This window comes from Silurus meridionalis, chromosome 12 (assembly GCF_014805685.1).
Source record: "Silurus meridionalis isolate SWU-2019-XX chromosome 12, ASM1480568v1, whole genome shotgun sequence".
NCBI lineage: Eukaryota > Metazoa > Chordata > Actinopteri > Siluriformes > Siluridae > Silurus > Silurus meridionalis.
In genome coordinates this window covers 13,251,681-13,323,769 of record NC_060895.1, presented here as the reverse complement: position 1 = coordinate 13,323,769, position 72,089 = coordinate 13,251,681, and the positions used below count along the sequence as shown (strand labels likewise).

At 35.5% G+C, this 72,089-nt stretch overlaps 4 protein-coding genes and 1 long non-coding RNA gene across 10 annotated transcripts in view; 4 read left to right on the top strand and 1 right to left on the bottom strand.

Moving 5' to 3' along the window:
• The window catches only part of cuedc1b (CUE domain containing 1b), a 17,919-nt gene extending 17,870 nt beyond the window's left edge, over positions 1–49 (top strand). For both annotated transcript variants that reach the window (XM_046863528.1, XM_046863529.1), the window contains exon 11: positions 1–49. This exon is cut by the window's left edge and continues 1,234 nt beyond it. The gene's annotated coding sequence lies outside the window, so the exon portion shown is untranslated.
• Positions 50–4,125: 4,076 nt separating this feature from the next.
• On the top strand, positions 4,126–14,206 carry wsb1 (WD repeat and SOCS box containing 1). Of its 2 annotated transcripts, XM_046862949.1 has the most exons (9): positions 4,126–4,459; positions 5,312–5,480; positions 6,383–6,654; positions 7,719–7,850; positions 8,318–8,418; positions 10,885–11,057; positions 11,161–11,274; positions 11,896–12,003; positions 12,346–14,206. In XM_046862949.1, the coding sequence occupies exons 1-9, from the start codon at positions 4,420–4,422 to the stop codon at positions 12,506–12,508; spliced, it is 1,272 nt and encodes a 423-aa protein (XP_046718905.1). In that variant the 5' UTR covers positions 4,126–4,419; the 3' UTR covers positions 12,509–14,206. The 2 variants fall into 2 exon arrangements, with proteins under 2 accessions (XP_046718905.1, XP_046718906.1); XM_046862950.1 differs by lacking the exons at positions 4,126–4,459; positions 5,312–5,480; positions 6,383–6,654; positions 7,719–7,850 and adding an exon at positions 9,002–9,145.
• Positions 14,207–23,451: 9,245 nt separating this feature from the next.
• ksr1b (kinase suppressor of ras 1b) lies at positions 23,452–57,771 on the top strand. 4 transcript variants are annotated; one of them, XM_046862880.1, is made up of 19 exons: positions 23,452–23,961; positions 32,303–32,443; positions 45,195–45,384; positions 45,771–46,230; positions 48,300–48,448; positions 48,560–48,617; positions 48,739–48,822; positions 48,897–48,952; positions 49,046–49,155; positions 50,011–50,176; positions 50,401–50,442; positions 51,009–51,048; positions 53,654–53,717; positions 54,195–54,616; positions 54,722–54,818; positions 54,901–55,034; positions 55,135–55,263; positions 55,537–55,672; positions 56,815–57,771. In XM_046862880.1, the coding sequence occupies exons 1-19, from the start codon at positions 23,770–23,772 to the stop codon at positions 56,959–56,961; spliced, it is 2,817 nt and encodes a 938-aa protein (XP_046718836.1). In that variant the 5' UTR covers positions 23,452–23,769; the 3' UTR covers positions 56,962–57,771. The 4 variants fall into 4 exon arrangements, with proteins under 4 accessions (XP_046718836.1, XP_046718837.1, XP_046718838.1 ...); XM_046862881.1 differs by lacking the exon at positions 50,401–50,442; XM_046862882.1 differs by lacking the exons at positions 23,452–23,961; positions 32,303–32,443 and adding an exon at positions 38,995–39,138.
• LOC124394566 lies at positions 57,654–62,181 on the bottom strand. The gene is made up of 2 exons (XR_006927519.1): positions 61,868–62,181; positions 57,654–60,248 (listed from the first exon to the last, which is right to left on the bottom strand). It is a non-coding gene; the product is annotated as an uncharacterized LOC124394566 (long non-coding RNA).
• Positions 62,182–65,288: 3,107 nt separating this feature from the next.
• LOC124394935 (galectin-9-like) lies at positions 65,289–70,120 on the top strand. The gene is made up of 10 exons (XM_046863442.1): positions 65,289–65,494; positions 65,900–65,988; positions 66,751–66,958; positions 67,203–67,322; positions 67,949–67,978; positions 68,184–68,213; positions 69,095–69,124; positions 69,212–69,300; positions 69,612–69,768; positions 69,928–70,120. The coding sequence occupies exons 1-10, from the start codon at positions 65,456–65,458 to the stop codon at positions 70,072–70,074; spliced, it is 939 nt and encodes a 312-aa protein (XP_046719398.1). The 5' UTR covers positions 65,289–65,455; the 3' UTR covers positions 70,075–70,120.
• The last annotated feature ends 1,969 nt before the right edge of the window (positions 70,121–72,089 follow it).

Genomic DNA, 72,089 nt, shown 5'->3' with positions numbered 1-72,089 from the left:
CAGGAATTTAAATAAATTGTATTTTGTGCTAATATGCAATGGATTATTAGTAAATGTAACAAGGTGTCTTTTTTTTTTTTTTTTTTAAACAGAGAACATTTTTTTTCTAAACAGAGTTTGGACTTTTATTCTATTATTACTGGTTCTAAATATTAGGTTTCTCCATTTCAAGCCATATAAGGCATTGCACAGTCCAGCATGTTCCATGACCTTTAGTTTTCATTCATGAGATGTGAGTTAATAAACAACACAAACATCATATTAAATTACTATGTGATACTTAACATGTTAGAATTTTCAATTCAGTACCTCTTGAAATAGGGGTAGGACACTGTGGAAAAATCATTTGGGACATTTTGACATTTTCTTTGACGTTTTTAAGAAGTAGAGTATCAAATAAATGTTTACTTGTTTTTTTTTTTTTCTCTTTTTAAAAAGTAATTTCAAGGAGTGCTAAAGTTTTCGTTCTTTATTACAATAATTTTCTTGCATTTTTCATTTTAAAGGTTTTGTCTTTTGGAAGCAGGTCACCATTTTGCCACACTCGTAGCATTATACTTGTTTGTTACACCTCACTGTGTGACCATAAATTTACATAAATTCAGTTAATCTCCTAAAATACCTGTTCATTCTCACACATTTAATCTCTCAGGGAACTTGCTCTCATTTGACCATTTTGGTACAATAACAGCTTAAATGGACATAAAAGTGAATAGTAAAGACAGCAGTTTGAAAGTCTAATGTAGCCTGGTCAGATTTGCTTCATAATGCAATAAAAACAGTTAATCTAACCAAAAGGTTTTTTTAATATATATATTGTCAATATTTAAGGATTCTTGTCTTATCCTAGATGTTATTTTTGCTTTTCATTCTGGTATGTTCTTGAATTCATGCCTAATTTCCCACCAAAGTTATGTTTGGTCTTCATTAAGGAAGTTTACAGAGGGTTAAAAGTTGTGCAGTGATGAGTGGTGTAATGAACAGTACAGTGTAATCTTGGAGTGTTACATTTTTATCAGATTAGATGGAATATTTTCTTAATGTTAAACTAGGTTAGTAAATTTAACTTGTAATGTAAACTTATTTTATTATTATTATGGAAGATACCATTATTTCTAAGACATTGACTGTATTTGCCCCACTAATAAGAGTAATGATTCTGTAACCTATCTCTCTCCGCATCTAAAGTTTTCTTACAATCATGTTACATTGATTAGTTATTTAAAAGGAATAAAATTGTTATACGTTGTTCTGCTGTGTCATTATTTTTAAGGCATCTTATACAATTGTATATCTCCAACTTTGTGGCAAGAGACGGAAAAAGGCTCACATGTAGGTGTCTACAAACATTGAGACATGTACTTTCATATACAGTGGTTATTTTTTTGCATGTTTGTCTCACTTGACTGTTTCAGATCATCAAACTAATTTAAATATTATTAAAAGATAACACAAGTGAACACATTATACAGTTTTCAAATGTTTTTTTTTTTATAATTGCGGGAAAACAAAATCCAAAACCACATGACCCTGTGTGAAAGTGTTTGCTCCCCTCTAAAAACGGTGGTTTATCACACCTAAGTTCAACTTCTCTAGCCACACCCAGGCCTGATTACTGCCACACCTGTTCACAATCAAGAAATCTCTTAATTAGGACCTGCCTGACAAAGTAAAGTAGACCAAAAGATCCTCAAAAGCTAGACATCATGCTGAGATCCAAAGAAATTCAGAAACAAATGAGAAAGAAAGTAATTGCGATCTATCTGTCTGGAAAAGGTTATAAAGCCATTTCTAAAGCATTGTGACTCCAGCGAACCACAGTGAGAGCCATTATTCACAAAAAACAAAAACATGGAACAGTGGAGAACCTTCCCAGGAGTGGCCGCCTGACCAAAATTAAATCAAGAGCACAACGACCACTCATTCAAGGGGTCACAAAAGATCCCACAACAACGTCCAAAAAACTGCAGGCCTCACTTGCCTCAGTTAAGGTCAGTGTTCATGACACCACCATAAACAAGAGATTGGGAAAAAATTATCTGCATGCCAGAGTTCCAACATGAAAACCACTGCTGAGCAAAAAGAACAAAGGCTCGTCTCAGTTTTGCCAGAAAACATCTTGATGATCCCCAAGACTTTTGGGGAAATACGAGACAAAAGTTTAACTTTTTGGAAGGTGTGTCCCCCATTACGTCTGGCGTAAAATGGTCTTTGTGATGGTCTGGGGCGGTTTTGCTGCTTCAGGACCTGAAAGACTTGCTGTTATAAATGGAACCATAAATTGTTCTGTTCACCAAAAAATCCTGAAGGAGAATGTCCGGCCATCTGTTTGTGACCTTAAGTGAAAGCGAACTTAGGTTTTGCAGCAGGACAATGATCCAAAACACACCAGCAAGTCCACCTCTAAATGGCTGAAGAAAAACAAAATTAAGACTTTGGAGTGGCCTAGTCAAAGTCCTGACCTGAATCTTATTGAGACGCTGCGGCATGACCTTAATTTCATGCTCGAAAACCATCCAATGTGGCTGAATTACAACAATTCTGCTAGAGGAGTGAACCGAAATTCCTCCACAGCACTGTAACAGAATCACTGCAAGTTATCGCAAACACTTGATTGCAGTTGTTGCCGATAAGGGTGGGCCAGCCAGTTATTAGGTTTAGGGGGCAAACACTTTTTCACAGTAGTTTTGGATTTTGTTGTCCCACAATAATAAAAACCTTTATTTAAAAACTGCATGTTGTGTTTACTTGTGATATCTTACTAATAACTAATATTTATAGTAGTTTCAAGAAGTCAAGAAGCTTTTATTGTAATTTCAACCATATATAGCTGACGCAATACACGGTGAAATGAAACAACGTTCCTCCTGAACCCTGGTGCTACATACAACAACAATCACAGAAAACACAGAAATAGGACTAGTAAGTGTCCTCGCCACATAAAGTGCATCGTGTGCAAATGATTTGATGATCTAAAACATTAAAGTGTGACAAACATGCAAATAAATAAGAAATCAGGAAGGGGGCAAACACTTTTTCACAGCACTGTATCTCAGAAATCATTTTTACACGTTTGCATGTATTTTGTCTTTACAAAGTCCGACCAGTAGGGGGGACTGCAGTCACATAAAAATGTATCCTCGGTTTAGATTCTTTTCTAGAATTTTCTAGACAAATCTTAAATACAAAACAGCTGTTGGAAATATTTAGTATCTTCTAACGCCTAATCGTTTTTTTTTTTTTTTTTTAATATAACATGTTTTTCAAAACAAATACAAAATTACATGACTTATAAAAGCAGCATATATTTTTTGTATAAATATATGTATTTAATGCAGGAAATATTTGTAATACTTTTATTATTATTTTATTTTAGATGAATTAGTATTAATTACTTGATAATACTTAGAAAAACTTATTTTGTATGGTGAAAGCTTTAACCCCAGGCTGGCTGTGTGAAGTCTGACCTGGTATCCAGAGCAGCGGAAAATCTTAATACAAATGCATTCATTCTTAATATCCAGAATGTCATAATAATGTGTGCTTGTTTTATTATTGTTATACAGAAGCTGTTGTATTTCTTCATTCTGCTGGAACAGCAGCTTTGTAATTGATTTGTTCGACATATTGAATTTGAGGCCAGTTTCACCCCGATAAGCTCGAACAAGCAGTTCGAAAGCAGAATATATATATATATATATATATATATATATATATATATATATATATATATAATATAATTTTAACAAAATTTAGATTTAAAAAAGAAAGTTTACGAAAATGTTTAATTACTTGTTTTTACGTAGTTTGGTTCTGGAGTATTCGAAGAAAATAATAAGAACGGTCCTTTTTTTTTCATTTTTCACATTCTCTTTCTTAAAGGAGAATTGAGTGGACAGAAGATACACAGACCATTAAAAATCAACTTTTTACCAGCAGAGAAAAAAATATCCTTCCAATTCAACTTCAGCTATGTAATAATGGCCGCCCGTACGTGCGTTTACCCACGTTCAGCACTTCTGACCAATCACAAGCTCGCTTTTGGGCCTTCGAACGAGTCGGTGGGCGGAGCCACGGCTTATTTGCTGACGTACTTCCATAGTAACCGTCCCTCCGGTGTAGCGGCCATTATAATCCAGAGTGTACAAACGTAGTCTCTCATAGTGTCGTGGAAACTGAAAGTGGTGGACGTAGATATACACGTTCTGTTCTTTTCGGTTTTTTTCCGTTGTCCTGCTTTTTCCAACGCAAACTGTCCAGAATACGTTTTTTACGTGTAGAAGTATATTGTTGTGCTAGCATAGCTCTAAACTAGCTCGCTCATTCCGGCTTTTTGAGAGGGTTTCATTAGCCGTCACTCACCGCTCGCTTAATCTCAATCATCTAACAGGCGCTGATTAGAGTCGCGTTATAATTTAGATGGCAAGCTTCCCAGATTGTGTTAATGAAAACGAAATAGGTGAGTAAACAAACCTGGTTTTGTAAATGGGTTTTTTTTTTTTTTTTTTTTTTTTTTTTTTTCACATTCCCCCTCCGGTCTGTATTATGGATGGGGGAAGGGACTGGTTACTCTTTACATGGAGATATTGACTCCTGTATTAGCCAAAAAAAAAAGGGTAATCAGTTTGTTTATGTATTTACCTTTTTATGTATGTGTTTTACATGATATAAATATACTTTCAGCTATATATATATATATATATATATATATATATATATATATATATATATATATTACATTTTATTTTATTTTTTTCACATTGGGGATTTTGTCTGTTTGTTTTTAATTCTCATGACTTGGATTTAAACCAAATTCAAACACGTTTTTTTTTGTGTGTGTGTGTGTGTGTGTGAGTTGGCTATTTGGGGTTGGAGCAGGATGACTCATAGCCGAGTGTTTATCCGACACCGGAAGCCCAGTGATAATAATTAACTCAAATAAACATCTCGCGTGTTATCTTTCATATCATATAAACGATAATTTCGATCCAGTTTTTTTTTTTTTGTTATCTGAAACTTAACAAATCTTTCCGTTCTTTCCATAATCAGCTTTAAATGCTTACAACCCGGAAACACCTTTTGGTTTACTTGCTGTAAAAGAGAACATGATCTAGTTTTCATACAAATATTTATACTTAAAGGACTGATCCCCTGTCCCATGTGTAACTCAAATCTTTTAATATATAAACAGGTCATGCTTTATTCAAGATAATAAAGTATAGGGAGGGGACTGATTCATTACCACTCCCAGAGACCTGGCAAATGCTGTCAGATATCCATGTTCATACTTTTTTTTTTTTTTTTTTCCTAGCTAAAGCTAAGTTCATTGGAGAACTATTAGCTCCTGTGGCTCCCTTTGACCAGAAGTCTGGACGAGAGACGTGGACTGTGGCTTTTGCTCCTGATGGTTCCTACTTTGCTTGGTCTCAAGGGCATCGAATTGTACGACTCTTACCTTGGTCAAAATGCATGAGCAGCTTGTGAGTATTTACATGCAGCTTTTTCTCTTGTATTAAAGAATAGTGAAGTTGTCAAGTTTCATGCTTTTATTAATATGGTTGAGTTGTAACCAGTCGTCTGCTGACAAAGACTGGCTGGTATCTCAAAGATTTTTAGCCTTGTGCAGGTAGGTTCTGTTGTGGGTGTGTTGAAGATTTTCTAAGAGCCGTGTTAACAAGTAAAGAATTCAGCTAATTTTTAACACGGTGTGACACACAGTTTCTTATCAGCGCAAAGCAAAACAACCCCCCTGCCAGGAATGTACGATGTTTTTTTATGTGACTTATAGAATAAAAGAATATACTTAGAATAACCTTGCACTTTCATATTTTGTGGCAGATTGAAAGCCCTGATCGGCCTGAAACTTTCCATCTGCCACAAAATATGAAAGTGCAAGGTTACTGAGTCTCGCATGAAACAAAAACAACACAAGTTCCTTGTTCAGTCTGCGATGTGTACAAGAGTTCATTGGTGCATTAAGGAAAGATCTCACTCATGATGAATATGCATTTCTGATGCAACTCCTGATCTGTTTTTTCCTGTTTTGTTTTTTTTCCTTTTTTTATTAAAAATGTAGAGAAAGTAAATAAAATTTCTAACCTGTAATGTACATAGGATAAAGAAGATTTAGGTCCTTTACAATAAATCAGTGATTTTATTTTGATTAAATGGTACATGTAGATTTCATTAAATATGGTAAAAAAAAAATAGTATTGTATATTAATTTGTCATCAACTTTATCTAAATGTTATTTATTAGCTGCTTATTAATTCTTTTTTTTTTTTCTGCTAATCATGATGCATTTGATGAACTGGAGCATGTGGCTGCATACTCATTATACCAAACAGTAATCCTTTGTCTTATTCTTGACTCTCTATTTTAGCTCTGGGAGAAAGGAGGAGTGGCTAAATGGCGCCGGACCCAGACGCTTGTCTCGGCAAGGTAGCGACGGTGTCCTGGTGCCCGGTGAGCCCAGAGAACACACCATCGACTGTGGGGACATTGTTTGGGGGCTGGCATTTGGCTCGTCTGTTCCCGAAAAACAAAGCCGCTGTGAGAATATTGAGTGGCACCGCTTCAAATTCGGCCAAGACCAGTTACTCCTGGCTACCGGCCTCAACAACGGCCGCATCAAAATATGGGACGTGTATACAGGTGAGAATTTTACACTCATAAACTGAGGAATTGTTGATGGCCCTCTAAATGTTGTTCTAGAGTATTTATAGTTTTGCCCCAGCTATGTTTAGTTGACTGAAGTGAAATCAGCTGCCTGTTCCTGCATGTAGCTTTCCTTTTTACAGTAGAGAGCAAATTAGTTTTGGAATGCTTTATTTATAGGTCATGATTTTTCCCTTCTATGGTTCTGTTATACATTGCATTATACAAAATTCATTAAACAGTGTCTAGTATGCCCTGATGGTGACTTCCTTTTAATTGAATGCATGTGTAAAGATGGGAGACTGTTTATATAAATGGAATGTTTGCAAAGGTAGTTATTAAATTCCTGCCAGTTGAACAGTGTTTTCATTTCACAAATATTTGCAGAGGAACCCTGGCTCTGTGCTGCTATTGGGTGGTTTGAGTGTATGAGTGACTGCACTTATTGCTTGAACAGAAAACACCTTTACCTTTTTTGCCTTCTCAGAGATTCACTGCTTATACACTCTTAATTGAGGATCTCATTCTCTTTGAGCTTACTATGTTTGTGTTGTACAGGGATTTATTGTATAGTGTTTCAGAAGCCTGACAGCATTTGACTGTAGTAAATTGCCAGGAAATATTGTACACACCTAACTTTTGTGGTTGTCAAAAAATGAATAGATGGTATTACTTAAGCCATAGCCCAATTATAGGGATTTAATGTGTATTAGATTGACAGCATTTAAGCACAATCCTTATTTACCCAAGGCTATTAAGAGAAATAAGGCAGAGGTGTGCCCTCAGAATGCATTCTATAGATAGTGAGAGCTGTGCATAACCTGTAGGGATGAAGGTTTACAGTTATAATCTCTAGTAGCAATAATCTTTTCTCTTATTGCTGAAGTATTTGACTATATTGTTCAAATTCAGTGCACTAAAAATATAGATTTTTCTTTCCTTTTAGGGGGAAGGAATTGTTGTGAACTTTGTACAGTAAACGAAGCTTGCCTAAGTGTGCAGTTACCGTTAATTTTACCCCCATTTTCTTTCTAATGGTGACTTGTTTTTTCTCTGTGCAGGAAAACTTTTGTTGAATCTTATGGATCACACAGACATTGTTCGGGATCTAACATTTGCGCCAGATGGCAGTCTTGTGTTGGTGTCTGCTTCCAGAGACAAGACATTGCGTGTGTGGGACCTCAAGGACGATGGTAAGAAGTTACTGGAAGCCCTTGACAGGTTTCCTATCTTTAAAACTTGGAAAGGCAATTGTTTGTTTTCTATGTGCCAGTTAACAATTCACATGTCTGTAATGTATTAACTAGGCATGCCATTTATTACCTCACATGGAATTTTTTTTTATCCCCTCATTTTCCTGCAGAAACTCACCAATATAATATGCACCATATTTCATAAGCTCTTTTCTATTTCCGTTGTTTTGGAACAAGTAAATGGAACAAGGTTAAGTTTACGAAACAGCTCTAACTCAAGGCGTCATGAGATTCACTGTTCGACTTCTAATTAGCATATTAAACTTTGTTTAGATGTAACTATGAAAATAGAGGGAAGCCATAAAATACACAGACCACGCATAAAGTGTTTGAGCTTAGTATGTGCTTAATGCTGTGCTAAGCCAGGTCACAGTCCTGATTTATAATTTTTTTTCTTGCCACTTAAGGTAACATGGTGAAAGTGCTGCGTGGGCATCAAAACTGGGTCTACTGCAGTGCCTTCTCCCCAGACTCATCAGTGCTGTGCTCCGTGGGTGCCGGCAAAGCGGTATGTACTTCTGAATCCGTTCTAACTTTTTGACTGTGTTTATTGTTTATAACAAGATGAATGATGAATCAATGAGATTTTAAATTGGATATGCACAAAATGCTCGGTGTCATAATCAGCTTTTACAGCCATGCCTAAAGTTTTATACTTGATGCAGCTTTTTGTTTTCTTTTGTTTTGTTGTGTGACTGACATTATTGAGCAAACTGAATGCAGAAATGCTATATCGCAATGGCCTTAGTGTCAGTTTCTTCTAGAAAACCATCTTTTCAGAGTTCGGTGTAAATAATGTCTATGGTAGGATTATTCTAAAAAGCTAAATGGTGTGCTATTCATTTGCTGTCTCTTCATCTAACAATTATAATTTTTTTTCCCGACTGCATTAATGGACCTAGCCTGCTGAGCCCTTATGGCATTGATTATTTTTAAATAGGTGGCAGAGGAACACATGACTAATGTGCTGGCCACAACACCTCAGATGCTTCTGGTCTGAGAGCTAGGCTACTCATCTTCCATGAGCAGTCTGCAGTCGTTGTACCTTCCGGTTGTGTGTGTCTATAAGTGTCTTGCTTTCCCTGTCCCAGGTGGAGGCAGAGCTCTGTGTATGAGTGGTATTGAAGGGAAGTATGCGGGGCACGGCTGCCATCGCGCATCCCTGCTGGACGCTCATGTGCCCGTGCCCACGCCCCAGGGGCCTCCGTGCTCCTGGCCGCAGGGGCTTCCTGCACGTAGGTTTTGCTCCATCTCTGTCTACATCTGCTGTTGCAGTTAATGCTCCCTTCATTGTATTCTTCAGAATATCCAACAAGAGTTGGTTTAAATTGTAGAAACTCCTTACCCCCCAAAAACTATTCCTTCTACAACATTTTACTTTTTATTCATTAATTGTAACTCCGTTACCTTCACTTGTCCCTCCTCTTTAATTCCCCCTCTGTCAACCTGAGCTGATCCTCATGTGTTTTTCTATATCTCTAGGATTCTGGAAAGTAGAACTTAAACAAATATTAACAGCCAGATTTGTGGGCCAGTGCAGTCCTCTGCTGATCAACTTCAGATCCTTAAATATTAGTTATTGGTGTAGGGCGTAGCACATTGCTGGCGTCTGTGAAGTATGAAAGGGCTCTTAGTGCCTTGATAGGCCATCTGCTGTTGTGACATTAGAAATAATTTTAATTGCTGTGAAATTATCACATGGCCAGTGTATTTCAGTTCCCCATGAATTATTATTATTTTTTTTTTTTTTAAGTTCTTCTGTAAATCTGTTTGCTAATACATTGTGGTAAACCAAATGTATAATAAAGCATAAACAGCCTGGAAAATTTTAATGTAATTTTTTTTGGCTTGATGCTGGCAGCAGATGTATAAGTGCTAAAGGCTTTTGGGGAAACTGTACTAATTTGTAACCCGCTTGGCGCCAGAAACTTCTTTACCGCCAGACGGACCTTCTGCTAAAATTTAATATAATTTTGGCTCTTCCAGCTGCACGTCAAGCTCTGCCCAAGTTTAAAAAGCATGCTGGGATCTTGGACACTGGAGCCCTTTTATCTCATGGTGCTGTGTAGGGGTGGGAAAACTTAGTCAAAATACATGTACTGTTTGGGTAACCCACACTAACAAAGTATTTTTTCAGTTATAGTTTGGACACTGGCACTTGTAATCAAATTTACACTTTTGCTCAAGAGCAATACCTTCAAAACAAAATGTCATCTAGTAACAGTTTTTTTAAATGCTGGAAAAACTGATGTTTTCTAATATGGTCATAAAACTGAACTGGGACATTGTTCTGGAGCAAAACTATCTGTAGAGAAGCACATGGCAAATTTTGATGTTACGAGTTTGCACTGATCATGCTTTTTGCTGCTGTATGTTGTTTGCCAAAAGCGTCAATCTTTTGGCCATCAAATGTTCTCTTCTCTTTTCAGTATCTGTCTCTCCTCGTAGGCCTCTGCCGGCACGGTGCAAGCCTATTGTAAACTCAAGTGAACTAAAACTCTGAAAAGGGGATACCAGTGGAGTAACATTATGTTACCTTAAGTTACTGCTTGTTTGTATATATTTTTTTTGTATATCACTTTTAGCCTTTTTACATTTTTTGAATGGAAATTTAACTGAAGATTTTTTTTGTAATAAGTAGTAATACTATTAAGATTTAACTTAGATTAATTTTTTTATAAAGTTATACATAATTTTCTCATGTATTATGCAAGTTGTAACAGTTACAAATGTAGAGTTTGATTGTCCATTGACTTTAAACAATGCCTTGCTGTATGAATGGCATGTGCTAACTTTTTTTTTATTTCTTTTGTGTTTACTATACTGTGTAATGTTAAAGAAAAATGGCACTGAGCACATTTTGTCCTAATTTGAACGTAATTGTAAGTCATTGTCAACCTGTGGTATGGTATATCTCCTGTGTTCGGCAGTACAGGGACATAGGACTATAACCAGTATCCGTTTTACCTTACAGGTGTTCCTGTGGAACATGGACAAGTACACAATGATTCGTAAGCTGGAGGGACACCATAATGATGTGGTGTCCTGTGAGTTTTCTCCTGATGGAGCCTTGCTGGCCACAGCTTCCTATGACACTCGTGTCATAGTGTGGGATCCCCACACTGCCACTATATTGCTTGAGTTAGGGTACGATTTATTATAAATGCCGTTTAGATTATTTTTCACTATTACCTTTTTCTTCCTTCTTTGTACCAGCTACTCAAGTTTCTCCTCTTTTTTCCCCCTAAAGGCACCTCTTCCCTCCTCCTTCACCTATATTTGCAGGGGGAGCAAATGACCGCTGGGTTCGCTCTGTGGCCTTTTGTCATGATGGTCGCCATATAGCCAGCATCACTGATGACAGGTAAATGTATTCAGTATTTATTTAGTAAAGTTTCTTACTTTAAAAAAAAAAAAAACGTTATTCTCCTTTAAGTTTGAAAGCATTTAAACCCCTGAAGCACTAAATAATAACTTGCTCCTCTGAGAGGGTTTGTGTTTGGGCCTCTCCCTGGAAAAGATCACATGTTCCTCACGTGACTGCTATTAATCATGTAGAGGTGCCAAGATTCTGCTCAGCTTGTTATTGGCTGGCTGTGGGGGAGTTGTTTGAGGGGCGGAGTATAGGGGTGTGGTTCAGTTTCTGGCTGAGAGGTTAAGTGTTCGTTACAAACTCATGCCATAAAATGTTATTTACAGCATGTATATCTGGAGTCAAAAGTGCAGCATTCAGATCAATGCTGATATTAATGGAGGGTTCAGATTTTATTTCCTGTATCAACTGTGCATGCAGAGAAGATTAACTTAATAGGGTCATGTTCTATTAAGGCAAAAATCTTGTTGTAAAATGGAAGAAAATTATTATTTTTTTTTATTACCTGCCCCAGTCCTCTATTAATCTATGATTGAATGTAATGTAGAAAACTACATAATAAAGATGTGGATTTTATTCAAGCTCTCAACATAGCCTATGTTCTTCGGGCAGGTTGATACGATTTTGGAGCATCGATGATAACTCTCCCCAGGCTGTTGCCTCAATCACAAATGGCCTCTGCTGTGCATTCTCTCCAGATGGAAGCGTTTTAGCTGCTGGGTGAGTTTTTACTCTGCCGAGTGTCGTCGTTGCATGATTTTTTTTTTTCCATTCAGGTATTTGACTTCAAGATATTAGGTGAAGAATCAGTGTTTCCTCATTTGTGTTTTGGCTTAGCAAGCTTTGCCTGCAGGCTTTTTTCAGAAGCAACATCATGTAATTTGTAATGTTAATAAAATCTTAAATGCAAGTGTAGTATTGGAGTAGTAGACCCAGCTAGCCACTGAAAAATATGGGCTGTTAATTAGAATATTTGTGTAAATAATTATTGAAAAAAATTACATTAATTCAGATTTCCAAAATCTATTCACTTTGGAGTTGATCAATTTCTCTTTCTTTTAGTTCACGTGATGGCGGCGTTCATTTCTGGACATGTCCTCGCAGCATCTCCAGTCTGCAGCATTTGTGTCGCATGGCACTGCGAAGAGTGCTGTCCACACAGCAGGTCTATGCACTGTCTGTCCCTCAATGCATGCAAGACTACCTAGCCTACAGAAGCTTCTAGTCCAAGATGCATGTCACAGCACACTGTTAAATCAGTAAGAAAGATTGGGCTATTGGTGTTGAAGACTAAATAAAAACATACCAAAAAGCCCCACAAAGAAGGAGGGGGGAGTGCAGTGATCTGTTGAAAGCCTACAAGCTATACTTGATGTCACTGCTTCAAAGTTTTGTATGTTTTAATGCTGCTTGCACCTTTCCTGTCAGTATTTTTTTTCCTAAACCCTAAGACTTCTCATTTGCTCTTTCACCTATTTCAGCAAGTGGCCTTTAGACAGTCTTATCATCAGTCACTTTTTTTCTGGCACAACTTCTTGTGCAAAAACCTATGATGAAACTTGGAATGAGAAAGCTGTAATGTCTTCTTTTGCACATGAGATGTAAATGATTGTTAGTTGACCTGAAGTGGGTTTTTCTTTCATGTATATCGGTGTGTGGTGGAGGGAGATGAACAAACGAAAAGAAATGTTCGAAAGCGCCGTTTCAGTGGCGCGCTTGTGTGAGATGTAGGTTCGAGAAGAATTTAGGAGATCAGGGATCTAGGCAGTGCCTTTAGTGTGCCTCAATAGCAGCAGAAATCTCTTGTGCTGTATATTCACATCCAGACGCTGCCTCATTAACAGCCTTTTTATCAACCTCTGTATCTCCCTGACAATGATGGAGTTCATTTTCTTCGAACTTTTGTGTACATACATTTTGTAAAGAAAAGTTGTGTGCATGTGTAAATGTATGTATATATGATATATCTAAATTAGCTTTTTTATGTTTTGTTTTTTTTCACTCTTTCTTTGCTGAATCTAAAAATGTGATGTTTGTGTTGCTTTTTATATATGTATAATGCTCCTGCTGTGAAAATCCAGAGAATGTGGCTTTACTCTGAAATGGCTGTACAACAGAAGAGGGGTATTATGGGGTATTCACTAGCAAAAGCACTAACATACACTCTTCCTCCAAACTGACGCTACTTTTGAAAGGTTAATGGGCTACCAATATTTATATTATATTTAAAAGCTCTGGTGCTTGTCAGGTGTTAAACAGCACAATTAAAACGCTATCCTATGTTTTAGCCTCTCTTGGGGTTTTGCAATGTGAGTAGTTCTCTACCTCCTGAGTACAGCCAGTACGTTGTACTTGGCCTGAGTACAATCTGTTGGAGGCTAAGTGTTTACATGCAGTTTATGAGTTAGTGGTGTAACTGTTGATAATATCCTTTTGCCCATTGTAGCTTCTGATTAAGGAAAAAGTGTGAGAGGTACATGCTCAGTGAATGAAGAATGGTTGCTTTTTTTTATGTGCGGACAAAGAATCTTAGCAATAAACTATTTGTTGTAACCATTGGAGCTGATGCCAAAGATCCCTTAGGGTTCTTTCTTGTATTTATGGCACCCAGTATTATTTTTCCTCTTTCTTCTATTTCTGGCTAAAACTTGAAACGTATGAACACTTGCCTGGTTTTTTTTGTGCTTAAGCCTTCTGCATCATAACCGTGTCAGAGCACTCTGCAAAAGAAATTCTGTATTATCAGCTGATTGCATGCGGTAGCGCACTTTTCTGATACATAGACTTGCGTTGTACAGTGCAAACATTTCCAATGATCTTGTTCACAATAGAACTGGAGTAGTCATAAGAATGTACGGTTTTGGTTTTGTATAATATTTTTTTTCTTGTGCATTTTGTAGTTAAATAAAGGCTTGTTTTCAAATGCGTCTGTTTCATTTTAAATCAGCTCATTTAAAGCTGGGCGTGGACAGTTTTGTTCACTTTCAACAGTTTAAAATACCCAGAATGACTTGTATACTGAAATATCAGTTCACTGGGGGAACAGATGCCACCTATTCAGTATTTTGGTATGTTATTTCCTGCAGTGGGACACTCATACATTTTTCCATGGGTGCATGAGTAGCAGTGTGAGATTCCACAGCTGAGCTGCTTTCCAGATGGGCCCAGATGAGGATCTAAGACACATAAACGTCTCACCAGTTCATTCCTTGCTTGTTTCATAACCGAAACTCAACAGCAAGCTCTACTCTTCTATAGTGTATAGAAGTATAGTGTTCAAACTTCACTCTAGCAACACTTTTTTCCCCCTGCGTTCAAATGACATAATACATTCCATGTTTTGTTTTTTGTTTTTTTCAAAGCTGCCTGTAAGGTTGTGACAAAGGAGGAAAGGACACTATTACACACCCACATATCTATATACCATGCATGCCTATTTTACTAAGATTAATATTACTCTTTGATTGTTTTTTTTGTTTATTATTTTTAGGACCAGATATATCTTGCACCAAACAACTACAGACAATTTTAATACGATGAGACTCTTTAGTTACATTTTCAATGTCATTACCAAGGCATTATCTTCTTCTTTTCATTCCTTTCAACATTAATTTCTTTATAGAAAAGCAATTGAAATATCCCGCACCAAAAATATTAAACAACTAACTCATTGTTATTATTGTTATAATGTCAAAGCTAGTTTCTAAAAGTTAAGTTGCACTTTGAATAGCTTCTTATCAGCTGGAAGATTGTTGTCATAACTTGTGAGGGTAGATGATCTAAACGCAGGTCACATAGTGATACAGAACGTTCCAGAACATTTGACTGCAAAAGTTAGAGACAACAGTTAACAGACTGACAGGTTATGAAATATTAATCATCGCCTGTTTGCTGTCATACAGGTTTAAAAGCATACATGACCACGACAGTTTGGAATGAGTTCATACTGAGAGCCTGAAGTAGAGCCTTTGGGACAATTTCCTTCAAAATTATATTTATATTCTACATTCTGAAATGCAGATATGGAAAACATTGTTCACAATTCTTAGTTTTACTTGGGTTTCCTACAATTGTCCACACTTCCTGTTTCTAACTGTTGTTGCAATGGATTACAGAGGCATTTCCTGTACTGACAACAGATTTTATCTCTCAAATTCTGTATAAAATGACAATGTTATTGTTTAAAAGAGTACATTTGAAGCTATTTTTTTAGTCGTTTAAGTGCCAAGTAAAAAAATAATAAAAAAAATGTTTAATTAAATATATATATATATATTTTATTTAAACATCCTCTCCACCTTTAGTAATTTTGCAGTTATTTTATTTTAAGCTTATTATATTTTATATTTGAATAAAAAATATTACAGAGTAATAAAATATAAAGTCATTATACATATAACACGGTTAAGAAAAGACAAAACGAGGCGTATGCTTTGGCCATAGTAAATTTATAATACTCTTAAATCTCAAACAGAAGATTGTTCTTGTATAAAATATTGGGGCAGTATATAAGATTAGAAAGTTATTAATGAAGAATGCTAGTAGGTAAAAAATACATGGCATGATGAAGGGTAAAATTCCCCATACTGTAGTTAGTATCACATACTGTCTAGCCATATAATTAAACATGCACAAAAACATGCACATCACGTGTGTGTGTGTGTGTGTGTGTGTGTGTGTGTGTGTGTGTGTGTGTGTGTTGTGATGCCCAGCAGGTGGCGACACCTTCACACTCAGTATTGTTAATTCGTTCTAAACATTACACCAAAGATTATTTAAAAAATACCACTTGAATAGTTTATTTTAATAATTTTTTTGATCACATTTATATATTTTCTTTTAAAGTAATAAAAATGTACACAAACCTTTGTTTTCATATATATATATATATATATATATATATATATATATATATATATATATATATATATTTCTTAGAACAGAGATTCTAGATCAATTCCACATTACCACCAATTACATGTATCTTTTTATATATAATATATATAATATATAATATAATATATATATAATATATAATATACTGCCCCTGACCCCATGCTGCAGTGGAAGCCAGTCTCACTGTCTTTGTGCTAAAATGAAAAGATCAGTCTTCTCTGAAACACATTAAATGTCTTTGCAGCATGCTTTGCAGCATCACTCACCATTTTCCAGTGATTTGCAGTGTCAAAATAATCAGAAATCCAATGCTAAAAGTAGAGTCCACAGCAACAGCTGGATTCTAGGTTGCAGAATGTAGTTATGGTACTTGTTGTACATGTATGGCATTTACACTGAGGCTTGGCTCAGTCAGTTAACAAACATGACAGTGTTGAGGGTGATAATAGCATGAAATGTGAAGCTTTGAAACCTGATCTGTTTGAGCAGGGTGTAAAGACAAGGAGGAAAGAGAGATGAACAGGCTAAAAGACTCACTATAGGTGTTGCTGCATCAGTCACACGTTGTTATCAGCCAAAAGTCAAAAGGCATTATGGTTAAAGTGAACATAGTCCACCTTGTCTGTGACAGCTAAAACTTATAACAGAAGGTATTAATATGCATGGTATTCAGGGTGTTGATTCAAGATGAGATTCGACATGCTTTTACTTCTCTCTCAGTAAGATGTGCCTTAGGCCAGCATCATGGTCCTGTCAGGCTGGCTTGGGTGTGTACTCAAGGTTTCTTGCCTAAGCAGAAAAACTGTGAATCACAGGCTTTGTGTCACACGTTTTTTTTTTATTATTACACTGGAATCATTTCAGATATAAGAATGACTACGGATTATGTTAGTTCAATTAAACACACATATAGGAGAATGTTCCTTTACTCAGATTGGCACGCTGCTTAAGCAACGATGATGCTCCTGTGGGAATCCTGCTACAGAAAGCCTGGTTCTCATGCAAGGGCTTTTCCCCACCCCCAGCATGTTTCTTCAAACTGTTTATTACAGCCTACTATCATTTTATGATCTCATATCAGAAAATTAAATCCTGAAATCATACCTAGTCCAGAAGTGTGCAGGTGACAGCATCTATGAACAAATATCTACATACATACAGCAGAGGTGGCAAAAGTACACACATCCTTCACTCAAGTAGAATTACAGATATTAATGTTTCAAAACACTCTGGTAAAAGATGAAGTACTGACTACACTTTTTCACTCAAGTTAAAGTAAAAAGTTTGGGTTCTGACATGTAAAAAAGTAGCCATTACTACTACCTGTTTTAGTGTCACGCTGGTAACTGGACCTTACATCATATTAATCTATTATACAAACTAATATCAAATTGTGTTATGTAATGAATTTATACAGGCTGAACAACCATCATATAGAACACAAGCAGAGCAAAGATGATGATGATGTTCAGGTGATCAAGAATGTCCCTGTTCTCAGTCATGTTTACATCGCTGATTCCCTCTGTCTCCTTTACATTAGCCCCATACTTGTTGCCTTCTGCCGTGTTTGTTATGGTAGGTTGAAAAATGACAATGACAAGAAATAATTTGATGGGCTAAAACTTTGTGCAAAATAGATTAAATCTAAAGTTGGTTTGAAAATGTTAGAAGTAAAAAGTACAGATATTAGTTTCAAAATGTTAAGAGTGAAAGTAAAAAGCTGTCTAAAAAATAAACAATGAAGTAAAGTACTGATACCAGAAAAATCCACTTAAGTACAGTATTTAAGTATTTCTTTCTAAATATACATCATATTTGCTTGCCATCTCTGACACACACACACACACACACACACACACACACACAATAGTGAATACACTTTACTTGTTCTCTTCATGTTGTATGGCAGTGCTGATGACATCATGGGAATAGTGAGTGTCAATGATATATATGTGTATATATGTGTATATATATATATATATATATATATATATATATATATATATATATATATATAGAGAGAGAGAGAGAGAGAGAGAGAGAGAGAGAGAGAGACAGACAGACAGACAGAAAGAGAGAAAGTGAAAAACTGCCAGTAAGTTGTAAAAGATATTCAAAAATTGACATTAATCTGACACACCGGATGTTCAAAAACCACAATCACAGAAATGTATAATGCTTTATTTTTTTATATTGCTATATTTGTTTGCATGCAGGTTTTAGCATTTATCCTAATTTGATGGTTCTTTACTGCTTTTCTTTCTTACTTTCTGAAACCTTGACATTTACACTGAAACTTATTATCTACAATAGTTAACATTTAAAATGCAATTATGCCATATAATTAGTCTGCCTACCTTATTTGAAATTAAAACATGCCAAATATCTACTGCACTCTCAAGAACAAAAGTTCACTAATAGTTATTTACGGGTAACAAAGTGTTAACAAACCTGTTAAGATTGTAGATTGAACGTTTATAAATGATCCTAGCTAATGCATTATAGGTTACTTTAAAATGTTATGCTTTAAAGAATCTTTTATCCAGTAAAATCAATCCACACCAGAACAAGGAGCAACAGTGGCAATCAGCAGTAAAAAAAACAAAAATGCTCTGCCTATTTTATTGCCTTCAGTTTACCTTGCTGGTACTACTAAGGATGCGTCATTTTCTTTTTAGTGTGTAATTTTTTTATTCAAACAACTATTAATGTAAATGTAAACATAATTTAAAGGATGTTGTTGAAACTTAAAGACCACTAATGCACTTTAAAAGTAATACACATGAACCCTCATATGTAAAAAAATTGAAAGTTTTATTTGCCCCATTGATAAAGAAATTTAGTGTTTATTTTTTAGATGCAAAAATGTTGTAGAGTGTAGATTATGCTCACTTATGACTTCCATTCACTTCTTTATTTTTTTCCATACACTCAAACGGATAAAAAAATAAACCAGCTGATGATGATGATGCTGCAGGTGTGGTCTTTTAATTACCAGTGTGATAGAACGTTTAATATAATTAATGAACCACCCATTATCATGATCCAAATGTACATAAAACAAGCATGGTGCAGGTTGATTCCTGCCCTAATGGAACTATACATTTACTTGCAGTTCTCATTGTTTGAACTTTTGGTTCTTGTCCAACATCCATCCAATGTCCAACATTTTAGGAGTAATGTTTGTTAATACCTGTTTATCCTACCTCATCCAGTGGATGAACCGCCACGGGTGGTGTTGGTGAAGGCAATTAGTTTAGAGACTAAACATAAAAACAATTGCAGCTCATCTGTCTCCACAACGCACATGTAGCTTTAGCATGACAAGCAACATGAATGACAGATGGATATTTCACAGGTTTAATGTCATTGCCTTTTTTTATTTTTGAGTTTATTTATCTTACTTTTATTGTATACTTTATATATTATGTATATAAAATATGTATATTATGTATATTATGTTCAAAGTACATATATATTCATCTGTATATTATGTTCATAGTACATATATATTCATCTGTATATTATGCTTATAGTACATATATTCATTTGTATATTATGTTCATAGTACATATATATTCATCTGTATAATATGCTCATAGTACATATATATTCATATTTATATTATGTTCATAGTACATATATATTCATATGTATATTATGTTAATAGTACATATATATTAATCTGTATATTATGCTCATAGTACATATATATTCATCTGTATATTATGTTCATAGTACACATATAATCATATATATATATTATGCTCATAGTACATACATATTCATCTGTATATTATGTTCATAGTACATATATTCATCTGTATATTATGCTCATAGTACACATATATTCATCTGTATATTATGTTCATAGTAGATATATATTCATCTGTATATTATTCTCATAGTACATATATATTCATCTGTATATTATGTTCATAGTACATATGTATTCATCTGTATATTATGTTCATAGTACATATATATATATATAGATTATCTGTATATTATGTTCATAGTACATATATATATATATATATATATATATATATATATATATATATATATATATATTCATCTGTATATTATTCTCGTAGTACATATATATTCATCTGTATATTATGTTCATAGTACATATATATTTTTATGTATATTATTCTCGTAGTACATATATATTCATCTGTATAATATGCTCATAGTACATATATATTCATCTGTATATTATTCTCATAGTACATATATATTCATCTGTATAATTGTCAGGGATCCACCAGCCACACCTTCACTTATCACTCCAAGCCACTCTCCCACTTACTAATCAGCTACACCTGGCACTCATCAGCTTCCCTGCTATATAACCCCCGTTCCTCCACCAGCTCATTGTCCGTTCTACAGCTTAGGCAATAGAACACTGTCGGACTACTCAAGCTACTCAGTATTGTTTATCTGTTGGCTACGTGACTCTAGGTGTTTTGTTTTTGCTTCTGCCTGATCACAGCTTTTACCTGGTTTAGCAACCTGGGGTTTCCTTTTTGTGTTTTGCCCTGTTCTTTTCTCAATTAAAAGCCTTGTGGATTTCACTTCGGTTTCCGGCACGTTCTTTTGCCTGACAGAAATATGCTCATAGTACATATATATATATATATATATATATATATATATATATATATATATATATATATATATATATATATATTTATCTGTATATTATGTTCATAGTACATATATATTCATCTGTATATTATGCTCATAGTACATATATATTCATCTGTATATTATGTTCATAGTACATATATATTCATCTGCATATTATTCTCATAGTACATATATATTCATCTGTATATTATGTTCATAGTACATATATATTCATCTGTATATTATGTTCATAGTACATATATATTTTATGTATATTATGTTCATAGTATATATATTCATCTGTATATTATGCTCATAGTACATATATATTCATCTGTATATTATGTTCATAGTACATATATATTTATCTGTATATTATTGTCATAGTACATATATATTCATCTGTATATTATGTTCATAGTACATATATATTCATATGTATATTATGTTAATAGTACATATATATTAATCTGTATATTATGCTCATAGTACATATATTTTCATCTGTATATTATGTTCATAGTACACATATAATCATATATATATATATATTATGCTCATAGTACATACATATTCATCTGTATATTATGTTCATAGTACATATATATTCATCTGTATATTATGCTCATAGTACATATATTCATCTGTATATTATGTTCATAGTAGATATATATTCATCTGTATATTATTCTCATAGTACATATATATTCATCTGTATATTATGCTCATAGTACATACATTCATCTGTATATTATGTTAATAGTACATATATATTCATCTGTATATTATGCTCATAGTACATATATATTCATCTGTATATTATGTTCATAGTACATATATATTCATCTGTATATTATTCCTGTAGTACATATATATTCATCTGTATATTATGTTCATAGTACATATATATTAATCTGTATATTATGTTCATAGTACATATATATTCATCTGTATATTATGCTCATAGTACATATATATTCATCTGTATATTATTCTCATAGTACATATATATTCATCTGTATATTATGTTCATAGTACATATATATCCATCTGTATATTATTCTCGTAGTACATATATATTCATCTGTATATTATGTTCATAGTAGATATATATTCATCTGTATATTATGTTCATAGTACATATATATTTTTATGTATATTATGTTCATAGTACATATATATTCATCTGTATATTATTCTCGTAGTACATATATATTCATCTGTATATTATGTTCATAGTACATATATATTCATCTGTATATTATGTTCATAGTACATATATATTCATCTGTATATTATGCTCATAGTACATATATATTCATCTGTATATTATGTTCATAGTACATATATATCATCTGTATATTATTCTCATAGTACATATATATTCATCTGTATATTATGTTCATAGTACATATATATTCATCTGTATATTATGTTCATAGTACATATATATTTTTATGTATATTATGTTCATAGTACATATATTCATCTGTATATTATTCATAGTACATATATATTCATCTGTATATTATGTTCATAGTACATATATATTCATCTGTATATTATGTTCATAGTACATATATATTCATCTGTATATTATGCTCATAGTACATATATATTCATCTGTATATTATGTTCATAGTACATATATATTTTTATGTATATTCTGTTCATAGTACAAATATATTCATCTGTATATTATGCTCATAGTACATATATATTCATCTGTATATTATGCTCATAGTACATATATATTAATCTGTATATTATGTTCATAGTACATATATATTCATCTGTATATTATGTTCATAGTACATATATATTCATCTGTATATTATTCTCATAGTACATATATATTAATATGTATACTATGCTCATAGTACATATATATTTATCTGTATATTATGTTCATAGTACATATATATTCATATTTATATTATGTTTATAGTACATATATATTCATATTTATATTATGTTTATAGTACATGTATATTCATATGTATATTATGTTCATAGTACATATATATTCATCTGTATATTATGCTTATAGTACATATATATTCATCTGTATATTATGTTAATAGTACATATATATTCATCTGTATATTATGTTTATAGTACATATATATTCATCTGTATATTATGTTCATAGTACATATATATTCATCTGTATATTATGTTTATAGTACATATATATTCATCTGTATATTATGCTCATAGTACATACACATCTGTAAATTACTGTTTATAGTCCTATAATACCATTTTATTTAATTTATGTAAATCTTGTAAACACTGTATATCCTGCACTTGCTGCTATTGCACTCTGGTTAGACCCAAACTGCATTTCGTTGCCTTGTACTTGTAATAAAGTTGAATCTAATCTAATATATATATAAAAAACACAGCTCTAATGACATGAGTGTTTGAAAGTGTGAAACTACGCATGTTTTATTGGTTTGTTTTGCTAAAATTGTTGCGCAGGAGCATTAAAAAGATCATACTTTCTTTGTGTGACGTTTGAATAAACTCTGCCAGATACTGCTCTGATGTAAGAGCACACCCTGATCTTATCTGATGAGCGAGTTATTCAGTCACAGGGAGAACTCCATTTCACACAATGCACCGCGACTCACGGATGCTACCGAATGTCTGACAACAGAGGAAAGAAAAAAAAATCCTCCGCGAGTCGCTGAGCGAAACTGAAGAGGGTTCAGGAGTGAGCAAACTGACAGTAAGACTTGCTGAGCCAAGCTGAGCTTTGTGTCTGTGTAATGGCCGTTTACTGACCGCACAACCCAACAGTTTCATCCTGGAGGACGTGTTTAGCTTTGGATCTTCACTGGCCGGGTGTAGCCTTGTAGGTGTTTGAACATGTGTTTGCGGTAACAGTGAGTAAGCGTGTGTGTGTGTTTGCGTGCGGTGCGGCTTCCAAAAAAGTGCCAATGCTGAGGAATGGATGGTAAAGGAGGAAACATGGTGGCTACACATAAACAGGTGAAGAGGAAAAGCGCGAACACAGCAGCTCTTCAGCAGTGCCAACTTCTTCAGAACATCATCGACATCACCATCTCGAATCTACAGGGACTCAGGACCAAGTGCGCAGCGTCTAATGACTTGACCCAGCAGGAGATCCGCACTCTGGAGGTGAAAACACACACACACACACACACACACACACACACACACACACACACACACACACACACACACACACACACACACACACACACACACACACACACACAACTCACATACATAGTCACACAAAGTGGGGTAATCGATATGGCACGAAATATCACATCGCGATACACTTGTACGATATGATTTTATCGGTATTAGACGCTCCAACAAGACCTGTACGGAGCAAAACAAACTAATGCATGGATAATGAACCCTTTAACACAACACTCAGAGCTGCAACAGGTGTAACACCAAGACCTGAGAGCAAAAAAAGATGCTACAAAGAAACAAATATAAGTAAACAAATACAGTTTAAAATAATGATAGCAATAACTATGTACACATCATATGGTGTACATCATTGGTATGACTGCATGTTATAATGAAGCCCTACAGATATGTAGTGATCAGTGTGGTACCGATGGGATGCAGCTGATTTGCGTGTGTAGAAATGAATGTTTTTATGCTGTATGCGGGTGTTCTGGTAATGTTATAGTTCACTAATAGATGCTGGGTGGTGTCCATGTCCAGTTCTGCATAACCTCTTTGTTTTTGATTTAGGCAGATAGCTTTTCCACTGAAATGATTTCATTTCTCCTGAGAGTGACATTGATGTCATCCTTTGATTCAGCAGGATAATTGTCTTGGTGTTCATGATACTAGATACAGATACGACATAAAACTAAATAAATATTAAAGTTTGGTAAACAGGGAATTGAAGAAAAAAATGCCACTAACAAAATGAGGTTTGCTTTGCCAGTGGTTAAAGGCAGCTGCATGTTTTATTATTTTTACTTTTAGAACTAATCAGCTTAGCATTCTCATTTTCATGCTCAACTTCACTGCAAAAGTAAAAATCATAAGTAAGCTCTATTATTTCATTTCCAGACATTCTGCTTTTCTGGTGTTTCACTCCAAAATGCATCATTATCATTTTAAACTGTCTTTAACAAATCATACAAACAGTTATTAAATTATTTAATGTTTGTTCAACTTTGTATGGTTTCTACAAACTAGTTGGGATTTTCCTCTTTGATAGAGACACATTCCTGCACAAGGTTTCCCACAGAGTGACGAATGACCTTTCTATTTAAAAAGCGGGTCATCGCTATTACGATGTCTTCATATCACCTAGTCCTAATTGGTCCGAGAACATTTTTATGGCTACTTCAGTCTGTTTGGCTGCACAGGCACTTATCAGGGATAGAAGTCATTTATTTAATGTATTTAGTCAAGTAAAAAAAAAAAAAATTGGTGTAAACTGCTTCCTCCACCTTTGTTGGTCTTTCTTGATCGATCTGGCTGTAATCTTTTGATTAGCTTACCAGCAAAGGCACCTGACTGAACTTATTGCTCTTTCCGTTTTCAGATTTGAGGTCTTATTTAAAACTGCATTTACACACTTCTTTAAACACATACAAATTACAGCCTAGTGCCATCCAAAAACCTCACAAACAGATCATGAAACTGTCATCTTAACGTTTGTTTATGTAAATCATAGTTTTTTCTAATATGCAAAACGTACTACTGTTATTTATACCCACTGGTTGCAATTCAGAGTGACGGTGTACTATATGCACAGCAAAGGACCTGCACTTAATTACCTTTCTAAACAAGAGAAGCCGGTGTCAGTTGAGACTGTGTACTATTTCTAATGAGACACGGTACATTGTGACACTGGGTGAATGCTACCTGAACATGAAAGCACAAGCAAAAGCTGCGGGTTCTCAATATATTGAGTTCGAAAATAGCACTATTGCAGGTCATTTACATGTCTGCTTTCTCTAATGAGATAAAAAGGGCATTCAGTCTGCCTATGTTGTTTATGGTCTTCTGATTTCTGGAAGGAAATGGGATCACTTGGGATATCACAATGGGATATTTTTAAGAGAGAAAGATAATGAATGTTCCTGTTGTGATTCACATGCTGAGGTTTTACCCTTACTGTAGCTCCTTTCAGATTCTTTAAAGGCTGGTTACTGAAGACTGATTCTGTTTCCATCTGCACTGTCCCATCCGAGTGCCTGTGAGGTTTGTCTTATTTTCATGTTTCAGAAACTGGATTTTTTTTCCTTTTGGAAGTGGATGGCAACATCATGGCATTTTGCCCTCTCTCTCTCTCTCTCTCTCTCTCTCTCTTTTATGTATCACTTAAACGATCACTCACATGTATTTTTCCTGCTCACAATCCTTATAATTTTTTTTTTTTTTTAACATCAGCTTAGTTTACTTCAGATGAATATAATTAGAGAAGAAGAACTAGTATGTTTGGTAAAAGAGAATCACAGTTAGGATCTCAGACGTGCCAGCATTCTTAATTGGCAATTCTTCAACATTTCTGAACTAGCTGCTACATGCATAAAAAGCAGTGATCAACTAATAGGGCTGCTGAGAAATAAATAGGTGAGAGAAATCGATTCAGAGATTGGCATCACTATTTTAAAAATCATTAGTGGCCTAACGGAGGGAGAAGAATCTCTGGACCTAATGATTGGTTGACATTTTGATAAAGGTTCCATATAATATGAGCAGTATATGTTTCCACAAATGTGATGATAAGCTACACATGTCACATGTGTTAAGGATGTAGTGCTCTATACAGGGTTTGAAATCCATGCCTTTAGTGCAATATGTAATTAGTATACCGAATGAATTTAAGTTTGGCATGTTTTAGTTGGTGCTGTAGGAAGACTGTAGGAAATGTAATATGATGAAAGTTCCATACTGTCATGTCTCTGTTTGCTCATGCATTTGTAGGGCTGCATCAAATTACATCATTGTACATCATTGTATGTTACTATTCTTGATACTATTGCAAAGAGTGCTGGTTGATGCATCAGACAGTGCAAACAATGCGATTTTATCTGGGGTTTGTATCGTCTGGTTTTCGTTGTCAGCTTTAATGTAGGTCAGATTTAAATGTGACAAAGTTCAGCTTAATCTTGAAAAAAATTATACTTGTGAAAACCTTGGAGCAGTTTATATGTGCCACCATTTATGATTGCATTATCTTGTGGTTATGCCTGGTGTGTGTGTGTGTGTGTGTGTGTGTGTGTGTGTGTGTGTGTGTGTGTGTGTGTGTGTGTGTGTGTGTGTGTGAGGATTAGATTTCCCTAGTATCTATAAAGAATTTCTGTTACAATTTCTGTCTTGTTGATGACCTGCATCTTGTTAAGGTGTTTAGGTACAGGTTTGTGTCCCAGGTGTTCATGTACAATAGTGCACTCTCACCAAAATAACACAATCAGGTCACCTTTGTTTATATTTTGTCCATGTATAATAGTATTAAATATCTTGTAAAAGACTTGAACCAGTAGAGCATTCTTGCAGCTTAATGCATTCAAAAGTGCTTTAAATTGCAGCACAAAGGTACATTTTGTTAAATTGTAGTTGGCTCAAATTTTCTAAATCTTCAGACAAAGCAACTGTGTAATTTATTGTACCTGCACATGTCCATAGGTGTTCTCTGAATTTGTTTTAGAAGAATGACTACTGCAAATTCTGGAATAATGTAATGATCACAAAATCCATGACTTGTAACACTTTACATCTTCATGCACATCAGTTGAACAGATTGTTACAGATTTCATTTTCTTTAAAAAATGTTCCTTTGTAATTTGTGAAACTGGCAAAAGTTTGTTTCTCTAATGTACCTTTTGAACCCACAGTAGAATTTGCAAATGAGGGGAAAAATGTTATAATGAGTCTTTGTGACTTTGAAGAGGAAATATGTTCAGAAGCTTTCAGCTGATTCCCTGTAAATCCTGTTTACCTGCAACTGTCTTTCTCAGTCTTGCACAACACACTTTTAATATGTAGGTGTCAAACTACTATACTATGTATAGCATACTACTACATGATGTTTCTCAGAAAAATACGGTGCAGTAATAAACCCTTTAAAGCCCCTTTATTGTGGATCCCAATCATTATAGTTCTTTAGACTGTAATAAGCTCCAGCAAGAGAGAGAGTGATGGATGTATTTAAAGATTTTAGTGAATAATGTGATTAATGTTGAATGTTGATTTAAAGTTTGGGCATAAATGAATATGTATAGCATGAATGAATGCAAAGCAGCTCTCAAGATATATTTACAGTCTCTAAAGGCCAATCAGTTGGAGGAGCACAGTGTTATTTCAGGAAATCCCCATGTGGTTTTTTCAGCTGTCTATTTTCCCCCGTTTCTTGTTTCTTTCGTTGCCGTTGTCACCCGTCTTGACTTTTTGTCTGCCCTTTTCCACAGATCATTTTGCGTAGTGGAGAGATGCATGGTGGTCAAGTTAAACTGACAGTAGGTTTAGCAGAAATGTTTTCTGATATATTAAAACATGCCGAATTGATGGTAAACAGTTTCTTGAAAACATGGAACGCGCAATCAAACTTATTTTTTTTATCACAAATTAAACAGTACATACCCCTGCTGTATACAGGATTTTCCATGATGTTATTCAGGTACTTTATTATAAACAATGGGAGTGGGTTGTGTAGCTCTGCAAGTCTGACATGTAGTAACATGAGCCACTGCTGTCTACAATTACTCTCATCACCTCTTACAACTGTGACGTTTCTCAGGCATTTAAATCTTTCTGTGAATCAGCAACGTATCAGGACATGGTCATGATCTCCTCGCCATTGTTGTTTTATTTTCCAACAACACATTGGCTTTTAACAGAATTAAGAGTTGGAGTTACACAGCACAAGCCAAATATCACTTCAAAGATCCTGTGCTGTATAACTTACTTCTTTCCGAATTAGCTCACAAGGTGAATTAACAAGCATTAACTGCATGCCAACACTTGCTATGCTCTATTTGCACACATAGACATTGTCGTGTCTCTTGAGCACCATTGTGATTAAGTGGCCGGCTCCTTTTGTGAACTTGCATAAGGCCTTAGCTCCAGCAGTGCATGCTTGGCTGCGTTTTGTTGGCCCAGTGAGGTTCAGACAGTCTATTGTCAATCAGGCTCTTAAGTTAAACAGGTGCCTATGAATACCCCCTCCTGCTCTCTGCCCCTTGAGAGGTGTAACGGAGAAGGCAGATGAGGAGGAAGATTGTCATTGTATACAGCAGCAGCCCAGTGCATTGTGCCAGGCTGCGTCTGGTGCAAACTAACACCCCAGCCGTGTGTGAGGTTTGCTCGTAGCCGAGCAGTGCATTAAATCAACCCAGGGCATCCTTGCAAGCAGCCAGTGCACCTCCTCCTCTTGCTCCTCACCTGCTGAAACTTTAATGCTATTCATTACTCATCTGCACTTTGTACAGTACGCAGTAGTGCTGTCAGTGTAGACTACACAGTTTAAATACTTTTAAAGATAATTTTGAATTGAAATGTTTGTCACCTAACTTACGTCTAATCCTCAAACTTTTTAGCCAAACGACATTGATGTGTTGATTGAAGAATGAAAAAAGGTCTGAATAAATGTATGCGGTTTATGGTGTTTATTTTCACATATGTTAGTTTCTAATTAATTTTAAAACATCATGTATGCTTAAAATAACATCACATACTCATAAGTTGAAAAAAATGTTTTTCATAAATATTTAAACAGCGATATTTTCTGTGGCTGAACCTCTGGTTGTCTTCTGTAGTCTGTAGTACCCCGAGTCAGATGTACACCATACGTACACTATACCTGTAAGCACAGTGAATAGATTAGAGTGTGTTTTTTGAGGAGTCTGGAACATAAAAGTTCTTCAGAAAAGAAAGTACATTTCTATTTTTAACTGCAGCTTAGCTTTACACCTGAGACTAGGAAAGAAGCCTTTCTGTAGTTTTTGATACTAAACATAGTGTCTCACAAATGCTAATGGACTTTGTCTATAGCTATTCAAAATCATAATGTCTGTGAATGCCAAATAGTAGTAGTGAAAAATAAAAAATAATTTATATTTTTCGGAAATTGACAGTCATAGTCAGAATAAAGGAATAATTTGAAAAGGTTCAGATCTTGTGTAGAGAGGAGATGAGGCTTTAATGTTCACCACAAGCCTTCCATGACCCACTGTTTCTGCCAACAGAAGCATGAATCTTTAGTCTCACTGTAATTGTTTCTCATCAAACTGAACATGAATGCTGATAGGTGTTTTAAAAATACCTGATCTAGTACTATCATGTGTCTTTTTGTGTGTGCATCTGTGCTTTCCGGCGTGTGGTTCATCTGGCAGCTGTGTGCAGAGATGGATGTCTCTGTCTTCCTGCCCTGCTTGTTTGTCATGGGTACAGAAAAGACAGGTCAGACTTGCTTTCTATAATAACTTCATGCTATTAATAGACACCATGCACTGGTAGGAGGAAGATAGGTGGAGCCCCAACAGCTCGTCCCACCTGCTGGTGACTTACAGGTTGGGAGGGAAATATTTTTCGCTACCCATCTCCATAATTAGTCATGGTCAACTCGGGCTATTATAAGCATGTCTTCTACTCTGTCTTAATCAATCCACGTCATTTTTTTGGTAGGTGTGAATGCCACAGGACGACAGGTTTTGACAGCAACTACTTCTGCTAGTAGGGTGCGGAATATGCCAAAAATATCATATGACAATATCTGAAGACATTTCACAGTACACTATGTGCATCACTGGGTAGGTTTTGCTACCTGGCAGCAAATCAGCAGTGTTGCATTTAAAACCTGTGCAAAACTGAGTTTACTGATACTTAAATGACCAGAAATAAATAGCTTTTCTATCTAAACATTTTGCGAAGTCAAAGATTTAGATTTTAACATCAGCTCAGCTACATTCAGTATGAAACCGTGGAAAATGTTTTATAAAATGTAGAACATATTCTATAAAAACATCTGGCAATATATATTTTCATATTATATATAATATAAATATATAATAAACACATATTTTACAAAGTGTAATACTGCTGTCATTTATCATTTATTCATCGATGATATCAATTTTGTTTTCATATTTTGCAACCTTATTGACTGTGCTTTTGGATTCCTAGTCCTCTTCTAATCATTTAATTGACTTGTTCATGAAGGTGGAACTTTATTTTTTTGATAATCTACATGAAGCGCTGTAATAAGATTTTTCTTGCATCAACTCATTTTCTCACTTGCAGCTAACCACATGTATAGTTTTACTCTCTGTCACAAGCGCGCGCACACACACACACACACACACACACACAACAAGAGCATTAGTGGCTTTCACCCACCATATCACACTGACGTCATTTTTGGGGATTTCCTCAGCTTTGGGTCTCATCGTTATGAGCTGTTCTCATGTTTGATTGCACATAGAAATAGTTTAGGTAAAGATTTTGTCTTGTTACAGTTTCACTGAGTTTTTTTTTATTTATTTTGTTATTCTTTTTGACTATTAACTTGCGTTCTCATTATATAGTTGGAAAAGGGATAACAAGCTTACTCTGAAATATGTGAAGCCACCACACATTTTCAGACTCAATGACATCCTTTCACCCAGACAGCAGGGCCGATTATGCGCTCTCGACCACACATGTCTATGGTATCATCAGATCTTTCAATATAAAATCTCCTGACATTATGCCTTTGTTCCACTTGGGCTTCAGGTTACTACCGGCTGTTTTATTTCTAAATATTTACTGTATACTCTTTGAATTTATCTGGACATGATCACAAGATATCCAATAATATATATTACAACAATTGATTATCAAGGCCGCAGTGGAGGAGCAGGGGTCTGAATAAATGAATTACATTCATATCCTTCTTCATTTTCATGTTTAAATGATATACAGATTTTCTAATTCAATATCAAAATGAAACAATGTAATATGTCCTGTAAATGTGACTGTACACTGAAGTATTTCAGTTTTAAAATAACTTATTGGAGTCATTGTTTGGACCATGGTCACATGTCCAATCATACTCACAGCTGATGATCATGCCTCCAAGGAAGTTTCTGTCATTCTGTCATTTTGCAGAAGTTCTTATACAGATTGACTTAAGCATGTTGTATTTAATACGACTCAAGCCTCAGAAGCATCAGAGAGTTTAGCAGCAGCTAGACGCTTGTAGGGTGTTAAACTCATGACCTTCGGATTTGTTTCAAACACTGAGCTACTACTGCTATACAAACCAGTAGTGTAGTCAAATTAAAAAAATAATGTTGCTTCACATGTGAATTTTTGTGTGGTGTGTTTTTGAGGAAGTTTCCATCTTGCCACATAGACTGAGAGCACAAGTTCCATTCATTCTATAGTGAGTAAACCGACATTAAAAGTAACTATATGCATGAGAGATAAGAAATAATGTTCAGTTTTGGTTCCTCTGTAACTGTTTGTGGTTTATATGTGTGTTGGCCCCCTGTAGGTGAAACTGGTCAAGTACATCAGCAAGCAGCTGCAGTGTAAGCAGAGGGTTCCAGTGTGTGAACGATCGCCAGCCCTCAACACCTACCCTCACCTAGTGGACTGGCTCCATACCATTAATATAAGGCATGAATTTATAGAGGTATGGTGTGTGTCTCTTAATGAATAAATGTACTTTCTTTGTATTGCTCATTTTTCAATTGTTAAAATGTTTGGCTTCTTCCCAACAGTGCATATTATATTAGGAAATGTGTGCTACATGTACTTGTAGGTAATATGCATGTTAAATACAATCTATGGGTTAATTAGCATTAAGCAGTGTCAGATACAGGATTTCCCCTAGAGGGGAATCATGGGGTAGTTACATGACCAGGGGATACACATGGTCTACCCGTGACAGCAGAATACCCAATTCTGCTTTTGCCTTTTACATTAGAAGCAGTAACTGCTGATGCGGTGCATGCAAATCTCTTGTATGTTGTTCAGTATAACCTGCAGTATCCAGTAAACAGTATCGCTGCACTTTATATGCGCTATATTGCTTGTGAATTGTGCTCGAACAATTTCAAAATACAATATGTAGCTCATTTTGTGGAGTTTACATCTATAATTAAATTAGCATATATCCAGTTTCTTAATTTCTCCTTAAAGTATTTTTTTAAATGCTTTTTCTATACAGAAAGTGTTATGATTAATAATTTACCTGATGTAAAAGAATTTTTTTCCCTTTCACTGCCCAGTGGATACTCTTGGATATAGTAGAGGAGCAGATTTATTTAGAAGTTTAGTATCCTCTGCTGATTGTGAGGTGATATGCCATCGAACCAGTTACATATACCAAATTACTCATGTCTTATGGTATGCATTTGAAAGAAAAAAAAAAGAAACTGTTCCAGGCACTGATCCAGCTAAGATGAAGATGATTTCTGGATTGAAAGAATGCAAACAAATGCCTAAAGCAAAGAATCTAGTGATCTATTTCAGGACAGTATTGTGTCTGAGAGTTTTGGATGATATTGTTATTTGTGGTGAGAAGAGCCTGGAGAGGTGGAGGTACACGCTGGAGAGAAGAGGAATGAAAATCATTAGGAGTAAGAGAGAGTACATGTGTGTGAATGAGAGGGAGGGCAGTGGAGTGGTGCGGTTGCAGGGAGAAGAGGTGGAGAAGGTGGACGAGTTCAGGTACCTTGGGTCAACAGTGCAAAGTAATGGAGAGTGTGTTAGAGAAGTGAAGAAAAGAGTGCAGGCAGGGTGGAGTGGGTGGAGAAGAGTGGCAGGAGTGATTTGTGATAGAAGGGTATCTGTGAGAGTGAAAGGGAAAGTTTATAGGACTGTGGTGAGACCTGAGATGTTGTATGGTTTAGAGACAGTGGCATTGAGTAAAAGACAGGAGGTGGAGCTGGAGGAAACAGAGCTGAAGATGTTGAGGTTTTTGTTGGGAGTGACGACGATGGACAGGGTTAGAAATGAGTTTATTAGAGGGACTGCACATGTTGGACGTTTTGGAGACAAGGTGAGGGAGGTGTGATTGAGATGGTTTGGACATGTGCAGAGGAGGGACATGGGGTATATCGGTAGGAGAATGCTGAGGATGAAGCCACCAGGAAGGAGGAAAAGAGAGAGATCAAGGAAGAGGTTAATGGATGGGGTGAAGGAAAACATGCAGGTAGTTGGGTTGAAAGAGGCAGATGTAGAGGACAGGGGGGTATGGAGACGGATGATCCGCTGTGGCGACCCCTAATGGGAGAAGCCGAAAGAAGAAGAAGAAGATTGTGTTAGAGAGTTTTACTAAGGTGTTTTGATGTTTCGAAGGCACCTTTAACCATATACAGATTGTGGGATTGAAGTTCTGGGACTTTAAAAGTGCAAAGGAAGCACAAATGAAAATTTGTATAAAAGATGCATGTTTGTAATTGGTCCATAAAACAAAACTGAGCTCTGACACTTTTCTTAATTGAAATTGTATGTAACTTTTGCTCCCATACAAACAAAGTCCAGCCATAAAAGCTGTGCATGAAAACAAAGAGTGAGAACCATAAAGAGATGGATAGTGCAGGATTAGTGTTGTGTCTGTTTACGCAGCTAGTCGTGTTACATGGTCTCACTGACATTCCAGTCCCCTGTGGGCTCCCACACCCGATCTGACTCCTAATCCTAGAATGTGTGGAGTCAGCCTTTCTGTCCTACATGCTCCGCTTGCTCTATTTTTACACCCCACCGACCCTAGGCTTGTGTGCACACATGACACACACTCAACTGGCCAGAACAGGATTCCTTTGGCATCCATGCTGCCTAGAATATGTTCATTAGATAGAAACATACTGAATAGGTGTGCGAATCGGAGACAACCAAAATACGTGTTAGAGGAAGAGTAAGAGAATTAGAGGGACAACTCAGAATAATGGCCTTAGTTTTTCTCCAAATGTAGGAGGATTTCTAATGCCAAATATGTCATTATCTATGTCTGTGCTACATGTCAGGCACTGGGGTAGAACAAGTTGCACAGGTTGCACATCCGTGTTTTTTTGTGTGTGTATCTATCTATGGGTGTGTTGTCCATGCAACTTGTTCACATGTGCATGTTCTCTTGACACAAGCTGTGCTGAATATAGTAACATAAAAAAGCTTGTTGCAGATTTTTTTTTTAAGCGTAACAAGGGCTCTACTTCTTTTTGGAGCTCCATGATTTATAGGGCATGAATGCATCCATGTTTGGTGGCCCACATAGCACCATTCTTTCTCTGTTAGACTGAGATGAGCACAGAAAGTCACATTCATGGCAGCTAAGATGTTACCAGCATCCAAACACTTATGATGATATTCTCAGGAAACACACAGGAATGTCCTTTGGGGAAAACAAGATCAGACTGGCACTTTGAAGAGAATTTCTCATGATTGTGCCGTTTAAGGAAACGTTTTTTGTGTGTGTATGATCTCTTAGCTAGAAACAGTAGGATTTCCAGTATATCACATCTACCAGGAATTATATCTCAACTTAAGCTCTATAGCTGCTCGACTGCAATGCATGAGTACGTGGGTTTGTTTTTTTGTTTAGTTTTTTCTTTAATCAATAGATTATGTCAGTGATAAATTTTGTTTTTTGGATGTTCCACGAATAACAGATGGCAGGGTGGTTAGAACACAGTTTGTCACTGCAAAGTTCTGCAATTGAGTTTGCTGCAGTAGTAACAGGCATGTGCAACATGCTGTATTCCAGGAAATGAAGGAAAGCAGTTATAACAGTAATGTCATTTAAAACCTCTTTTTCTTGGTTATTATGACTCATGCTTCGAGACTACTGTACGTAGTTTTAATTGCTGTTACTCAAACCTGGCCTTTAAATTTAATCACTAAGGGGACAACTTCAATACTATATATTTATTTAACACAAAAATCACCCAGATAAAGATGCTGTAAAAGTTGAAAAGGTATAGAAATATTTGGCAAAATGAGAAGAGTTAGCCCGTGTTTCACAAGATCAGTTTAATTTTGCTCAGGTGGTGTCTCATGTCTTGATCAAGTGTGCTGATTTAAATGCTACTGTTTGACGGATTTTATTAAAATATTTGGTATCAGAATGTATCTCAATTTTATTTAACATGTCAATATGTATTAATAGTGTAAAAGCCACAGAAGTAACTTTCCAGTATTTTCATATATCACAATGGTCTCATTTAATAATCAGTTCCGTGTTGTTTTTCGTAATTCAGACTATGCTTCATAATACATACACTACAAACTATAAATGTAAAAAGTATTGGAACAGCAAGGGGAAGGGTTTTTGTTATATACTGAATAAAATTGGGCTTGAGATCAAAAGATTTTTTAGCAGAATGTCAGCTTTTATTTTCTGATATTCATGTCTACAGTGAATATAAAAAGTATATACACCCTTATTCAATTTCAGGTTTTTAAAATATAAAGACAGAAATACAATATAAATATCAGACTTGTTATATATTTTATACAAGCAGAAATCCAGAGGAAAAAAGTCATATAAAGAAATAATTGGGAAAATTTTAAATAAATAACCTACAACACCCTGATTGCATAAGTCTGCACACCATTTCATTATGGGTGCTCTAACTGTCACATTCAAAATAAGGCCTGTAGGTAAATGGCATACACCTGCAATCAATTAAAGTGATTCTGATTAAAATTAGATGAAAGTCAGCTGTTGCTGTAAAAGTTGCTTGAATGTTTTAAGTTGCATTCTACTAAATTCCATGGGCTGCACAGAGTTGCCAAAGAAATTGTCAATTGTTGAAAGATACCAATCAGGAGAGGGATATAAAAAAAATATTGAAGACACTGCATGTACCTTGGAACCATCATCAGAACAGAAAAAGTGGAAAAAAAATGTGGCATCACAGAAACATTGCAAAGGATCAGGACGACCAAAATTAATTAGAGGACGAGGAAAAAATTTATAAGGCAGGCCAAGAGGCCAACAGCAACACTCGAGGAGAAATTCACTCCTTAATCACTCCTTGCATGTGACTACCATTTCCTGTATTCTGCACAAGGCTGTGGGGTATTCTTAAAAGATGAACATGCAAGCCCATATAAATGTCAAAAGTTTTATTCAATCCTCCCAAAACCATGTTGGAAAAGGTCTTATGGTCTGACGAGACAAAGGTTGAAGTTTTTGGCCATAATTCTAAAAGTTTTTTCAAAACCCATGCTGAGCATCATCCAAGGAACACCATACAGACAGTGAAGCAAGGTGGGGGTAACATTATGCTTTGGGGCTACTTCTTTTTAGCTGGGCCAGGGGCACTTGTCAAGATAAATGGGAAAATTAATAGCTCCAAATGCCAAGATATTATGGCATAAAACCTTCTGTCCTCTGCCAAAAAGCTTAGCTGAAAATGAAGAGGAATTTCATATTTCAGCATGATGTAAAGCACAAATCAAAATCAACAAAGTTCAGAAAAGGATAATCAAATTTCTGGAATAGCCCAGCCAGAGCACAGACTTCAATCCCATCAAAAACCTTTTTAACTTTACGTATCTAGAGTTTGGAGTTTTATCCCACTCTTCTTTGCAACAAAGACTTAATAAAGGCAAAAGGTGCTTCAACATATAATAGTAGTGAGAGGTGTTCAGACTTAAGCAGGCTTTTATAGGGTTTTTTCTTTATTTAAATGTTCACAATTATTAAATATTTAATTTTTCTATCAATTTTTGTTTGTTGGAAGATCACATTAAAGATTTTACAAGTTTGGCATTTATGTTATTATTTTTGTCTTTAAATTTAAAAAGCCTGACATTTCATAAAGGTGTGTAGCCCTTTTATAGCCATTGTAGATAGATCTAGAAAATGACACTTCGGATGCAATTACATTTTTTTTCGATCAGTGGAGATCAGTCAGACACTGAAACATAGCCTTAACATTAAAAACAGTAAATAACATTTAATGTTTGGTTGCATATCCATTACTTGCAATAAATGCATCCCACTGACATCACCAAACTATTATATTCTTTTTATCCAGGCCTGTACTGTAGCTTCTTTAAGTTGTTGTTTGTTTTAAGGGTATCTTCCTTCAGTTTCCTCTTCAGAAGTTTAATGTATGCTTGATTTGGTTAAGGTATATATTCTTCCGGTTCTGATCTTCGATTGATTATTGTTTTGGAGTTTTTTCATAGCTCTTACAATGTTTCTGTTATCAAATTCTGTTGTTCCGTTGTCTGTTTGATAGCACATTCCAAATGATTGTTTTATTATTATCCCCACAGGTAGCACTCTGGTCTTCAGGTTGTTTCATTCTTTTTAACAGTAAATGTAGTCTTCACAGGTGAAAACCAAGAGTAGATGTTCAAAGGTGTCGAACTGTTAAAACGGTTACTGTAACAGGGCACACCTAGACAACAAGAAGTGCCTATAAGTATGCAGAAACATAGTGTGTAGCATGTCTAATAGTTGCCGGCTAACTGATATGATGTATATTTATTTAACTTTCGAATCATAAATACAGACAAATGGCCCATTCAATGCTTACATCCTGTAGATTCACAGGAAGAAGCACTTCTCTTAAGGAAGGGAGGAATATGTGGTGAAAGAGGGGGGTCTGACCCAGAGCTTTGCTTCCTGTGTTTTAGCCTTCACTCCTTTCCTTTCTTCAGTGGCCTTCTATGGGATCCTGTCATTTACAGCACAAAAGAATAAACCGTGATGAAATGTTGGGATACTTTCTAATAAGAAGTTAAACCAACACACACGCACATGCACAAACACAGTGATTGCATGATTTCAAGGACTCAAACATGTTAATACTTGCGTCATTACACCAATTCGAAGTCAGCAATCTGGTTTGAGCCTGAGTTTGGCGGCAAGTAATTCCCTGCGATGTTCCGGTTGGGTGGAACTATAGTGGAGCAATACTATAGAAAATTGGGTGACCACATCTAACATGAAACATGTGCAATTCACACTCATTGTGTGGTTTAGGTCTGGAGACCTGGAGCCTTACCATCTGGTGATAGGTTTATCAGATAGCTTTATACTATAAGGATTAGGAGTTGGAGAGCGAGGTGAAAGAAATACATTTAGTTAAAAACCCAAATAGGTGATTATCAGGTTTGCAATTGAGACTGATTTGTTGAAAGTCGGAAAGAATACAGAAAGATGAATACATATAGAGAAAAGCATGTTAAGTTAAGGGGAGGGCAAAGCAGAGAAGGAGGGAAAGGTAATTTGGAGAAGGAGGCGGGGTGAGTAATAGCGTGCCGCTCTCACACTCCGGCAAGCTTCTGAAGGGACACAGAGATCTTGTTAACGCCTTTGGAAGATGATATATGGGAAAGTATTATTTTAGACGTGACTTTTTGATGGTAAGTTAATCTTTTATTTGCTTATCACTTCACATCCTTTCCATGCAGCACATGTGAACTCCTGTAGCTATTTTCTACTCTGATATTGTGGTTTCCTGCCTGTGTCTCTCTGGGCTCATAGAGTTTGTGTGCAGTATCTGTAGTAAGCTGTTAACGCTTTGTTTATACACATCATAACCTCATAATGAGGGTTTAGGTTTTTATCGACCAGCCTAATCTGGTTAGTTTGTGTATATCACCAGTATGGTATGACTGGGATCATTCAGAGCAGTTTCAGCCGAAACTCTGTGTCAGGTGGCAAATAGGGAGGAACCTTTATCAGTTGTGTTTGTAGCCCTGACTGTTTAATGATTTGTGAATGGTGCTTTCCTTGGAGCTCATAATTACAGTGTATGTGTGTCAGCAACACACAGTTTATGGGTCATATTTGTTTCCTGGTCTTGTGATTGGTGTTTTCTCGAGTATCATTTCCAATATTACGTCAACAAAGATCATAGGCAGGAAAAACATGTCCAGACACCATCTCGGGGTAGGTATGTGTCAAACCCTTGTATACTCAGCATGTTTTTTGTCCTGGCTTGTCTTTAGCAAATGCAACCTAACACAAATCTTCAGTGCATGAGAAAAAATACAAGTCGCTATGTCTAAGGTTGATGTGAGATGCCCCTTTGAACATTGGTAATCAAACAGTCGTCAAAATATTTTACATTCACCAACTACTTTATTAATAACATCTGTACACATGATCACTTGCGCAGTTATTTTAAAAACAATCATGTTGCAACAGCCCAATGCATAACAAATGCAGATCGGAAAACATCAAGTATATGAAAGGGGAAGAATGTTATCTCAGTGTCTGTTTTTTAGTGCGAGACAAGCTGGTTTGAGCTAGTGTTCAAGAAACTGCTAATCTCTTGGGAGATCAACAGCACAACGGTCTTTTGAGTTTACACATCGCAGTGGTGTGAAAAACAGAAATCATCCAGTGTGTATTATCTCTTTGAACAGAATCAACCTATTGACTTGAGAGGTCAGCTAAGAATGACCAGACTGATTCAAGTTGACAGGAAGTCTGCTGTGACTCAATTAACCACTCTTTTTACTCGTAGTGTGCAGAAAAGTATTCAGAAAATGAACAATACACAGTGGATTAGCTACAATAACGAACTTGAGTCTTCAAAGTGATTTTTCTTCAATCTTTTTTTTCTCTCTCCAAAATGAAAGAGCGCTCAGATTTTTTTTTCACTGACAGGAGTGCAATACACTCTTCCACAATCTTCAAGTCAGTGTGTGTTTTAGGATAGTTGTAAAGAGTGATAATTTGAATTACAATACATTTTCTGTCATCTCGCTGGATAACTAGATTTTTTTTTGTTTGTTTGTTTTTCACACCAGTCTGTGTTAACTCACAAACCAGTTCTATCTGCAAATCCCAGGAGATCAACAGTTTCAGAATTATTCAAACCAGCCCATCTGGCAACAACAACCATGCCATTATTAAAGCCACTAAGATCACAGTTTATTCTAATGCTTAATGTGAATAATCACTGAAGCCTTTGGCTTATATCTGCATGATTTATGCATTGCACTGCTGTCAAATTATTGACAGGTTGGATAATTGCAAAAATGTAGAGGTATACTTCTATAATGTGTATATGTATATTCACAAAATTGCATGAAAACTATTTTGATTGTCTGTTAAACTGATTAAAGACCCATGTTTGTATATATTTGAGTATTAGTTGACATTACTGCAAAGTAGTTATCTTTGACCTATATGCTTTACCAAGTATTGTTTTTGGCCCTCCTGAGTCTTGAATACTGGTGTACTTGTTTCTAGTCAGTTGTTGGAAACAAACATCCTGTGCTATTTGTAGTTTTTAATTCAACATCATCTGCTCATAATCATATTCAACAATTCATTTTTTTTAATGTATGTAGTATTTTTTTCCTTTTATGAACTGCATGCATAGCCATCATGATCTTCAGGTGTTCGAGCTCTTCTTTGAAGGCTATAGTGAGTGTGGATTGTATAAAGTTGGATACACAGACACATTTTGGTATTGAGTGAAAATGCTCCAGTAAACAGGAGCATTTTGACTGGATGTGATGTGGTCAGATAGACCACAGCAATTAAGATCACAAGTTTGGAGTTGCACAGCTCCTACTCTGGGAGGAAATATGTGGATATTTGTATTAGTGGCTAGGGCACATCTACTGGTACAAAACCCATCTGGTGTGCAAGTTTTTATTTATTTTTTAGTTGGCATTAGAGCTATTTCTTGTTTACATTTTTATCTAATAGCACTGAGATTTAGAGCAGGCACATGCTCCATGTCTGTGCTCCTCGTGGTATTTTCTGACCATTCTTAATGACGGAAATTTCCATACTGATTCCTGAAAGAGGGCTTCCTGTTTCTGTGAGAAATGTGTGTGCATACTGAAATCTCTACCCTTTGTCTTTAAGTAGGTGGTGTTTATTGTTGATTTCTTTCCCACACTCAACAGAAACGACATGCGTGTGTGTATGTATGTATATATCTATGTATGTATGTATGTATGTATGTGTGTGTGTGTATATGTATGTATGTATATGTATGTATGTATATATATATATATATATATATATATATATATATATATATATATATATATATATATATTAGAGGTGTAACGGTACACGTAATTGTACCTAAATCTTTCGGTACAGGGCTTTATACAATCCTTTTTACATGCTGAACAAAGTTAAAATCCGAGTTCCCAATGGAACGTATAAAGTGGTGCACCACAAGTTTGTTTAGTCTCTGCCTTGCACTTTGAATACATTTTTTACAAACATACACAACAATGCCAGGGGTATAAAAAAGAAACTAGAGTAAGCGTAGTGTCACTGTGGCTACTCACTCTGTACTGGAAATAAGATTTGTTTTGCGCATGCATGAAAACATTAACGAATCCATAGCAATATCTTTAGCCGCTAACCAAGAGGTGGCTAGCGGCTAATGCTAGCGCTATGGATTCTTTAGGGTTTTATATACAATTTCAAGAATTTTTCTCAAAAGTAGAAAATCCTGACAATTTCACATATCGAGTGAGTGAATAAATAAAGGATGGAAGAAATTAAGACATTTGCTAAAGTGTGTGTGTCATATCTTTAGAAAATGTAATATTTAATGTAAAACACACACTTCATTTATTTAATTTTATTTAATCAATTTGTGCCAATTTAATTGATTACTCAATGTAATCAATATAACGAAAGTAGATTGCATTAATTTGGTTTATTATTTTATGTATTATATTTATACATTTTATTAAAATTGTAAAAAAAAAAAAAAAAAAATGTTAACTTTAAATGTTGATCACAAATGTTTTCAATAATAATAATTAAAATTGCATTAAAAACCCGACAAGCAGTTTTGTTTGGCATTTCTTTTCCTAACTGTACCAAAATTGAACTGAACCGTGACTTAAAAAACAGAGGTACATACCATACTCTTTTTTTATTTTATTTATTTGTTTTTTTTTACAGCACTTTGTATAACCATAAACACTGTATGGACAAAAGTTTGTGGACGCTTGGTCATAAAATTTGTATGTACTTTTCAGACACTCTATCCACATTTAGTCCCCATTTGCTATAATGACTAACACTCTTCTGGGAAGACATTCCAATTGATTTTGGGGAGTGGTCAGATCAGATCAGATTTCGGCTCATTTAACCACAAAGGTGTTAGTAAAGTCAGGTATTGATATAGGGTGAGAAGGCCTGGAGTGCAGTCAGAGTTCCAATTAAACCCAGGTGTTCAATAGTGATGAGGTCAGAGCTCTAAAACAGGCCACTCAAGTTTCAACCCATATAAACAATATCTTCATGGGGCTTGCTTTATGCACAGGGACATTGTCATGCTTTAACATGTTTGGGTCTCCTAATTCAAGTGAATGGAAAATGTACTGCTACATTCTGTACAATTCTGTGCCTCTAACTTTGTGGTAACAGTTTGGGGAAGACCCACATATGGCTGAAAAAAGTCAGGTGCTCCAATACATTTGTCTGTAGAGTATATTACAGTACTTAACTATAAAACCTAATGAAAATAGAAAGCATTTGATCTTGAGGAAAGATTTTTGTGCAAAGATTTTTGGTGCATACCAGGGGTTTAACGGTACACAAATTCAAGTTTCGGTACATTCCTCGGTTTTTAAGTCACGGTTCAGTTAAATTTTGTTACGGTTAGCAGGGAAAAATGCAAAACATAAAATGAAATTGCTTGTCTTTTATTTATTTATGTAGTTTATTATTATTTGTGATTATAATTGTGTTCAACATTTAAACAGTTTATATTTTTTAAAAGAATTTTAAATAAAATGCCTAGTTGCTTGAATATATAAAATAATATTTATAATATTTTCTGAAATTAAATTTGAAAAAAAACGAATTAACGCTATACACGTTTTTATTATATTGATTAAATGGAGTAATCAATTAAATTGCCACAATTAAATTGATTAAATGAAATTTATATAAATGGAGATTTTTTTACATTTTAAATGTACATTTTAATTAAATACATGTACTGTTACACCCCTAATGCATACTGAAGTACAGTTTGTTTTTATCTCTAGCGTTTACTCGGGGAGAAAATTTCTCTCAGATCGGACAGTATACCTTCTGTCTCAGTTAAATGGCAATTATTCACTTTCACTTTCTTTCTGAATGTCTGTGCCACAAGCATGGCAATTATTTAAATAAATATATTTAATTATTTAAAACTGTAACTTTGTAAAGAATAAAACACGTGATAAAAATAAACCCAATGGTTGTTGTGATGCAATTGCAAAACATCTCAAAGTGAACATCCCTTATTGATTATTTAATAAAACCTCAACCTAAAGGCCTATGTTTTATTTATTTATTTAGTTTTAGTTAATAAGATGAGAATACAGATTGTCTTTCTACTGAGAAAAAAAATTCCTCCTAGTCGAAACCTAAAGTGCTGACACTGGGGATTCCTTCTAAAATGGCTAAATTAACATGTTGGAGAAAACATTACCTTAACAATTCTAGTTTTGTAAAAAGCCTTGCATTTAATACTTTCCATTAAAGTCCCTGGGTAATGTGTTGCTGTAGAAATGAAAATGAGTTAGAAAGAGTGCACTAACATATCCTGTGGTTTGCCCTACAGATGGTTCTGCTGTCAAGATGAAGTTATCAGCAGGTTAATAATGGTTTCAGCTGTATGAGTTTTATCACAGAGATCTTACTGACCACAAGATAAGCGATAGAGTCTATGCTACAGTTTGTTTGTGTGTGGTGGCGGGTGTATGTGTGTGTTTGGTGATGAGCTGACGCCAGCAAGACGCCGGGACACAGGAATGTAGTTAATGCAGCGGAGCAGAGACAGACACGGTGAAAGACCGATGGGTTACCGGAATACTGCTAACTCTGTGTACTGTGCCAGCAGCCTGAGTGGCGAATGGGGGACTGGAGGAAGGACCTCCACCTATGGTAGACGTTACTGAATCGCTCTTTATCAGCACAGAGAAAAGACCTTTCTCTATCTCTTTTTGGCCACACAGAGGGAAAATGCTCAAAGGGAACCTTGTTGATTTTAGTTGGCAATCCTTTTTTTCTTTTCCTTAAAGGATGTTGTGGGTAAGGGAGATATAGTGACTATTGCTTAGTTGCATCAGTTATCTGCTGGATTTAGACCTGAGGTCACTGAGTGACAGAGATGAAGAGAGTTGTCCATGCTTTTCTAATCTGTCACCTTGCTGATGGTTTAACTCTCATCCTCTTCCTGTGCTTTGTTCTCTTGAATCATGATGATTACTTTCAAGTTGCTTGCTTGGCAGAACTGGATTTAGAACAAAGCAAATATTCATTTAAATAAATATCTTATACATATATATATATGTACAGTGATATTTAGAATAGGCTGGATTTTGAATTGGTATACGTAAGGTGTGTATTATATGCTATGTGTTATATGTACAGAAATTGAACAGAAAGGTCTCACTTTTTTGTTTATTTTATTTTTCTTTCTTTAATGCAGGTAGTACCATTGAATCTGTCTCTAGATGCATTGCTACTGATGTCCAGTTCTCAGATACAGGAGACCATGAGGAAACTGGGCTCCAGTGCTGATGAGTGCACCCGCATCACTGCTGCCCTCTCCTGTCTCACAAGCCCCACCACCTCCATCTCCTCCATATCCTCCGCCTCAAGCTCTGGGCCATGGACAGGTGGGTCCTCCTTGCCATTTGGTCTGCTACAGATATCTCGTTGGACACGTGGTATCAGGATATGACAAAAACTTGAATATATTTCAGTTAGGAATTGAATAGCAAATACATTTCCATAACTTCAACTTCTGAAGTAAAATTTAAAAGAACTGCAGGAGTACTAATTATTATATAATAGAAAATATGTAGGGATAAGAGAGTGTCTATGCAGTTGTCATCTATCACATATTCTACTCAGCATTCTCTGTTATCTCAGAAAGAATATGTCCGGCTCAAAAATATTTAGATGTCGCCTTTTTAATGGATCTGCATATTTTATTGCCTGTGCACATCACTGCTAAGTTTTTGGGTTAGTGATTTATGTTCTCTAACTTTGGTGTCAATAGGACGGGAGCTCAAAGATGACGGAATTCCCTGGATTGTAGAACCTGCTCTCTGTGACATTAACACTTCATTCTCATCGAAGCAGCTTTCCTGCTCCACTCAAAGCCCACAATCCTACAGCCCAAAACCAGCCATTCGGGTTCCTTTAACCTCCACGATGCCCGGCACCCAACGTTCTGTCTCTGTTTCTGCTGTAAGCTCTCTGGACTGCCCAACTGGATCCTATGTGTCCCCAATGTTGAACGGACTAGCTGACCCTTTCTACTCCTCACCTCAGATGCTACGGCACCCACTGGGACATGTATCAACTCCGCCCCCTACCCCACCCACCATTCGGAACGAGCTCCTGAAACTCCCTCACACACCACCACCACCATCCAAATTGCGCCAGCTTTTCCCCACCCTGCCTCGCAGCAAGAGCCACACACAGCTCGCTAACCGCATAGAGGAACCTGCACACAAGTAGGTGCAACTACTTTCCAATGAGTATATTATGAATCTTAGTTGAACTTAGTTGCCATTGCTTACATCACTTGTATACTTTCTTCAGTGAGCCTTTACTGAGAACGAAAAAGAAAGTAAAACAAAGTGCCCTGGCCCCGGAAGCTGATCATAATCAGAGCTTGTAGCCAGACTTTCTATTGGTATATTCAACATAATGTATATATATATATATATATATATATATATATATATATATATATATATATATATATATATATATATATATATATATATGCACACATTATTTTATATATATATATATATATATATATATATATATATATATATATATATATATATATATATATATATATATATATATAAAATATATTGCTGCATGTAACCCAGACATTTGTGTTCGCAGGAAAGGAACCCTTCTAAAACATTTATAATTTAAAACTGTCTGAATGCAAGAATTTGATCCTAGATGATACAGTTTATTTAGACACCATAAATAGAAACTCATTGAAGAAATTAAATTTTTTTTTAATTAAAAAAACTTTATACAAAACCAGGCATATTAAGATGTGGCCTTTCCACAATGGAAATAGCAATTTCCACTTCTTTAAAGAAGAAAAAAAGGATAGCTTGTTCCATTTGTAAATTGAACATCTAGCTTCCACTGAGATGTAAACAAGGGACACTGATGCCGTCACATTTCATTTAATGCATTAAAATATTATTGAATGCTATACTACCCACTGGAGTGCTATACTAGACATTTCTATCTCATAAAACATGGAAGGTAAACATTTGCTAAGAAAACTGTGTCATGATCTCATAATGCAGTAAAAGTTTTATCCTATACCTTAAGTGCTTCGATTTCTTTTGTTGCTGATAATCAAATAGATTATTTTTATTCATCTGCCTCAGTGAAATACAATTATAAATTTAGTATAATGCCATTTATGATACATGATTTATGATGATTAAGATAAACTACTGTATTTTTTCGGACTATAAGCCGCTACTTTTTTCCCCGCGTTGAGTCTGGGTGAAGGGAGAGCTCGCTAACTCCAGTTACAACAGAAATCCTATAAGCACAGACAGGTTTCCAAAACTCATGCTTTTTTATTTTTCTTGGCAACAGCGTTATGGGTTAGTCAAAGAAACTTGAGAAATGAGCATCAGAAAATAATGAAATATTCCTTGGTCTTGCACACATGCAGTAATACCAGAAAAATGTGGCGGCAGGCTATTCCAGAAATGCCACTCTGCTCTTAAAGGAGCCACAACATATTTCACCCGTTACACCGTGTAACAGACACTGTCTTTCGTTAAAGCCTGTGTAAAGTTCATTAGTTTCAGTGTAGACACCTGCGGCTTATAGACATGTGCGGCTTATTTATGTTTAAAATAAAAATCTTTGTCAAATTCAATGGGTGCGGCTTATATATGGCTGCGCTTAATAGTCCGGAAATTACAGTAATTACATATATTATTTGTTTGTTTATTTTCGTTAATAAATAAAAAAAATAGCAGGTAAAACCTGGATATTATCATTAATACTTTTAATTCCGCTTTCATTGCAATGTAAACAATGGTTTATTTTGACAATTAAGTTCTTTTCACATTTCCTCTTGACATTTTCAGGAAGCTCACTGTAGCACAGTCAAGAGTGTGTCCGACTCATATGGGCTAAATATTGCTCATGCTTTGTTCATCACCACAGTGCATATTCTCACATTACAGCCAGTGAGCATAATGTCATATGGGTGCATCATAACACACTCTTGGTGGAATGCTAGAATCCCCACCCACCCATGGGCACACCTACATTCTGCATTTCTCACCAGTGTCATACTGAGGCCATCCTCCTGCCTGAAGTTCTAAAATTGACTATTCAGTCTTGTATCACACGATGCCATTTTCTGGTTTTAAAGCTTCACGTATTCAACCGAAACAGCATTAGTCATCAGTTTCAACTCATTTCTTTTGTATTTCTAGCTTTACACTGGTCAGGGGTGGGGAATTGTAAGGCATAAGTTCTAATGCATTCATATACATCTTTCTCCTATGTTCCACAGGAATGTGAAGAAGAATAAAATGCTTCCAAATATGCATGTAAATGTGCAAGATGTGAGAAACGGCTATGAGGATTCACCCTCACGCTCACCACTGCTCTCTGTGCCCTCTCCCAACACACGCGTTCATGTGGAAAGTCCAACACTGACAGGTAGATCCACTTCTACTTCTTGAAGCCTATGGAAGGCAGAGTAGCTTGTTAGCATATTGGATTCTATTTCTGTTTTCTGCTTATTCTTTGGGCCTTTTGTGATTCTGTTAGACAAAGGAAAATCTCCACAGACTGTGAGGAGGGATTATGGTCTTACAATCACACATAGGTGAGAATTGAATTGTTGCTTTTCCTATAATACTCCAGTCTGTTTTTGTATTTTTTATTCATCCTTTATCAATTTTATTTTCAGTTTAGCAAGAAACATATATATTTTAATATCTTCAAAGGTTTTCCACCAAGTCATGGTTCTCCCAGACGTGTGCAGTGTGTCGGAAAAACATGCTCTTTGGTGTAAAGTGCAAACACTGCAAGTAAGTCACACCACAGGTGCCCTAGCTTTTGAATCATGCCTCCATATATCAGCTAATGATTTTCGCATCTTCAGGTTAAAGTGCCACAACAAGTGTACCAAAGAAGCACCTCAGTGCCACATAATTCCAAGTGGGTGTCATGTAACTTTCATAATAATTCAAAATACATTTTATAATGCAGTGAGCAGTATTTCAAGGATTACTTTTGTTTTGTTTTTTCTAGTTTTGAAAATCAGAAGAACAGAGTCGGTTCCATCTGACATCAATAACCAAGTGGAGCGACTACCAACAACTACACAGTTTGGCACATTACCCAAGATTTTAAATAAAAAGGCAAGAGTGGCACAATGCAGAAATAAATCATTCTTTATAAGCACATTTCAAGCATATTTGCATACACACACACACACACACACACACACACACACACACACACACACACAAGATGAACTGTTTTTTTTTTATATACATTTGAGACATTCAGGTTGAAGATCAAAAGGTAAATCTGTGATTTAGTCATCAGATCAGAATTTCAGCTTTCATTTCCTGATATTTGCATCTAGCTGTGCTAGACGAATTAGAACTTAGTTGAACATGTGAGTGTCAAGGGTTTCTTTTTTCCAACAGTTAATAGATCTTATTATCTATTCTTGCTTTGAGCCAGACATAATAATTCATATAATACATTTATGTAACAGATATGGTAGGACTTTATAGAGAAATACATCATTTAGGAAAGAGATTTTCCTAAAGAGGTTTAGGATAGATGCTTTCTTCTTGCAGTTTCTTTGTAACATGACAGTTACTTTCCACAAGCCATTTGACTACTCAGGACAAAGGGAATTGGACTGACTAACACACACACCCACACACACACACCCACACCAAACTCATTGTTTGCACAAAATTGCTGCTATGTGTTTGCATTTACATAATTTTCTTCATATGGAAAAATAATTGTCATATGGAAAATAATGCACCATCACAAATCTACTGTACTGGTTGGTGCTGCAGTGTCACAGTGTCTACTGTCTCACTCTTGTTTGTTTTTTTTTTTTTTTTTTATTAAATGTTGCCCACTTGCACTTTATGAAGTGTCCTAGTTAGTTTCATGTAGTTCTGTGTTTTGTTAGGTTTTTATATATGTTGTCTTATGTATTATAACAGAAATTAAATTGTCCCCCTTAGGATCTTCCTCCACCTGTCAGTCAGCCAGACTCCAGCAGTAACCCCTCTTCTACCACCTCCTCCACACCTTCCTCACCTGCCTTCAGCTCAAGCAACCCACCAAGTGCCACTCCACCTGCAAACCCCTCGCCCAAAGGGCCCACTGATGACCGTTTTAATTTCCCAGGTCAGCGAATAACACTAACACTAATACCGCCCTGTAACCTTTCAATAATCTGCAAGGATTTTGAAGAATGACGTCATTTTGTATAGTCTACACTATTAATCTTTATCTTTTAGAGGCACAGTGAACTAAACATGAAAGGTCTTTCTCTAACCGAGCTTTCTTTCCTTACATTTTGCTTGGGTGATTTTCTTTTTTACACTGTGATCACACTGCGGTCACACTAGCTTCCTGCTATTATCAGCTCAGACAACAGTTTATCTTCCCTGGTGAGTTAACACTGTCTTTATAACTCTGTGTTTTTTCAGATCTTTCAGACTAACAAGTCACTGCAAAATAATATGATTTGTTGGGTTTCTACAGTTTATATACCTACAAGCTTTGCAAAACAACAGTGCTTTTAATTTGTGTGGTTTCTAACGTCACCTTGTGGACACTGGAAGCATTGCACTCTTTGCTATCTTTGCTCAAGACTGCACACACACACACACACACACACACACACACACACACACACACACACACACACACAAACACATACATACGTTTTTTTTTTTTTACAGTAAGTGGAAAAAGAATTCAACACAATGTAACCATTATTCTTTCTACATTGTACCTTGTCATCACCTGCAAAAAGTAAAATCCTAAGCAGTTTATATTTAAAGTCCTGTCAGATTGTTTGAAACATTTCTCGATTTTCTGGTTTTAGTACATTTTTAAACTAAAACTTAGGATGAAAAATCATAGTTTACCAGGTTACACTACTATCAGCTATATAGAAATTAAATACTTTTCTGTGATGTCTATAAATTTTTGTGGCTCAATTTTCTTACAGATATATCAAGTTCTCAACATCAAGATGGCCATGACTCAGGGTAACGCATCTTATGCTACTGTTTAGACAGAGCTCTATAGAACAGTGTTGGGCTGTGCATTTGGTACCTGGGCCTTTAGTGAGGACTTACCCAACTTAATCCACCTCCTAATACCACCACTATCACGTCGCAATTATAGAAACCATCTATACAATACAAAAACACAATATAACAACGCATGGCATTACAGAGAGAGAGGCGTTTTACATATGGAGGGTGAATACCATTTTACTAAAGCAACCTCCAAACCTACAACTGCAACTGTAGCTAGCTGCCCTGTGAAGCGAATATGAAATCTGATTGGTTAAAGAAACTGACCCATTTCTTAGGGAGACAATGGTAAAAAGACCAGCAGTACAGACTTTGTAGGCCCTGGGAAGATTAGATTGACATAGAAGCACATGCTGAAATCTGATTGGACAAAAAAATCTAACATCCAAATACACGTACTGGAAGCAGTGCAGGCAAGAAAACACTACGAAATAAAGAGAATAAACTGTTTGGAATAGATTAATACAATTTCATAGGACAAAAATTACAATTTAGGTTGTAAATGTAGGTCAGTGATCTGATAGTGTTTAGGCCAGCAGAGAAGGCTTTGCTGGCCCTGATCGCCCGCCACTGCTATATAGAGTACATGTTATACTACATTTATACTTAAACCATCCAAATGTATGAAAAGAAACAATATGGAATTATGTAGTTAACAAAAAAGTGATAAACAACCCAGAATATATTTTAGATTTTAGATTGTCCAAAGTAGTTACATTTAGCTTTTAAGACAACTACAACTACTGTACAATTATATATTATGGCAAGAAACACTTAGTTAATTAAATAGAAAAGACTGAAATGATGGTCGGTCTAAAAAATCTCTAGGACTTTTGATGTATTCCCTAGTGTAGTTGCCAAAACCATTAAACACTATGATGAAAGTCCAAGAGTTACCTCTGCTGCAGAGGATAAGTTTATTAGAATTACCAACCTCAGAAACCGCTGATTAACAGCACCTAAGGTTAAAGCAAACATGAATACCTTTTAGAGTTTAAGTGGCAGACATATTTCATCATCTACTGTTAAGAGGATGAACGTCATGGTAAAAAACAAAACAAAAAACAATGCTTTGGAATAACAACAAGCAGTTTGGGCCAAGAAACACAAGGAATGGAGATTAGGTCAGTGGAAAACTGTCCTTTGGTCTAAGTTGTCCAAATTTGTGATAATTGGTTATAACTACCTTGACTTTGTTAGACAGAGAGGGTGTATGGACAGTTCCTGAACTGTGACACATAGAGAAGGAGTTATGATGGTTTGAGGGTGCTTTATTTTGCAGTAACATGCTATCCCATTTGGTTTGCACTTAGTGCGACCATCCTTTGTTTTCTAACAGGACAATGAACCCAAAGTGAGAGAAAAGCAAGAGTGTGCAAAGCTGTCATCAGAGCAAAAGCTACTTTGAAGAATCAAAAACATCAAATATATTCTAGGTTATTTAACACGTTTTGTTGACTACATTATTCCAGATCATGTGTCATATTTTCAGTGTATTCAGTATTAATATACAATAATAAAAAAAAGAAAATCCACTGACTGTATATACACTGTATTGCTAAAAGTTTGTGGAAACATGAACTTTCCTGCCATATGTGGTTCTTTTTCAAACTGTTACCACAAAGCTGGAGCTGCACAATTGTATAGGATGTCTTTGAATGCAGTATTATAAAATTTTGCGTTCACTTGAACTTGGAAACCGAAACCTGTTCAAGCATGACAAAGCACCTGTGCGCAAAGTGATCTCCATGAAGATATGATTTTTGTGGTTTGAAGAGAAAGATCTCCGATGGTGTGCGTTAGAGCTCTGATCCTCAACCCTACTAAACACCTTTGGGATGAATTGGAACACTGACTGCACCCCCGGTCTCCTCACCTCACCTACATCAGTACCTGACTGCCCTTGTGGCTGATGAACCTCCAAATCTCCACAACCACACTCCAAAATCTAAAAAAAAATTGAGGAAATATTAAGAGCAAATTGGGACTAAATGTGGAATAAAAACACATACCATATTTATGACCAGGTTCCCACAAACTTTTTGGCAAACTTTTTTGGTGTGTGTGTGTGATATATATATATATATATATTTATATTTATATATTTATTCACACAAACACACAGTGCAACCTCGATACTCGCAGGGATTACGTTCTATGACCCCTCAAGAGTAACAAAAACTCTCTTCAAAAAACTTTTTATTGTTCCTTTATCAAGGGGAATTGTACATGTACTGTAAACACAACAAATATTTGTGATAAATGTTTTATTTACTCTTTTAAATGAATAATACAATAATAAAACATTTTTTCAAACATTTTTATGTAATTTAGTAGTACAATGTTGAAATGTTACTATTTTGAGCCACTAGCCGCTTCTCGCAAAATATCAGATTTATCACGAGTTACTCTTAGTCCTGTTCCGAATGAAAAGTCGGGAGTGTCATGAGTGTCAAGGTCCCGAGTATCGAGGTTCCGCTGTGTGTAGTAATATATAAAGTATAAGAAAGATGGAAAAAGCTCAAATGTTTGACATATCCTCTCCTGTTTTCAGAGAGACAGAGCACGTAGGTAGTGAGGTGATTACACCAACAGTGAGGCAGGAAGACACAGCTGTGGTGAGTATGCCAGACAGAATGTCTCAGAACTTCAACCACAGACTATTTGAGAAATGAAACAGGCTTTAAAATTCATAGATTTTGAAGGATGATTTAGGATGTCCAAGATTTCATTTCTCTTACAAGATACAATTATCTTACTATTATCATATAAAAAAAACAGCTAAAATACACCTGATACAAACAAGACTAAAGATTGGTAGTATTCTCAATTCTGATGATGACCAGAATATTGCAGCTTGAAAAACCTGTTTCTGTCTTAAAGACATGACCTCTGATAGATGACTTCAGACTTGCACCCATATTAGGGCTTGCGATGACTTTGTCTTGTATAATACATAAGGGTCATAATTTTGAGCATAAATATCACTCATTTAATTTGTTGTGTAGATTATTTTTGCTCAGTTTTATTAAAACTGCAAATACTTTTTTATTCTAATATCCCATAACATTTTTTTTACTTTTTCCCTGTTCAAGAATGATGAGGTTGATAGTAAAGGAGAAAAACAGGAGCAAGAAAGACAAGACGAAGCTGCTTCTTCTGGGGAATCTGAGGGTGAAGAGGATGAGCTGGATGACTTGCCCAGCTGCACGAGACCCTGGAAGGGGCCTATCTCACGCAAGGTTAGCCAAACGAGTGTGTACCTGCAAGAGTGGAACGTTCCCTTCGAGCAAGTAGAGCTGGGGGAGCTTATCGGGAAGGGGCGCTGGGGGAAGGTGTACCGCGGACGTTGGCACGGAGAGGTGGCTGTGCGCCTGCTGGAAATAGATGGAAATAATCAGGACCACTTAAAGCTTTTTAAGAAGGAAGTGATGAACTACAGACAGACTCGTCACGAAAATGTGGTGCTGTTTATGGGAGCCTGCATGAACCCTCCTCAACTGGCTATCATTACAAGGTGAGTCTAGGGCTTGAGGTAGGCACAAGAAAGTTTGCAGTGAGATGTCCAATTTTCAGGGTTCAGTGATGTTTCACTTAATTCAGTCTGCTGCTTTTGTTACAGTTTCTGCAAGGGGCGGACACTGCACTCTGTTGTCAGAGATTCTAAAAGCTCACTTGACCTCAATAAGACCAGGCAAATCGCTCAGGAAATTGTAAAGGTAATAATTGTATTTATTTAAAATGTCTTAGATTATTGTTTGTTTCATTTAGCATAATTCTTCTTATGTTTTTGTCTGATAGGGAATGGGTTACCTCCATGCAAAGGATATCGTGCACAAGGATTTAAAATCCAAAAATGTGTTTTATGACAACAACAAAGTGGTGATCACAGATTTTGGTTTGTTTGGGGTGTCTGGAGTGGTGCAGGAGGATCGGTAAATAACTTTATTCGTCAACTTGTCATTAAGTCTTTGGAAATGTGGATGTAGTAATCAGTAACTCGGAAATGTGCGTCTCTTGTATGTGTGTTTAAAGGCGAGAGAATGAATTGAAACTGCCACGAGGCTGGATTTATTACCTGGCTCCTGAGATTGTACAGAGGATGTGTCCAGGAAATGATGACCGCTTACCCTTTTCTAAAGCCGCTGACGTCTATGCTTTTGGGTAAAAACAACTAATGCTTTACACTTCCTACCTTTTAACATATAGCTGTATTTCGGTCAAAGAACAGAGGACAAAGCTCATGAAGATGGCTGTAACAACTTTTACATCACTTGTAATATTATTATTTAAAAATAGGGTGGATTGCTATGAACAAGATTACATTTGCACCCCTCATTGCAGAAACATTTCAGTGTATGATGTGTGTAGTGTAAGCTATGAGTACTAGCACTAACTTCAACCTTAAGGCTTTGTGTTTGTGTGTTTATCTCCCAGCACTATCTGGTATGAGCTGCAGGTGAGAGACTGGCCTATAAAAACCCAGCCACCTGAAGCTGCTATCTGGCTGCTGGGTAGTGGAGAAGGCATAAAGAGACAGCTTGCCCAAATCAGCCTGGGCAAGGAAATCACAGTAAGCATTCTTTAGCATTTTATCAACAATTTGCTTTAAAGGAAACTGGATTTTAATTCGTTATGCCTTACAGAATCTTTGACAAAATTCTTGGCCCAAACCGTACATTCATACGGCAAGAATATACATTCATGTACATAAATATTAGCGCATAGACAAACTTAGTGCTTTTTCAGTTATCTTCCACGTGATATTGGAATAAACGTTAAAAAAGACTTTAAGCTCTAATTCGGATTATATAATTTACAACCACATCTGGTGAAAATTTCTAGACTTTTCATATGCCAAATGTTATACAGTGGTTTGTCAATATCCAAGACCTGAATGCTCCATGATGTATGGTTGCCATCTTAATGACTTATAAAGACATGCACAAAAGTTACCCTAGTGATTTAATAAAACCAGTTCAATTCCAGGACAAATGATTCGCTGACTCTCCAATTAAAATATTATGGCTACCAGTGTATTTAGCACTTGATTTATCCAAGTTTTTCCAAAATAATAAAGATAATTTCAAAATAAAGACCAGTTTCACAAAATGCACTGCCTGAATGTTACCAGTAGTAAATAAAAATTATTTATTGCCATCATGTACTGTAGTCAGATGAATATCTTTTGGTCACCACATTTTGATCAGCCATATCACCAGCATGTTTGGTGACAAAAAGTTTCAATCCATATCCAAATAATCTTGGTTTGTTGTGTCAGTTAAAGAAACACGAAATCATTATTTTGCAATGGCCAACTCAATCTCCAGATTTAAACCCTAATGAAAACGTGGTCTGAACTGAAAAGGAAGGTCTGTTATCTTTATACTTAGAAAATAACGGATGTTTATTAAATGTTCTAAATTGAACTTTTATGTATCTCCAACCATATTAAACATTGAATGGAGTAAAAATCACAAGATATTAATATTAACACAAGTTTTGCTTGTGTTTTTTTTATACGTGACATTCGGCTCATTTTCCGAAAGAGTGCCAATAATTCTGGAAGGTAGTAATGTGATTCAGTAATGCACAAATTCATGTTTTTTGTTTTGTTTTTTTACAGTTATTAATCAACTAAGATTAGACATATAGTCATTAGTCATATACTGAATGTATGAACAGTAACTGATGTCTCTTGTGTCCACCTAAAAGGAGATCCTGTGTGCATGCTGGTCCTTTGACCTTGAGGACAGACCGACATTCTCTCAGCTATCTGACCTGCTGGAGAAACTTCCTAAACTCAACCGTAGACTTTCCCACCCTGGACATTTCTGGAAGTCTACTGAGTATGTATCGTAGAGCTGTGAGATTGCATGCCATCACCCTGCACTGCCTCACTGAAGAGAGCAAGCAGAAGTGAACTCTTCTCAGAGATGTAGTCTTTAGGAGCATTCATTTTTGTATGAATGTGTCTTCTTTGTTTGAGCCTTTTCCAAGTGTGTCTTAAATTTGTAAGACATTTTAAGGTGAATCTGATTTACCTTCGATTCAGAATTCAGTGAATTCAGTGCAGCAGGTGGTTTATTTTTTTAATGAGCTTAAGTTTTAAATGTGAATGTTTTATTTTAAGAAACAGCTGTATGTTCTGTCTGATTAATAGAGTGAACATTAGAGTGATTATATATAGATATGAATTTTAAATGATTATTCAACACACTGTGCAGTGAACTGTACTTTATTATTGGTTTTAAGTGTTCTTCTTCCAGTTACTTTGGTACTGTAGATTCAGTCTTTTTACATCACATGTATCATCATCAGTAACAAATAAACAGGAAATATTTGTCAGGTTAAGAGCATATCTAGTGAACGCAATAGATTAAACTTTGCAATCATATCATATAAATGTTCATTTTTTGTGCTGGGAATGGATCTATTATCTGTATTTTCCTACGACTTCCTTTTCCTGTTTGGGCTAAAATCACTATTTTACTACAGTGCTGCATCTCACATTACTCACATCCTCTATCTGGTGTCTTTTTCCTTTTGTTTTTCCCCTGTGCCCTAGAACATGCGTAGCTTCAGCACACATGGACATGGCTGGTTTACTAAAGGAATCTGTCATATTACTCCAGCATTAAAAAGCAAGCAAGTGCTTGATGTATGGTTTAATTTGCCTGTGAATGTTGTAGTCTTGGGCAATATGACAAAGTAATATCAATATTGCAGTAATCAACAGTTGACAGTAATTTATTCATGTGATAGTTATTTAAAAAATTAACTGACCAAACTGAGTATTGTGATTATGGGTGGAAGATGTTATGAATTTGATATTATTACAATAAAATATGCAGACTTTTATATTGTGGCTACGATTAGGAATTCTACAACATTGGCTCACACCATTGTTAGTCAGACTGACAAATAACTGAAAGAATATTAACATTGTCTTCTTTCCATTTCCAAAATATTAATATAAAAAGAGCATTCTGTGTGTGTTAGTGTAAACCTCATTCTAACTGAATCATGATACATACTGTGAATCATGAACATATCTTCAATTATCATGCTATTTTTGGCATACCCGCTTTATTTATTCATCTTCAGGCTGTCTAAGGAAAACTGAGAACACATTCTGAATAGGACACAAATTGCCCATTCTGACATATAGATAAGTCTTCTGATGTGTAAATATTTTCCGGGTGATTTGGTATCTTTGCAATATTTTTAATTATATATTATACCCACAGAACATTGCTTGAATTGTATTTGTTATTTATATCTACTGCTGATTAGGTTTTGTGTGATATAGATTTTCCCTGCTCACAGTTTGCTATTAAAAATGACAAATTGTTTTAATCATCTAGTACCCTAAAAAGATTTCCACCTATTATTATACCGTTTATTGACATTATTGGAGGATATAAAAATAATGCCATTTGTAGCTCTGTTGGACTGCTTAACACCAGCAACAATCACCCAGTTAACATAATAATAAGGGTTTGATATAACCGTTTTTGTTGTACCAGGCCCACATGGCTGACACACACACACGATAAACCCCAAAACAGTGTTTTAAATAATTTAACACTTCATTGTTTTTAAGTCAAACCTTTCCAATGTCTTTTACATTTTTAGCAAAACTGTTTTCATGGTGCTTTCCAATATATATAGTTATGTTAGTAAATAAAATGTACTATAAAGTAAAATTTTAAATTAATGAACTCAAAACATTCCCCATTCATTCTTGAAAGAAAGTCCATTTGAGAACATTTGTAGTGCGGAGGTGTGTGAGAACACTGCAGAACATTTTTCGTAATAATTTGTCACAGGTCCCATTTACCTTTTTTTTAGAGTAGAAAAAAATCTGTTAAATGTGTAACGGTTGTTAAAACTGGTAATACAATATAATCAGTGTAAATGTAATGCACTAAATATAATGCAGTGGAAAGTCATACAGTTATGATTAAAAAGTTATCACACAAAGCTACGGCTAAAATGTCATTCAAAAAATAAACCAATAACCATGGCACTGTTGCCTTATATGTTTACATTTTTTTTTTTTTTTTTGATGGCAGTGTTTTACATGCAGATGGTTACTATTCACTTACCATCAATAATGTATTTATTTAACTTGAAATTGTTTCCATGGCTGTGTTTCCTCTTCTTTCTCCTGTGCCAGACCTAGTTAATCATAAACTGTGCTGTATTGAGATCGCTGCTTATCTTTTATAACCATGTTATAAAGGAAGTTTGTAACGCTCTGATGTGTGCATTTCTGTCTGATCCTGCTTGCTATATTTGAGTAAGAACTGTAAAACTGATAATGCTGCTAGTCTTTTATTCATGCCTTACTGAAGCTGTCAATGCTAGCAGTTTACATGCCTTATCTTATTTGTAAATCTCATATCATATTCCTGTAAAGTACAAATTTGTATGTAAAGTCTGGGTAAAGCTGTCTGCACTTTAAAATCGAAATTATGTGGAAACCTCTTCTCATTGTTCTCACTCTGCAAATAATCAACATAATGACTTTGATTGTATCTACATAGAGAAGGTGGGGGAAAGTGCTTTGTAGGAATGTGTGTTTCCTTATCTGAAACATTTCTTTTTGAGTCACTTGGAATGATAAGGGAATGGTAATGGCGCATAAACATGCTTTCATGAGTTATTATACATGGCAGGTTTTAAGAGCTGGAAAATGCAGTTGAAATTTTTGGTTGCATTAAAGTAAAGAAAAACAAATCTTTAATGTGAGTTTGGATCTGTAGATATTGGTTTTATTTAATTCAGAGCTCAGCCTTTTGTCACTTGCACAGAAATGTATATGATTTTTTTTCATAGCATCACAGCATTTAGGTACTTTAGAACATCAGTATACAGTAAAATATCAAATGCACATTCTTACCTGGTTTTATATGTATTTTAATGGATTTCAGAATTGATCTTTGTACAGCATGTTTAATGTGTTGGGATAGTTTTTTTTTCATGTTGACTTCAACTTTTAAAAGCAATAAAGTTTTTTTTCTTTCTTTCTTTCTGAATATGCTGGAGCTGTTCAATGAATTGTACTGCAACAGATATTTTCCAGTGGGAAGTTTTGCTCAGGCGATGCAGGTGCATCTGGTAATTTTCTATCTTTCTTTTTTCTAGAAATAAATATAAAAGGGGCGAAATTAAAACATTAAATGCAAAACATTTATTCACTGCCTTCTTTCTTTACTCAGATTAAAAATAAATAAATAAACTCCCCGAAAAAAAAATTTATTTACTAAACATTTGTTTTACTGAAGTCTCAGTCAAGCACCAAAATCCGGAAATGAATGCCGTCCGTATGGAAACAGCAAAAGTTTCACTTGGTGTTGATTTACGTAATTAAAAACACCATAATGACTTTAACCATTTACAAGAATACTTTTACGAGCAACACTGTCATCTGAAAATGTAAACAGGCTGGTCTGTTTGAGCAGCTGGCTCAATGTAAAAAAAATGAAGTCATGTGAACCTGGTATTGCTATGGGTTTTCTTTCATGCGTCTAATGGACAAACAAGTTCTTTGAAAAAACATATGACCTTTAAAACATGTCTAGTCTTCATGCACTATGTTGAGTATGTTTTCACACACACACACACACACACACACACACACATATATATATATATATATACATATATATATATATATATATATATATATATATATATATATATATATATATATATATAATAAACATACATTTGCATAAAGCATCCATATGTGTCATGATAATGTTGATTAGAGTATTAAAAGGGTGAAAAGTATTAATTTAAGAAATTGCAGAAAACACCCCAACAGCACGATGCTGCCACCACTATGCTTCACTTTTGGGGTGGTTTTGGAAAGGTGACTTGGCCCAGCAAATATTTACTTACTTAATTACAGGCAGTTTTTTTATATAAGGTTGCAAATGATTTATAGGTTGGGGGGTGGTGGAACCCCTGGGGGGGTTGGGGGCTAGAAACAGACCTGATGAGGCCAAACAGTTTAATCTTGTTTTTATAAGACCAGAGAATCTTGTTCCACACTCAAGCTGGCTTCTATTAGATTTGCACTAAAAAGAGGCTCCACCTATCCACTCAGCTCAGATTGGTGGAGGCCTGCAATGACGGCTGTGCTTCTGGAACTTTGTCCCATTTCCACACAGGAGCTCGGTCAGAGTGAGCATCAGATTCTTGGTCACCTCTTCTACTAAGGCCCTTCTCCCATAATTGCTTAGTTTGGCCGGGTAACCAGCTGTTGTAAGAGTCCTGGTTGTGCCACTTTGCTTCCATTTGAGAAATAAGGAGGCCACTCTGCTCTTGGAACTTTTCAGTGCAGCAGCCTTTTTAGTAGCCTGTCCCAGATCCGTGCTTTGCAGGTATTTCCTCTGACCTCATGGCTTGGTTTTTGTTTGATATGCATTGTAAGTTGTGAGGCCTTTTATAGAGAGCTGTGTGCCTTTCCAAAACATGTCTAATCATTAAGCTTTTACACATCTTGGCAGAGATGGCAAAAGTACACATATCCTTTACTCAAGTAGAAGTACAGATACTTATGTTTTAAAAGATCTGAGTAAAAGTTGAAGTACTGATGACACGTTTTCAGTCAAATTAAATAAAAAAAGTTTGGGTTTTAACATGTACTTAAGTAAAAAATAGCCATTACTATGAACTGTTTTAGTGTCACGCTTTTAACTGGACCTCACATCATATCGATATAATTATATAAAATAATTTAAAATGTTGTTACCTAATGATTGTATCCAGGATAACCAACCACCACATTAAACACAAGCAGAAAAATGATGATGATGATCAGGTGATCAGGAATGTCTCTGTTTTCCGTCATGTTTACATCGCTGACTCCCTCTGTCTCATCCACGTTTGCCATAATGTGTTGTAGCTTTCTGCCTCGTTAATTGTTAGCTTCATAGGCTAGCCAAGTGATAGCTAGGAAATGGTACAGTAGTGGAAGGTTGAAAAAGCTGTGCATTGACAAGAAATAGGTTGATAGGCTGACAATGGCACAATGAGAAGAAAAAATATTAATCATGATATTGTATAAGGAAGTCAGGTGTGTCAGAGAAGGATGTGAGGGTGGTGCAGGACATGTATGAGGACAGTGTGATAGCAGTGAAGTGTGCAGTAGGAACAACTGACTGGTTCAAGGTGGAGGTTGGACTGCATCAAGAATTTCCTGTTTGCAGTGGTGATGGACAGGTTGACAGATGAGGTCAGACAGGAGTCTCCATGGACTATGCTGTTTGCAGATGATATTGTGATTTGTGGTGAGAGTAGGGAGCAGGTGGAGAAGAGCCTGGAGAGGTGGCGGTACGTGCTAGAGAGAAGGGGAATGAAAGTCAGTAGGAGTAAGAGAGAGTACATGTGTGTAAATGAGCGGGTGGGCAGTGGAGTGGTGCGGTTGCAGGGAGAAGAGGTGGGAAAGGTGGAGGAGTTCAGGTACCTGGGGTCAACAGTGCAAAGTAATGGAGAGTGTGTTAGAGAAGTAAAGAAAAGTGTGCAGGCAGGGTGGAGTTGGTGAAGAAGATGAGATGTTGGTTTAGACACAGTGGCATTGATTAAAAGACAGGAGTTGGAGCTGGAGGTAGCAGAGCGGTAGAAGAATGCTGAAGATGGAGCTACCAGGAAAGAGGAAAAGAGGAAGGCCAAGGAAGTGGTTTATAGATGTGGTGAGGGAAGACATGCAGGTTGTTGGTGTGACAGAGGCAGATGTAGAGGACATGGGGTTATGGAGACGGATTATCCGCTGTGGCGACCCCTAATGGGAGCAGCAGAAAGAAGAAGAAGAAGAAGTCAACAAATAGTTTAAAACTAAAGTAACAAAGCCTGGTTTGAAAATGTAAGAAGTAGAAAGTACATATATTTGTTTAAAAAAATGCAGAGTGAAAGTAAAAGGTTGTCTGAAAAATAAATAGTGAAGTAGAGAAAATCTACTTAAGTACAGTAACAAAGTTTACATAGCGATCTCTAGAAAGGTCAAATTGGGACTAAATGTGGAATGCAATGCTCAAAAATCACATACCATACTTATGACCAGGTGATATTGCCAATACTTTTGGCAATATAAAGTGTATGTTCTCAAGAGACAATACTATTGAAATAAAATTTGGATATGTTTTGGTGTAGTCAGTGTGCAGTTGGTAAAGCAGTACAGATTTTCTGTCCTCTTAAAAATAAATTAACATACAGCCATTATTGTCAAAATTGCTGGCATCAAAAGTGAGTACACTCTAAGTGACAACAGCTGTACGGCAAAAAATATCAGCTGTACGTGCAAAGCCACATGTCCTATTCATCATGGTAATGTTTTTGTCCGCTTGACAGGACCATACATATTTGGTATCTTGTATTAAAGCAGTTAAAATGTGGTGCTTTGAGTACAATTCTCACATTCTTACCACTGGATGTTCAACATGGCAGCTCATGTCAAAGAGAATTTAAAAATTAGATTTGTTGCTCTCCACAAACATGGCCTAGGCTATAAGAATATAAGTAACACTCCAAAACAGTACAGTGACCAGAGTCATACAGAGGTTTTCCAAGATGGGTTCCACTCGGAACAGACCTTGCAAGGGTCCATCCAAGAAGTTGAGTCCTCAGGCTGTGTGTCAGGTGCAGAAGCTGCTTCATGCATTGTTTTAGAGATTGGGGAAGCGGAAGGTCCATTTGTCAGTGCTCAGACCATAAACCACACTGCAACAAGTCGGTTTGCATGGATGTTGTAACAGAAGGAAGCCTCTTATGAAGCTGGTTACAAGAAAGCCTGCAAACAGTTTGCTGAAGACAACCTGTCCAAGAGCATGAATTACAGGAACCATGTCCTGTGGTCTGATAAGACTAAAAAAAACTTGTTTGGATTAGATGGTGTCCAGCATGTGTAGCAACGCCCTGGTAAATAGTGCCAAGAAAATTGTGTATACTTGCATACAGTCAAGCGTGGTTTTGGTAGCATCATGGTTTGGGGCTGCAAAAGTGTCCCAAACACACCACCAAGATGACAACTGCCTTGCTGAGGAAGCTGAAAGTGATGAAGTGGCCAAGTATGTCTCCAGATCTGAACCTTATTGACACCTGTGGGGCATCCTCAAGGGGAAGATGGAGAAGCAACATGTGTCTAACATCCAACAGCTCTGTGATGTCATTATGGAGGAGTGGAAGAGGATCCCGGCAACAACCTGAGAATTCCATTACCAGGAGGATTAAGGCAGGGCTAGATTACAATGATGCTCACACAGAATATTGACACAGTTTAGACATGTTTACTTAGGGTGTACTCACTTTTTATTTGCAGTTGAGTTATTTTGTATATGTTGAGGACATTAAATCTATACTGCTATACAAGATGCACACTGACTACAAAATATCAGAGTTTCATTTCTATAGTTTTGGCCCCTTTGAGAACATATAAACTATATATACAACTCTGGGATCAATAAAACAATAACTGCACCCCAGACCTTCATATTCCATATCAGTGTCTGAGCTCACTACGGCTCTCGTGACTAAGTGAGCACTCATTCCCACAACAGTGCTCTAGAATTGAGTGGAAAGGATTTATAGATACATAGATGTCATTATAAGGCAGGGATCACCAACCTTTTTGAAACTGAGAGCTACTTCTTGTGTACCGATTAATGTGAAGGGCTACCAGTTTGATACACACAGTTTTCAGTTTGATCTGAAATAACAAATTCGCTCAATTTACCTTTTATTACATGTTAGTATTAATAATTAATGATATTCATCTATGTGAAGACACTGATCATGTTAATTATTTCTCATAATAATTATCAACAATGAATTTGTGATAATATCTAGTGGGGCATATAGTGCAAATCTTGACCTGAACTTGTTCAGTAATCTGATCAGAAATACTCAGTATATACTTCCCCCTTACTATTGTGAAACATGGCTGTGTGAACAATGAAATAGAAAATAAGTGAAATAAGTGAAGTCTTTTATATTATTGCGGAAATGTGTTGGGTAACACATGAATGAATAACATGAATGAGTCTGCATACCAAAAAGATGAATAGAAAACGTTTAAATACTTATTATACATAACCTGATTTGACACCAACCGACAAAATGGAGACGAGGGTCTCTTCCTCATTCTCCTCCAGTACATTTACTTCAAAACGAAACTGATCTGTTCTTACCGCCCCTGGTCTCCACCCGCTTCCCCAACATTTGCTGCCCGCTGACTGAAGTTCACGATTGAGGCTCTGCATTGCAGTTACAAAATTGTAATTATAAGAATAAAAAGTAAAGGAATAATAAATCGAATATTATCAGAATTACCACCGAAATCAGAGAAATGGCATATTACTCCCAGCAACAGCCTTTTTACAACCCAGTAAGTATGTTTTTTTTCTTATTTCCGTACTGGAAACGTTAGTTGAAAAGACATCTGTTAATATTTTACATATAAATCTTACATCATCCTATTATTATGTAATCCTATTTTCATTATTTTTGTTAATCCGTGCGATTAGAACCTTGATTGAAGAAAAAAACAACAGAATCTTTATACTCTATGAACAGTGAGAATTTAAGGCATCTTTATTCATTGTTATAACACGTTATGCACACATGCACTAGAATTATTTTATTATTTGAGCTCTATGAGAAATAATTTTGCTTAGGACCTTTGCAGACTCTTTCCTGGATTCACGTATAGGCTGTGAGATAAAGACCCCAACAAAAATGTACCAGAAACTTTATTGTTTTTTTATTGAAGTGACACTTTATTATTCAACAGAATATCCCATTTACTGGCTCAATTCAAGGAGGTTTAAAGGATGGCAAAAGTATCACTGTAAGTGGACGAGTTTCACCAAGCGCCAACAGGTACACGTATATATTATATATAAAAAACAGTTTTATATTTGTGTGTAGAGAGAATTTGTTTTCCTGCTGCTCCATCATTCCCCTTCCTAGGAATCCCCAAGTTCCAGGAAATGTGTTTCACAAAAAAATAAACAAAAGCCTGGATTACTAAATCCGTAAAAAAAAAAAGAAAGGAATGTACAAGATGCATGTTTGTCCTTGTGTGTGTGTGTGTGTGTGTGTGTGTGTGTGTGTGTTGGGAAACCTGAGCTTTCCAGTCAAAAAATAGACGTTCCGTACCATTGCTTCTAAGGAAGCTGGAAGATCTTTGAATTAGAGAATATCAACATTTTCCTTTGAACTAAGAGGCCCAGACATGTACTAGTATGACGACACTCCTGTACACAAACCAATAATTATAATGAAAAGTTTTTTCTTCAACCCCACTGATCACTTTCGGAATGAGTTGTAATGTTGACATCATGCAAAACCTTTTCACCTGATATCAGTGCCTGATCAGACCAGTGCAGGTGTAGCAGAATGGACACAAATTCTGAATTGTTATAAGAAATAATAAATGTCATTATAAATGATCTAATACATTATAAAATACAAATATTCTATAATAAAATACGAATATATTGCAATAAAGAAGAAACTATAAATCTGTAATGGGATGATAAAACAAGTATGTAGGAGTGTACATACATCTTGTAAAACATAAATGTACTTTCCGTTTTCATATACATTCCTATCCCATTTCCTAAATTTTTGTTTTTTCAGGTTCCATGTGAATCTCCAGTGTGGCTCCAGACCGGATGCAACCATTGCACTGCACTTTAATCCACGTTATGATTCTTTTCAAGGATATATTGTAACCAACACCAAGAAGAATAACTCCTGGGGGGTAGAGGAGCGCATACACAAGGCCCTCTTACCCCTGGGAAGTAATTTCACCCTTCTGATCCTTGTTACAAGCCAATCATACAAGGTTCATTTCTTTCACTTCTGCTTTTCTCACAATAACAAACAGAAAATATTTAAGCATTTGCTCAGGTCAGCATTCTTGATGGCATTATAGTAACCATAACCTAGAATTTGAACTGATTTCATCACTGGTTGTTGGGGTTTATGTATTAAAAATGTGTGAATGTGCTAACATGCTAACATCTGCTGCTAAATGTGTAATACAGTATCTAAAGATACATGCTAATCTAGCGGTATGCTTTCATTAGATCAGTGTCAATGGCATCCATATTATTGACTACAAACACCGAGTCCCATTCAACATGGTGGACACTATTGCAGTGGACGGGATGGTGGAGGTTAACTCAATCAGTTTCCAGGAGCCTGTGGTGAGAACAATTACAAATATTTTTACATCTGGCTACTTATAAAAATCATGATAGACTTAAAGAAACAACTGTGAAAATAACTGAAGAAATGTACAGTATAATCGGCATGATTGAAAACAAAAATCTAACTAGATTAAGTAGAATTATTTTTTTGATGGTGTCACTCTCCTTTCTTAAAGCACACATGCACAAAGGCATATTATAGAGCAGGGGTCACCAACGTAGTGCCCGCGGGCACCAGGTCGCCCGTAAGGACCACATGAGTCGCTTGCGGGCCTTTTCTAAAAATAGCTGTTTCCTACCTTGTTAAATCATTGTTGATAATTATTGTGAGAAATATTTAACATGATCAGTGCCTTTACATAGATGAATATTATTAATTATTAATAACAACATATAATTAAAGGTAAATTGAGCAAATTTGTAATTTCAGAAGTGTGTATCAAACTGGTAGCCCTTCACATTAGTCAGTACTCAGGAAGTAGCTCTCGGTGTCAAAAAGTTTGGTGACCCCTGTTATAGAATATATTCAACAGTTATGTGCTGTCTGATCAAATATATCTTTTCACATGTCTGTGCATAGTCTCTCAGTCTTGATTATAAACATTTTTGATTTAATTTTGTAGGGTATTATACCTGCCCAAGCTGGATTCCAGGTAACAGCATGTATTTTAAAACTGTATTCCAATTAAAAAACATATTTTTCTAAAAATAATAGACTTTTGAGATGTTTAAAGATATTTAGGAAAACAATTTGATAATTTCATTAAAATGTAATGAACGTATAGATTACTTTTTTAATTCTTATTTAGTTACCCCGCATTTACATTTATGATATTTTGTCTCCTGTTTTATTCGTAGCCACAGTTTGCTTTTCCTCCTGGATATGTCGTAAGTAACTTCATGTTTAATTTTAGGAAAGAAAGTCAAATACACCCTTGTATAATATTTATGATAAGATGACGATCATGATACATGTTTTTCAGTAAAAAAAAATAAAATACAAATAATGCACACTGTGTGACATTCAAAGAATAACTTTATGTGGATTTATATTAATGTATCATTGTAACTAGCAGATAAACTGATTTAGGAACAAATCCAAATATGGCAGCTCAAAGCAAGCTCATGTGTCTAAAGTACCTTCTTTTAAGGGCATTTTGGACACAGGAAATTTGGCAACAAAAAGAACTAGACTTGTAGGAGTGTCATATACTGTATCTAGTCCTTCTGTAAAAATGTACTTTCCAGTTTCCTATACAGTTTTTGCATGCCTCTTATCATGCATAAAAATCAGAATGTGTTACTTTGTGTGAAGTATGTTTGCAAATATAATACAGTGTTTATAATAGCTTTTATAACACAAGATTTCTGATTACATGATGATTATTAATCTTTTCCACTATATTTCCTTGGTAGGTAAATCATACTTTTTTGTTTGTTTGTTTGTTAATGTTAATGTTTGATTGTGAGAGGTTTTCTAATTATTTGTTTATATAATTTGCACATGTTTAGTCTTCAGAGGGTATAATGTAAAATAACTTAATTAATTCTATAACTTACTGAGATCATATAAGAAACGTAAAATACATCATAAAAAAAACCTACAAGATAAATCACATGCTTTTGAGGTTGTCATTTCCACACTGCAGCTTCCTGTTTTTCAGTCAGTTTAGTTTTTTTTCAAATCTATTTGCTTCTTCAAAATGATACTTTTCACTTACACCTGTTCACAATAAAATGGCCCATTTCCTTTTTAATTGTCTCTATAGATGTCTGCATTTCCTGCCCCACAAAACTATGTAAGAACACAAGGCCATATCTTATTTCACATTATATTTTAAATTAAGGTGATAAGCTTGTAGTTACACTATTTTTTTCATCATTAGAGTGTGCCATTCAAAACCGTCATCAATGGAGGATTGTACCCTGGCAGAAATATTTCCATCCAAGGTGTAGTTAATCCTCAAGGTTCCAGGTGAGATGTTATCTTTATTTTACTGCTTTGCATAACTAGAGCTCACATATTCTATTCATAGTTTAATCTATTAGATAAAATTATGATTTCTTTACCATAGTCTGTACAGTACAATATAACACAGTTTGAATTTTTGCTCGTTTGAACTCTGTATATATTTTGCAAAGCCAAACAGTCACTGTAGGTTAAACTCAACTTCTCACTTCCTGTAAACGCAATGTGCAGATTTCAGCCACATATTGCAAACTTTTTAAGACTTTCTGTTTAAGGGAAGAGCACCACAGTTTTTTATTTGATATTTGTGCCAACAGGTTCATTATTAACCTGCGTCACAGAAGTGGAATTGCCTTTCATTACAATCCTCGCTTTGATGAGAACTTGGTTGTACGCAATACCTTAACAATGGAGCAGTGGGGACCAGAAGAGCGCTCTGGCGGCATGCCATTTTACAAGGGACAAAACTTCCAGGTAGATAATGCTTCAGGTCTTATTTACAAGATATGTTTGTATCTTTGTTTAGCTGGCTGATCAATATAATATTTTATTATAATTGTTGTATAATTGGTGCTTTAATGGATAATATATGCAAAACAGTCTGGGTGTCACATTTGGTAATGTTTCTTTCAGATCATCATCTCCTGCAATCCCCAACATTACAACGTGTTTGTCAATGGGATGCAAGTGCATACTTACAACCACCGCTTCACCAACTTGGGAGAGATTGATATTCTGGAGGTGTCTGGTGACTTGAGCTTGATTGGTGTAAATGTTTAAACAAATGTTTAGCTAATCACTTTTAATAAACCAACTCTTGGTATTATCAAGTTTTTTTTATAGTATTATCATAGTAAAATCTGTTGATTGCTAAGGAAATCTTATGCTAAAAATATTAGTCATATAAAAGTAAAGCATAAATGTAATCTTTCCAAATGAACCACTTTTAAAACTGTCTATTATTATTATTATTATTATTATTATTATTATTATTATTAATAATTATTATTATTATTATTATTATTATTATTATTAATAATTATTATTATTATTATTATACTTTTTAATGAAATCTGTTGCAACTAGATTTTCTTTTTTACCATTTTGAATTTTTTTTTTTTTTTACCTTTTTTTACTTTTAACCCACACAATAAAACAGCACAAATTATTCAATATATGTGAAGTAATTCTATTTTGTTCTATTGTGTCGTTCTTAAAGATAATCATTGATATTAGCAAACAAAGTTAAAATCAGCAGACAATTATTACATTAATTAATCACTTACAGCTTAATGAAAATGACTAGGAAACATCTAAAGATGAAAACAAAAGTAACTTCTAGAAAATTATTTCAACAATCCCAATTTGTAGTGCAGAACGAATATATTCATACTTTCATGACTGTAATATGTTTCCTTTTTCAAAATAAACAAATTAAAAGAATAAAACATTGTTTGACCTGGGAAAGCACTTTTTAGACACCGAGAAAATAAACAGAGCAATAAAAAATAAATTACTCTGATTTAAACAGTCCAAGAGGCGGGAAAAACGCTAGCGGCCTCTAGTGGCGACAAAGGGCAAAACCCTGACACCCTACAGACAAAAACCATTCCAGGTAGATACCAACTGAGAGAATCCCAAGAGTCTGCAAAGCTTTCATCAAAACTAAAGATGGCTACTTTGAAGAATCAGAATATAAAACATATTCTTAATTGTTCTGTCATAATTTCAATGTCTTCAGTATTAATACACAATTTAAAAAAATTTAAAAAAGGAAACCCATGGAAAAAGAAGGTGCGTCTAAACTTTTGACTGGTAGTGTAAAAAACACGAGGCCAAGAGCATGAAAACCCTTTAGCGAGTTAGCAAAATTGTTTAATGTCAACACTTATATGACATTTTTTCTAGATTAAATCGTTCCTTATCAAAGAAAGGAATGTGTAATTAAACATTCAGAAGGATGGAGTTATCCAACAATCTTCCCAGAGGTGTTAAGTGCCTTTTGGATGCTTTTCCTTCACTCTCTAGTCCAACCATACCAAAAGTTCTCAAGTGGATTTATATTGGGTGATTGAGAAGGCCAGGTCAACTAATGCAGCACTTAATCAGTCTTCTTATAATAAGCTTTTACATAACCTAGAGGTTTGTTTGGGGTCATTGTCCTTCTGGTAAACAAATGTTGCTGCAGAATGCTGTGGTTGAGTGTGCCCTCATTTTCGTCAATAAAGCTAATTGTAGCTGCTTTGGACAGTTTACAATTTGAAAACTAAAATAAAAATAATAGAAAAAAACACATTTTGTTTGGTTACTTTATAATTATTTTACATGTGTTCTTTCATAATTTGGATGTATTCAATTTTATTGTACAATGTTAAAAATGATAAAACAAAATAAATAAATAATTTATACTGTACAAAGTTATTGAGACACCTGACTTTTCCAGACATACTGTATTTGGAAAGGGTGTATTTGGATGTAGTAGCCTGAAAGTTCTATTCAGTATACTTAAACTAGGATACCCAACCCTCTTCCAGCATGCACAAAGCCAAATATATATATATTATATAAGAAGGGGGATGAGTGGAAAATTGCCTTCCATCCTACCAGGGGCCACTATGAGCACAGAGTAATGCCATATGGCCTTAACAACATGCTAGCAGTATTCTAATCTTTCATGAACAAATTTTTTTTGGGGATCTGCTGAACATCTTTGTCATCGTGTACATTGATGACATCTTGATCTACTCCAAGACCTTTGACCTTTGACTCAATCACGTATTCACCGCATTGCACCG

Excerpts from the sequence above, each read along its gene's own strand:
- wsb1 (XM_046862949.1), top strand. The coding sequence starts at position 4,420 with ATGGCAAGCTTCCCAGATTGTGTTAATGAAAACGAAATAG. Across the intron at positions 8,419-10,884 it reads CCGTGGGTGCCGGCAAAGCG|GTGTTCCTGTGGAACATGGA; the intron begins GTATGTACTTCT and ends TTTACCTTACAG. Across the intron at positions 11,058-11,160 it reads ACTATATTGCTTGAGTTAGG|GCACCTCTTCCCTCCTCCTT; the intron begins GTACGATTTATT and ends TTCCCCCTAAAG.
- ksr1b (XM_046862880.1), top strand. The coding sequence starts at position 23,770 with ATGGATGGTAAAGGAGGAAACATGGTGGCTACACATAAACAGGTGAAG. Across the intron at positions 51,049-53,653 it reads CAAGATGGCCATGACTCAGG|AGAGACAGAGCACGTAGGTA; the intron begins GTAACGCATCTT and ends TCCTGTTTTCAG. Across the intron at positions 53,718-54,194 it reads GGCAGGAAGACACAGCTGTG|AATGATGAGGTTGATAGTAA; the intron begins GTGAGTATGCCA and ends TCCCTGTTCAAG.
- LOC124394935 (XM_046863442.1), top strand. The coding sequence starts at position 65,456 with ATGGCATATTACTCCCAGCAACAGCCTTTTTACAACCCA. Across the intron at positions 68,214-69,094 it reads CTTTTCCTCCTGGATATGTC|ATGTCTGCATTTCCTGCCCC; the intron begins GTAAGTAACTTC and ends TTGTCTCTATAG. Across the intron at positions 69,301-69,611 it reads GTTAATCCTCAAGGTTCCAG|GTTCATTATTAACCTGCGTC; the intron begins GTGAGATGTTAT and ends TTGTGCCAACAG.